The following is a 72,089-nucleotide window of genomic DNA, read 5'->3' on the forward strand; positions in this document are numbered from 1 at the left end:
CAGCTCATGTTTTAAGAAATTATACTCTACTATGGCTTATGGAATTTTATTTAAAATTAAGATTTTTAAGACATGGCATTCTCTTTTATTTCAGCTTTAGACTCCTTCCCCAAACAGTAAAAATGCCTACATAAAAGTAAAATATGGCTAACAGATTTAGTGGTAGCTGATTCTGAGTTAAAGGTGCCACCTTGTGGTTACATAAGGAAGTTCATTTTTAAAACTTGTAATTTAAAGATAAGAAATTTGCCTTCTCCTTTTGTCCTTCTGTATTTAAAGAGATGGCTGCTGGTGGAGAAATCATCCTTAATGTGTCTACAGAGTCACAGGGGTGCCATGATATGATATTGCACATTTTAGGATCTGTATGCAGGAGACTCAGCAGGTGATAGTGGGTGGGTGCCCCCAGGTAAAATATGACTACAATGAACACAGCTTAAACCTTGTTCAGAGACCTTTCCTCAGTCAGTCTACATGGTAAATTATGCTCTTCAACTAATGTCAGAGCATACTGTTTGGAAATAAATAGAGTGGAGGTGTGGGGACCTGAGTGGCTCAGTTGAGCATTCAACCCTTGATTTCGACTCAGCTCATGATCTCAGGGTGGTGAGACTGAGCCCCACGTCAAGTTTGGCGTGCGGTGTGGAGTCTGCGCAAGGTTCTCTCTCCCTCTGCCCCTGCCCCTCCCCCTGCTCGCAGGAGCTCCGTCTCTCGAAAATAAATCAATAATCCTTAAAAAAAAAAAAAAAAAAAGGAAGTGTGTGTGTGTGTGTGTGTGTACAAGGAGAAGAAATTACAGTCCTAAAGGTAAAACTAATTTAGCCAAAAAGGAATGATTCAGGGCCTTACTCCCAGAAGAGCTCACCACCTGCCCACAGATGCCTTTCTCTTGGGAGAAGGCACGGAGGAGGATGGGTCCCATTAATATCCAGTGAAAGCTCACTAGTATTTGCCATCAAGCCTCACCAGCTTCCTCAGGCACGTGGGACATCTTGGTCCGGCAGGATTCTTTCAACAGAGTCATCCCTGACCATGCTGCCCTCTTTCTGGAGAAGGACCGTGTCCCCATGCCGCATCCAACTTCCCAGGAGCTTAGTTCTCAACTTGGCCACAAAATTTCAGACGTCCATTTTCTCGGGCATGTTAAATTTCAACTGATATTTATTGCCTTCCAAGGTATCTGTTTTCATTGCCTACTTTGTTTTTTTCTGCCTTTAGTAAAATAGCTTCTGACAACAAAGTGAGTCACCATAGACTCCCTTCATTTAAGGAGGGAGTTGTTCCAGATTCATGTACCTTGTTGTCTTTTCTTTCATAATGTAAGACTAAGAAGGAAGACTCCGGCCTTCCAGACTCTTCCCCATTCTTCTATGCAAGGAAAACTGGTGACTGTCGATGCCCAATTCCCTTGCATGAGGGAAGATTTTTTTTTTAAGCTTTTATTTATGTGTCAGAGACAGAGAGCACCCAAGCAGAGGGAGCGGCAGGCAGGGGGAGAAGCAGGCTCCCCATTGGGCAAGGAGCCTGTATGGGACTCAATTCCGGGACCCTGGGATCATGACCTGAACCAAAGACAGACGCTTAACGGACTGAACCACCCAGGGGCCCCGGGGAAAGGCGTTCAGACAACCCAGCCTAACTGAAAGAAAGAAAAAGAACAGAAGGAAAGAAATACTTTTACTAAATTCGTTCACCTGTAATATTTAAAAAGTAGTGTTTAACATACTATCACGTATATCAGATTAAGAAAATTATGACCACTGGCAGTCTGGGTGGGAGATTACAGATGAAAAGGGTAATAAAAATACATTATTGTTGGAGCTTCAACTGTGGTGCCCGGCGATTTGTTGAGAATTTCCCAAGTGTGAGCTCTTTTGATAATTGCAACCGAATAAGATGGGACTACTATTGTCCCCATTGAACAGGTGACGATAATGAGGTCCAGGATTGTGGTCAAACTTGTCTAATGTCATACAGTTGGAAAGTGGTGGATTCAGAAATCGAACGCAGCGTCCTTCTGCCACCAGTATACAGGCTCATCGTCCCAACACTATCCTAGATTTTGTACTAACAGCAGAAAATCAATATTGCTTCCAATTGCTTTAATTCAGCAAACATTTGTGAATGCCGACGAAGCGTCCAGCCCGGTGACCAGCACTGACGGTACAGAGATGGATGACCTAGCCCTGGCTGTCAAGCCTCTAATGAGTTTCTTTTCTCAAGCTCTGAACACAGCTGTGAGAAACTTCTAGCCACTCTACTTTCGCCCACCGAGCAATTCCAACAAATGGTGTCTAGACACCACATACCATCGAGCTGCTGCCTTGCCAGCAGTGAGGTCACACGATGCAGCCGGTCACCAGCACAGGGGCTGAGCTGGCAGCGTCTCAGTCTTGCTAATTGGGACAGGTGCAGAGGGTGATGACAGCAGGCCACCCACAGAGCTCTGGCACAGCGAGCAGGAGGAAGAAGTACGATGAAGCCTACATGGCAGCATAGGCAGGGATGGTTGGCAAACAAGCGCAGGTAGGCAAGGGGTCATCCTGGGTACCTGATGTACTAAGAAGACGCTGGTTATTTTTAGAAGGGGAATTCCTTCATCTCTAAAGCAAACTGTAGAGCCTCCAAAATGGGACTCAGGAAATATATGCAAACATACAACCACAAACCTGCCAAAAGAAGAAAACAATTCACACACACACACACACACACACACACACACACACACACACACACACTCATGCATGCATACTCAGTAATCATGGTAGAAGCTCTGGCTCTTTCTGGCAAGCAAAGGGACATGCTTTGGGGGGAGACTCTTCTGATAGTGTCATCTCACATGGATAGACATAAATTGGGGACAAAAATATAAGAAACAGAGCCCCTGGGTGGCTCAAGTCAGTTAAGCATCTGCCTGTGGCTGGGGTCATGATCTCGGGGTCATGATCTCAAGGTCCTGGGATTGAGTCCCATGTCGGGCTCCCTGCTCAGTGGGATGTCTGCTTCTCCCTCTCCCTCTGCCTCTTTCCCCAACTCGTGTGTGCTTTCTCTCTCCTGTCTCTCTCTCTCCCTCTCAGATGAATGAATAAAATCATACAAAAAAATACATAAAAAACCCCATCTCAATTACCATTTAAGAGTTGGTTAAAAGAGGGGCACCTGGGTGGCTCAGGGGGTTAAAGCCTCTGCCTTCGGCTCAGGTCATGATTCCCAGAGTCCTGGGATCGAGCCTCTAATCGGGCTCTCTGCTCTGCAGGAAGCCTCCTTCCCCCTCTCTCTCTGCCTGCCTCTCCGCCTACTTGTGATCTCTGTCTGTCAAATAAATAAATAAAATCTTAAAAAAAAAAAAAGAGTTGGTTAAAAGAGACTCTGGAAATGTTAAAGGGAAAGTAGTAGAGCATCAGCAGAGTTCATCCAACATTGTATGCATTGGCAGGAATGTTCTAGAACACAAAGAGGAATGTGAGAAAGTCACTTGATTCTAGGACTTTACAGTATATTGGAACAGGCAAATAATTGAGAAGTTGGGAAATGTCCAAAGATTTAATGGAAAAATATCCATTTTTACATGAACTGAGAGACGTTAATTTTCTTTGAAATTATAATAACTGATACTGAATTTTAATCCTATAATTGCATGAAACATGCATTGCTGGTGTGATCTGTTATGATTTCAATGGGACTTTAAAAATAATAGACATATAAACAAGAAAAGAATGAGATGTAAATGCAAAAGTGTTATGTATATTTAATACTATGCAATTTTCTTAGTTGGGAGCCAATAACAATTGCTTATTTAGTCTATATATTTATGATTAAACCATAAGGTAGCACCCAATACCTATTCATTTTCTTCCATGTCAAAAGTTATCAACAAATCAGAGATACTTGGAACATTTTAATAAATCACTTTCTTTTATTTCAATAGTTTATGCTTTTCTTTTTTTTTTTTTTTTTTAAAGCTTTTTTTTTTTTTTTTTACAGAGAGATCACAAGCAGGCAGAGAGGCAGGCAGAGAGAGAGGGAAAGGGAAGCAGGCTCCCCGCTGAGCTGAGAGCCCGATGTGGGACTCGATCCCAGGACCCTGAGATCATGACCTGAGCCGAAGGCAGCGGCTTAACCCACTGAGCCACCCAGGCGCCCAATAGTTTATGCTTTTCAATGTATTTGTTATCACAAAATACCTGACAACTGTTCTGTCTCATTTAGATTTTGCAAAAATAAAATTAAGATAATATTTATGAAGTCTTTTAAGAGCCTTGTTATAGAGATTTTAGATAAATGTTTCATCGTAATTAGAAGAAGCTAAAGCTATATACTAAAATGCTACAATATTTATTTTTTAATTGTGGAAATTTGAAAGCTATTTTGTTTTTATTATAATTACAATACTTAGATTAAACACACAAAGGTCAGAGACAAATTAAACTTATTTGCTAATGTTTGTGTGTGTGTGTGTGTGTGTGTGTGTGCGTGTGTGTGTTAAGATGAATATGTTATCTTATATGGCAAAAGGGATTTTGCAGTTGTGATTAAGTTAAAGATCTTGAGATGAGGAATTTGGCTGAATTATCTGGGTGATCACAAGGGTCCTTGTATTAGTCAGGATATATATATATATACATATATATGTATATATATATAATTATTAATTAAATAATTTAAAATGATGTATAAATATATCACATTATTATTGATATATAAGTAATATTTATAATTAATTTTAATTATTATAAATTAAGCATTTTATATATTGTATATAAGATACTTTATATATCTATATCTATAAAATAAAAAATTAGCTTATGTGATAATGGCAACTGAGCTATCTAGACCTGGGAGAGCCAATGAAATAGTTCTAGGCGAGTTCAAAGGTCTGAGAACCAGGAGAGCTGATGCTGTGATGTCCATTTCAATTAAAAAAAAAGTCCAAAGTCAGGAGAAAACTGCTGTCCTAGTTTGAAGAGAGACAAAGAGAATTCTTTTTTAGATGTTATTCTATTCAGACCTTCAACTGATTAGATGAGGCCCACTCACTTTGGGGAGGGTATTCTGCTTTACTCAATCTATGGATTCAAATGCTAATCTCATCCAGAAACACCCACACAGACACACCCAGAAATCATATTTAACCGTTTATCTGGGCACGCTGTGACTCAGTCAAGCTGACACATAAAAGTAGCCCTCACAGTCCTTACAAAAGGGAGGCAGGAGGATTAATCAGTAGTAGATGTGACTGTGGAAGCAAGAGATTGAGTGATGGAAGGAAGGACACATGAGCCAGCACCAGAAGCTGAAAAAGACAGGGAAATGCATTCTTCCCTAGAGCCCCCAGGAGGAACCAGAACTGTGGGCTTCTTATGAGATTGATTTTGGACTTCTGACCTCCAGAAGTGAGATATCAGATTTGTGTTGTTTTAAGGCAGTAAATACTGATACTTTTTTACAGAAACCACAGAAAATCAATATTGTGTGTGTTTATGTAAGTGTGTGTGTATGTATGTGTGTGTGTGTATAATATAATTAGATATTAATTATATGTATAATTCTGTGTGTGGTATGTATATAGTTTAATAGTAATTATATATTAATATATAATATGATTTTATAATTTAATGTAAATTGATTATATATGTACATATAAAATTATAAAGATATGTGTACATGTAGACACATATATATATATGTGTATAGATGTGTATATAGATGTGTGTGTGTGTGTGTGTGTGTGTGTATCTCCCCACATTTCTTGTTCTTAAGACCCTTTGACCCACTATGGTGTGTTTTCTATAAAAACAAGGGTCAGCTTTCCTCCTCCAGGGTATTATTATCTGTTGAAACTTTTATTATTAATATTCTTTATAGACCATTGGAAATGCTTTTCACTGAGAGAAGGGGGGTTTATTTATTTGGGATAATGTATGAGTATGAAAGAGCACAGACACAAATAGTTATTCCAAGAAGACTCCTACTATTCAACATCGAGTTTCATTGGCCTTGGTTTCTCTAGGCCAATGCAGGAAACAAAGATCAGCAGCTCTCGTGGCAAATTACAGGTTGAGACAATCTGACTTCAAGGCCATCCCAGACATTTTTTCCTCTGTATGCTTTCAAAGAACAAGGCCAAGGTATTTCTGGATTCTAATATCCAACTCCTATTAAAATGAAAAGAATATGATGTTCATGTTTCATTTTCGGTAGGAACAAACTCTGATACCATCTACAGAATAAGTTAAGCTTTCACTTGTATTTCTAGGTGTCCTTGATTTTGCAGAAATTTTAGGCGATGATTCATAGTGAATTGGAGGGGGTGTAGCTGAAGGCTTTCTTGTGATCAAGGCATGTAGGAGACTAGGTTTGAAGCCTGCTTACCTGATCTTTGGGTGCCTTGGAGGGTTTACTCAGAAAGCTAAAGTGTTCTAAACCCTCGCAACAGTCCTCCATTACAGTGTGCTCACATAGGCTAGCAAAGCTGATAGATGAATATCCAGGAATTCTCAAAACTGTTCATTAAATCAGTCATAGCTTAAAATTGGCCATTAGAGAGTACACTACAAAAATTGGCAAAAGCTACAAATCAGAGTTTGTGTTAACCTGCCCTTAGAGAATAGGTTTTACCTAGTCGTCACTGTTTATTTTCCTTCATTTATTAAAAATAATCTTTCTTCTGGTGCTCCTGGGTGGTTTGGTTGGTTGAGCATCTGACTCTTGATTCTGGCTCAGGTCATGGTTGCAGGGCTGGGGGACTGAGCCCTTCGCCCAACTCTGGTCTCTGTGCTGGGCATGGAGCCTGTTTGGGACTTTCTCTCTCCCTCTGCCTCTCCCCAGCTCCCCTTCCCCCATCACTGGCTTTCTCAAAACAAAAAGCAAAAAACAAACAAACAGAAAAATCTTTCTTCTGTTTTCCCCATTACAATAACACCATTCAGTCGGGGACTTTGGGTTCACTCTCTCTGTGGTTTCCTCTCCAGCCACTGCTACTTCCTCCTCTCAAGCCCAACTCATCCAAAATGCTGAAGAGACGTGGTGCCTAGGGCCCAGGATACTTTCAGAGGCCCAGGAAATGCTTAGTTTCTTTTTAGTCAGGTAAGCGTTATGAACATAGTAATTATTAAACGTAAGAATGCATTCAGTCTGGATTATATTCATCTACCTATGGATATAGTTATAAAAGATAACGTTTTACATTTCTCATGGAGAAAGGAGACCATGAGGGCAAAACCTTTTACGGTTCACAGAAGTCATAATACAGTCCTGTCCATGGGCCCTCTCCAGCCTCATGGCCCAGAGCTGATGTGGAAAGAAGTGTGTTCAGCTACCCTCTCTGACAAATGATTGCCAACATGGTGTAATGCCTACTAGCAGAACCACTGGAGGTGTCTTTGGCATGGACAACAACATTGCCCCTGGAAGCCGGATTTAGCCCCACGTTTCATGTATCTCTCCCTGAGTATATTTGTTTTTGACTAATACAGTCCCACCATCTTGGATTGTGATTCTTTTCAAAAACAAGGTAAAGACTACCAAACCAGTATTTGGGTTCCAATGAATAAAACATCTGCTGCCTCTGTCTTATATTTCATATTCCTGCTCAGATTTTTGCTAAACTTGTAATCATTTAAGTCAATAGTAAGAATGTCAATGAAATCTCCTGCTTCCTTTGATATTTTATGGTTTTTTCATATAGAAGTTTCCACAGGATTTAGGGTTCTTTTTTGTTTGTTTGTTTTGTTTTGCTTTGTTTTTGTTTTAAAGTGGTATCCTATCTTTACTAAAGTCTTGGTTGTTGGAGTTTATTTTAGGGTTCATTTATTAGGGCTATCAACTACAGCTGGTAACTCTGTGGTGGGCTTTGAGAGATGTTGAGGACTTCTTTCTCAGTAATATCTGGCCCACAGGCCTACTAATAAAGCACTTGAAATAGTCCCATTAAAATTATTCTTTTTGGTCACAGTCTTTTTATCTGTAATCAAATCCTTCCTTCAGGTCTTCTACCTGCCACTCCTTCATTTCCCCATCCCTTCATCCATACAAAGATTATATCTCAAATTTAATGGTCAAAGAATCACCAGAGGAACTTATTAAAATGGAACCATCTGGGCCCCACCTCTTAGAATTCCCACTAGTAGGCTTAGGGTGGAGATTCAGGAGCTATATTTTTGCTAGGTCCTACATGATGCAGAGGCAGACTGAGGGGAGCTGCCTTAAAATCTTATTGGCTTACACAAAAATGAAGCTTTATTTTCCTGGTACTTCACAAATTGCAACAAGCCCAGAACCAACTGTTAAAAATGAATAAAGAAGACAATTTAGGTGATGCAAACAAACTTTATTTAATACTTCATGAAGTGGGCAGTTTCTGTTCTCAAGAGTCCAGAGGGCTGCAAAATGGGGCAGACTGGTTATTTAACACCTGTTACTTTTAATCATCATAACAATCCCAGAGGAGAAGTGATATGGTCATCATTTTACATTTAGAAATGGAGGCTGAGAAAGATGGGTAAAATGCTCATCTTTTCACACTGTCAGCAGTTGAGACAGACTACAGATCCAAATATAATCCCAAAGACCTTGCTTTGAAGAAGGGACCAAATCCATCTACTCATCTGATCCCAACTAATGGCTCAGGTCATTTCTCAACCAATAATTCTCAGCTCCACATTGAACCTACAAGACGTAAACCAAGTCTCCAAAAAAGGATATTTTATGCTTGCCTGTTTAATTGTTTTCTAATGCTTTTGGTTAAGAAGTTTTGAGCTCCTTATTTTGATTGGAGCCCAAAGGAGAATGTGTTCATCTTTAGGCTTTTTGAAAAGGCAGGTTCCTCTATTTCCTGGACAGGGAGTTGATTACATGGACCCATCACTGGCCACTGTTCTCTGCTCAACCAACTCCAACTACCTTTAAGCCACCACCAAGTCTTGCTTAAAGCTCTTGCCTTGGCTCCTACACTAAATTGCTATAATCTACTCTCTGCCCTTCTTAATGCAGCCAGTGTGAGGTTTTCAGAGTATAAATGTGCTCATCACTGTTGCTGTCCCTGACTCTCTCCCCTTTTTACAATATGATTTGTTTTAAAGTACTCTTGCTATAAAAAAATGTAGTTTAGAGGCACAGTGCTCAAGCCTGCCTGTTCCTCTGTGCCCATTCTATCTCCTGTTGCTGTATGGCTTCATGTCTGTCTTACCTTCACTTCAGGCCATACTGCTGCTTCCACCAAATTTGCTTTCCAACCTCTGTCCCTCTTCAGCAGTGTTGCAGCAGGGTTTTTGCATTTGCTTTTCCTACATAGGAAAAACAGGTGTGCTTCCCTCCTTTCATTGCTTGGTTGCCCCCACTTCCTCTTATAGATCTGATAGAGCCTAACCCATGCATCACTTTCCTGATTTTCAAATTTTAAAACTATATCCAAATGTATTCAATTAAATGGAAGGATCATAGCAGAGATTATTTGAAAAGGTTTAGTTGACAGCAAAAATGAACTTTTGGGACTTCATCAAGAACAAAAACTTCTGCCCAGCAAAGGAAACAGTCAACAAAACAAAGAGGCAACCCATGGAATGGGAGAAGATATTTGCAAATGACACTATAGACAAAGGGCTGATATCCAAGATCTATAAAGAACTCCTCAAACTCAACACACACAAAACAGATAATCACATCAAAAAATGGGCAGAAGACATGAACAAACACTTCTCCAAAGAAGACATACAAATGGCTAACAGACACATAAAAAAATGTCCATCATCACTAGCCATCAGGGAGATTCAAATCAAAACCACATTGACACACCACTTTACACCAGTTAGAATGGCCAAAATTAACAAGACAGCAAACAACAAGTGTTGGAGAGAATGTGGAGAAAGGCGAACCCTCTTACACTGTTGGTGGGAATGCAAGTCGGTGCAGCCACTTTGGAAAACAGTGTGGATATTCCTTAAGAAATTAACAATAGAGGGGCACCTGGGTGGCTCAGTTGTTAAGCATCTGCCTTCGGCTCAGGTTGTGATACTAGGGTCTTGGAATCAAGCCCCGCATTGGGCTCTCTGCTCAGCAGGGAAAGCCTGCTTCTCCCTCTCCCACTACCCCTGCTTGTGTTATGTCTCTCTCTGTCAAATAAGTAAATAAATAAAATCTTGAAAAAAAAATAAAAGAAATTAAAAATAGAGCTTCCCTATGACCCTGCAATTGCACTACTGGGTGTTTACCCCAAAGATACAGATTTAGTGAAAAGAAGGGTCATCTGTAGCCCAGTGTTCATAGCAGCAATGTCCACAGTTGCCAAACTCTGGAAAGAACCAAGATGTCTTTCAACAGATGGATGGATAAAGAAGATATGGTCCTTATATACTATGGAGTATTATGCCTCCATCATAAAGGATGAATACCCAACTTTTTATCAACATGGACAGGACTGTAAGAGATTATGCTGAGTGAAATAAGTCAAGCAGAAAGAGTCAATTATCATATAGTTTCACTTACTTGTGGAGCATAAGGAATAACATGGAGGACATTGGGAGATGGAGAGGAGAATTGAGTTGGGGGAAATCGGAGGGGGAGAGAAACCATGAGAGACTGTGGACTCTGAGAAACAAACTGAAGGTTTTGGAGGAGAAGGGGATGGGGGGATGGGTGAGCCTGGTGGTGGGTGTTACAGAGGGCATGTATTGCATGGAGCACTGGGTGTGGTGCATAAACAATGAATTTTGGAAAGCTGGGGGAAAAAAATGTTTAGTTGAGAAGAATTCTTAAAATGCTCCAAATCTTAAGAACCTAATGTGTTAGCTAAAACTGTAGTTGCTAGATCCTTAACTAGCTTTAAGATTTACATTGTGTAATATGGTAGCCAGAAGTTACTTAATTGAACACTTGCAATGTTGTTAGATCATATAGATATACTATAAGTATAAAATATACACCAGATTTTGAAGACTTAGTATAGAAAAATGAAAATAATATAAACTATTTGATTAATGAATTTTTATATTGACTGTATGTTCAAATGATAATATTTTGGATATATTAGGTTGATATATATTTCTATTGGACAGATTGTCTTCAAAAAAATGCTTAGGTTAATTAAGAAATAATCTTTGGATGACTGAAGAATTTCTAAGTAATGAACAAATACAAAACATTGGTTAGAATTGTGATTTACCCTAATTTTTCTAAGGTCTATAAATTAACAAAATATGAAAATTCCTTTGAAACATTTTATACATGTGTATATTTATATGTCATACTTCAAATTACTTAAGTGGCATGAGATGACTGTTCACAGAGAAAAAGGACAAAGCAGTTCTTGTTCTTTTTTCTCTAATCTCCAGTTTTCTCTTGTTTTTGGAGAAAAAAATATTGGGCACTTGTGTCAAAGATAATATTATAAATGGGACTCCAGAAAAATAGAAATATATGTACATGCTAATGAATACAATTTTCTCTTTTTTATTAAAAAAGTTATAATTTATCAAGATGGTAAATTGAATATAATGTATATTTCATTTTGTTCAACATATTGATGGGTTAATCACAATTTAAAGATACAGTTAACTGTTTTAAATTTATCACTTGTGTGTATATTTATATACTTGTGAGTACTTAATACATACAGAGTTACATAAACAAAACTTTTGCCACAAGTTGTTAAACAGTGTACACAAGGAGTAAAACTAAAATTTGGGTCTTTTTTTTTTCTTCTGTTAAGTGACTAAGTTATTTTATACCCAGACTGGGAGAGGTTCCTTGTGTTCCTCAAAGATTCTGTTAACACATGTTTAAGTGAAAGAGTGGTACAATAAATGATTATGGAAATGCTTTGTTTTTAGGATTCTTTACTTATAGGAACTTTTTATTTTTACTTATGAGCAGTCTAGGCAGGTTGTTGGCTACCGTATTAGTCAGGTTGGGCTGCTATAATAAATACCACAGACTGGATGGCTGAAACTATAGAAATGTATTTCCTCACAGTTCCAGAGGCTGGAAATTGGAGATCAAGATGCCATCATGTTCTGTTTGTGTTGAGAATCCCCTTCCTAGTTTGTAGACAGCCACCTTATCATGATGTGTTCCCATGGCCTTTTTTGGTTCATGTGCATAGAAAGAGAGAAAAGAGAGAAGTTGAACTTCCTAGTGTCTCTTTTCTATAAAGACACTAAACCAATTGGATCAGGACACCACCCTATGAGCTCATTTAATCATAATTACTTCCTTATTCTTAATACAGCCATACTGTGGTTTAGATTTTAACATATGAACTTTGGAGAGGAGGCACAGACATTTAGTCCATTACAGGGTACCGGGGTAATACGTAGAAGCCACCAAGGCCAATTGCTTATTTCAGTCTTTCATTAGATGCAGTAGCCCAAGCATATCCACTTCATTTTAGAGTGGTTACAAATCTTGTGAGAGCTTCAGTTGACTTAATTCTAGGGTTTCCATTAAAACAGGATGATTTCCATTAAAACGTATGACTACATATGTAGACAGAACACATGCAGAATTTCTCAGCTAGTTACCTTCTTCCCCATGCTGCAACAGTCTAAGCCAGCCACTCCCTTTCTCTTACCAGAAGAAGGAGAATGCCATGATTGCTCACATTTTAGGAAAGTCTCCAATCCCTGCAGAGACCTGGTAGAGACTCCCTTGAATACCCGTCATTTAATTTTGTTTGGTGATGGCTTAACTTCAAAAGAAAAACTGAAAATTGCCACAGAGGTTATGTTATAACAGATCTGAATTTACTCCTGAAATATAAGGCACTCCCCCAAATTAATTCTGTTCAAATGGCGAAATTAATTGTCCATGCCCAGATCTGCCAGCTAGCAAAAGATAAAAGAACAAATATTTACACTAAAAGTAAGAATTTGGCCTAGACTAAGACTTCAAATGCTATAGTGTTTCTTACCTTCTACAGAAAACCTTATGAAAACAAGTTTAAAAAAACTATATGCTTTTCTATTACCTGAGGAGATAGACATAATAATAATGGAGTGTAGCAAAAATGCTTCAGGATATTATTCATAAAGCACAGCTCAACTGGCAGTGATATTGACTCAAGATTGGTGAGGTAATTTTAAGAGCATTTCCAAGGATTTTGCAGTGCATGTCCTGCCCACCCACATCATAATTCTGATAAGACTGTAAAAATAAGAAATGGATAGAGACCAAATGGACTATAAGGTATTCTGATAATTGTTTATCCTCAGAATGGATTGAGCGTCTTCTTGGAGTCTCTGATATAATAGACATACTCTGTCCTAAAGAATGGCATCCTGTTATTCAGCGTGATTTCTCAGAACTGGAGAGTTTCAGTTGTCATCTTTGTAAATAGGACCATTGTACATGCAATTAATTAAATAAGGTCATACCTGGGCAGGGTCAACTCTTTTCTGATATGCCCCATGTCCTTATAAAATGGAGAAATGTGGACACGGATACACAAAAGGCAAAGAACATTATTTGAAGATGAAGGCAGAGAGAAATGAATGCTTCTCTAAGCCAAGAAACACCAAAGAGTACTCACTAAACTGTCAGAAGCTAGGAGAGAGCCTTGGAACGGTTTTTTGTCATAGTCCTCAGAAGGAACCAACCCTGCTGACATCTTGATCACAGCCCTTTAGCCTCCAGAGCTGTGAGAGAATACATTTCTGTTGGTCAAACCACTCAGTCTGTGGTACTTTGTTACGGTAGCTCCAGCAAGCTCCTCTATCAGGGTCTTAGTGTTTGTTTCTTTTGCTGACCAGCTGGGCATTCAGAGGCAGGAGTAGCTTGACCTACTTTGGTAAGTGAGAGTCCATTCTGTTGGGCTCTATCTCTGCCACCAGGACAGCTCTGCCATCATGCAGTACTGGAATGGTCCCTGACAAGGACTGACTGACATCATGCAGCCAAGTCATTTTGTCTACTAGGGTTTTAGTGCCCTTCTAGGGGTGGCCATTAACATTTAATTCACATTTAGTACCTGCTCTCATAGGTCATCCACAGGTCTCTACCGTAGACTAGCTTGTCTCTACTTTCCCAGTCCTTTTCTTCCCAGGTCCTTCACCAGACATCCACACTGGCCACTGCATGGAAATCTATGCCTATTCTCACCTTGGGCTACTTCTCCTTGCACAAAAATTGAATCATTAAATATACTGCTCATAGCTCTATTGGGAAGCATTTCCTTTTCCACTATATGTATCTGTAATGCAGCCACCTCCATTTTTGGCTTGCACACATGAACTGAGACAACCCATGTATAAACCAGCTTAGATGTTCTCCTGATCTTTCAGCTGATTATAGGGTCTCTTCATATAGCCATGAGTGCAAGTCAGGGAAAGGCACTGGTGCAACTATGGGTGACATGAGGGGGTCTGAGCTACCTATAGCCTATTCTATCCTGCTTGAACTCAATCCAGGTGTACTATTTTCATCTCATGACAGATTGTTGCTGGGCTCATCCGAATCTATGATGTGGTGAGTCTGACAGAATCCAGCTCATTATGAGCATTTTTGAATACACAGTCATTTGGCATCTTATGGTTGAGCATTCCATCTCTACAAGGGCTCAGAAATATGTCAAAGGCTGTTTCTCAAACACTATAATTCCTAGTGTGGATGGCATGGCCTTGTTTCAGAATCCTAGGAACCTATGTTGTGACTCTCCCACTGGGGCTTGTCATAAGTTCTATACTGTATCTTCTCCTACTATCTATACCTCCAGCACCATAGGACTGCTGCAGTGTCCTTTCCTGGTCTGGGCCCAATTCAATGCTGGCAGCCTTCTTTGTTATACAGGACATTACTTACAGAGCTCAAAGAGGCCTACCAGCCCTATGCTTCCTTCTTTTCGATAGGGGATGTAAGAGGCAGCAATTGGTCTTTTAATTTTAGTCCTGCCAATCCCTGACTATGGGATCTCCTTAGTGGCTGATCTCTGAATCTTATCAAGGGTTATCTCTCATTCTCTGGGGCATGTATGTCTGATCAAGACCTCCAACACACCAGCCACTTCTTGTGTTTCCCGTCCAGTCAGCATGATGCCATCAATATAACAGGTAAGTGTGGTGTTCAGAGGGATGTGGACAATCCAGATATCTTTGTACTATATTATGACATAGAATAGGAAAGTTAACATAGCTTTATGGAAAGACTGTAAGTAAATATTTTCTATCTGTCTCCAAATACTTGTGATCATGTTTTAAAATCAGAAAAGAAAACAATGTGTTTGCCAAGTCAATGGCTGCATACCATGTTCCCCAGACCTTATGAAGATGCTTTAGCAATATAATTACACCTAGCAGAGCAACTGGATCATTGCAACTACTCAGGTAAGTCTATACTAGTCTACAGTCATTCTCCAGAATCTGTCCACTTTCTGCAGGGTCTGGTCTGGAGAGTTAAATAGATTTCTAATAGGGACAACCAACTCCACAGTCTCTAGGTCTTTATTAGTACCAGTACCCTCCACCATTTCTCTGGGGATTTGATAGTTTTTGGTTTACTATGTTGGCCAATGTTGTAGGTGAGAGCAGTTTCAAGTTTATATTTGGCTTTCCCCACATGGTAGTTTTGACTTCATGGATCTGGTACAGGCATTACTCTAATTGCTGTGTGTGTGTATATGTATATGTACATGTATATGTATATATACATATACGCACACACAGACACACATTCTCACACACACACACACACACACACACACATCAATTCCAGTGATGCACTCAGGGACTGGGGAAATGATTACTTAGTGGCTCATGGATGCAGTGAATACACGAAAAGGTATAACTCTGTATATTAAATGGACATATAGGCTTCCCCTTCAAAGTGGGACTGTGATGATGCTTTAGGTCTCCCAAATATCAATGTCAACTTAGAACCTGTGTCCAATAGTCCTCTACATGGCTGGATATTTTCCTTTCCCCAGAATACTATCACCTAAGTAAATGGCTATAGGTTTCTTTAGGCAAAGACTTAAGGGAATAGATACAGTACCCACTTGCCTTGACGTTATAAGATTCTTCCTTTAAGAACTGCAATCACCTCTTCAGTCAACGACTTATAGAAACTTAGCAAGAGGTATTTTTTTGCTCGTTTGTTTTGTTTTCAATGAGAAACTAGTTTTAGTCTCCCATTCTTCAGTTCCCGTTCCTTTGGTTATAGATGATAAGCAACTCTCTTGCTGACTGCCTGTCTACTTTGTCTCTAAGACCACCATGCTCAGTTGAATAGCTCAACTACTTTCAGTGGATCATGGCCCCTTATCCCTCCCTTCCACATTCTGCTCATTTTGGTAATTGTGGCCTCCTGGTTTGTGGCCATCAGGTGCTGTCATCTGGTCTTTGTTTCTTCAGTGCCCTATTATCCCTGTGGCTATTAATGATCCTCGTTCTGGGACTGCATCCTCCACCAACATTTATGGCCGACAGAGGAGGCCACAACTAAATTCTTGGGGATTCTGGTGCCCATCTTACCAGCACATTCCTGATGGTCTTGGGGAATGGAGCATCCTCTGGGTCCTCTCCTGCAACAGATCTTCTTGCGAGTCTCTGGCATTGTGTTAGAGAGCCATTCCATCATGCTCTCTTGTCAGCTTCTTTACTCCCTCTTCCAATACCTGCCAGGGCAAATCAGGATTTCCACTTTGTTGAGATTTGGCTGACATTTTATTCCAGTAACCCTAGAAGCAACTTTACACTATGTCTGAGAGGTAGTCAGTTGTATATCAAATCCTGAGTCCTAAGAGCAAGGGCCCCCAGGTGAAGAAGTTATTGCTTCTTGAGTCTTATATCCTGGCTCCTTTGATCAAATACCTTCAAAATCCAACCCCAGGGTACTCCCCTAATCTCTGGTCAGTACATGTCAGCTAATTCAAGAAACTATTTCATCCTCTGGTCTCCTTCCTCTCTTATTAGGACCACCATATCCTCAGTTTTTTTCAGGCTGGGATTTGACAGTAGTGATTTACCTAATGGCCAGGAGAGGAGGTAGGGGCGTTTCCTGACAGGACATCTGTTGCGCTGTAGTGGAGATACTTCTGCAGCATATTCTAGCACAGTGGGAGTGGTAGACCTCACCAAGGAGGATGGGCCAACTCTGCAAGGAGGGTCTAAGGGTAGACATACTGTAAACATTGACAAAGGCATCAATCCAGGTGTTCCTACCTCCTCTTTCAGGATCCCAGAATTTTTCCACCAGAGCCTTGACTTTCATGTAATAACCTGCCTTGGCTGAGGGTTCTGACGTCTCTAGAGCTCTTAGAAACTTTGATCATTTGATCTTCTGCTGGCAGCTCTATTGTATTTGTCCTTCCACTGAAGGTGACAAGGGCCTTTTTGTGAGCATCCCCATAGATTCTGTCTCTCCTACCACCATTAACTGTCTGTTAGCTACCCTCAACTACCCATTATCTTTCCGTATATCTTTATCAATATACTTTTATAATAATCAGCTAACCCCAAATTTGCTGTCTTGCTGTCTTTTGTAAGACATTGTTTCTTCCATGTTTTTCAAATGTCTGCAGCATCACACCTGACACATTATGCCATATCATGACCTTGATCCAGGTCACTGTCAGTGCAATCTTTAGCAATCAAGACACCACCACATGTCAGGGACTATTCATGCCCTATCTACCAAGCAGGAGACATCCTCTCATCAGCTGAGCAATGAGTGAGCCATTCTCAAGTCTTGCTCTTACCACCTATTTTTCAGATTATAACTGTTAACATTTGTGTTAGTCCAAGAAGCAGCAGATTCAAATAACTTTTTGGAAGAAATGCCTGTGAGATAAAATAGGGAGGAAGCAGGGAGAGGTTGGAAGAGCCGTGAGAGCTCAAGTAATTCTAAACCTAAGTGAAGGAGAAGAAAAGAGTATTGGGTGAAATCATCTTGGACCACTGTGCAATCTGATGAACTCAGATTGCAAAGCCACCGGGGAGTCCACAATGCAAAATTGCTCATTAGAGAAGTTTTTTGCATCCCAGGGTTGGCACTGTCTTTGTATCACTGAGGTGCTTACTCACTTGCCAGCAACAATCCATGGGAAGTACGGTGTCCATTCAAACATGGTGATGGATTTTGGAGAGCCACAGCTGGGACCTTGGTCAGTTACACTCCTTCTAGTTGGAGTTCTGCAACATGTGTGCTCATGGCCATCAAAATACCTCTTTTTTTTTTTTTTAAAGCAGGGTCCATACCCAACATGCAGCCTATCATGGGTCTTGAACTCATGACCCCGAGATCAAGACATGAGATCAAGAGTTGGACCCTTGACCAACTGAGCCACCCAGGAAGCCCCCAAAATACACTTATATAGGTTCCTCCTGTGACTATGTTATGAAATTAACCTAGATTTCAGTCTTGTAAAAACTGAACCTTGACCCAATATCAATAAAGCATTTCTACTGAAGTTATTATAAATATTCATGAGCATGTGACTTTTGCAGTCTCACATAGCCCCGCCCTAAGAATTTCAGGATGGTTTAATGTTTTGCTGTTGCCATCTTAGAATTCTTAATAATTTTTCAACAAATGGGTTGCTATTTCATTTTTCATTAGATCGTGCAAATTATATAGCCAGAACTGCCAGCCCTACCAGAGAAATGTAGTCCATCAGGAGTGAAAAATAATGGGACCTTTTGGCTAAAATATTGTTTGTTCTCTTCAGAGATATTCCAGAAAGCTTTTTAGCAGCTGTTTAACTCCACTCTGAAAAAGTTTCCCATTTTCAGAGACCAATCATCAGCTCATTTCTGTTGAGATATTTAATACTTATATTTTCATTGGATTCTATACCTCTTTAAATCACTACTATTTATGAGAACACAACTTCTGTTCTGTAGATCCAACAAAACAGCTTGAATGCAGTAGCCAGCATTATCACACTCAATTACATAGCATAGTAAGCCAAAGGGCAGTTTATGGTTAGAATAAATACATCTGTCTACACTTATATAAATATTATAGGTCAAATAAAAAAGTCCATGACTTGGGGGAGGGAAAGCTAACTATATCTGTAGAAAAGACTTAGATGAATGTGGGGGCATGTTTTCATTGCCTGGGTTTGATAATTTAGACTCTTGTTTCAGATTCTCTTATAAGGCCTAATCAGCACTTTTCCCACAGGTGAGTAAGTGAGTTACAGTTGACCAGTGGATCCTTTCCAGAATCTTAAAAGTTATTGGACAGTCTTTGTCACATCAGACAGTTCACCTCCAGCTCCTCTAGCAAAAGGAGCAGGAAGGACTAACCCAAGTCTAACTATAGACAGTATTCTCCAGAAAATCTCTTAATAGGAAAACTCATGATAATCATAACAATAATATTGTACACTCATGTCCTAAAGCTAACTTTGTCTGCCTTTGGCCAAAAGAGGGTACTAAGAAGACAAAAAGTAGCCCTCATGACCATCAGTTAAGCTGGCCTATCTCTAACAGCGGGGCCATGGTGTTCTGCTGGATATAATGAGTGTCACAGAGCATAGCAGACAAGGCCACTCTGTGACAGTGATGGGGCAAAACAAAAACAAATCCACTTGTTTTTATGGAATTTTATGGAGTCATGTCTGACTGAGCACAGCCAAATTGAAGAACTGTCCAAATCACAAAATGACCAGACATTCCCATCCTTTAGCAACATGAATGATGGGTGTTTCTTGACCAATTGTAACTTTATCTTCATTCTCCTGGCTTGAGATAAAAAATTACTGAGATACCATAGAATTGTCCTTATTTTCTGACAGCACTTAATTCAGAGAAAAAATATGCTTTCTTGAACTTTCTCCAAAATCATGAAACATAAGCCCCCAACTCTACAACGCTCCTCACCATGGTCTATATTCTCTCTTATAGCAATGCGTCAGTAAACCCAACTTAGTTTGACTACAGGTATGTTTCTGGTGGGCTACAGCTAGAGGGGGCTGATAGTTCTGACCAGCTTTTAAATTTTGACTATATCTTTATTTGTATGATCAAGATAGAAATGTAAAGGCAGGGATTGTGTCGATTTTGTATACGTTGTATTCACAAGGCCTGTACAAAGCCTGGTATTTTGTGTTCTGTTAATAAATACTTGTAGAATGAATGGAGAAGAAAGGAAATCTGAGAATAGAAAAAACAATGTATTTAACTTGAAAAGGGTGACAAAAATGATCCTTTTTACTTTACAAAACTCCATAAGCAAATTCCACCAAGTATGACAAGCCTAGAATCAATATACTTTCTTATAAAGACTTACCTTAAAAACATAGCCATTGCAATGGAATATTATTTGGCCACAAAAGGGAAGAAGTACTGATATACACTACAGCATGAATGAAGCTAAATATATAATTTATATACTTAGATTCATATAATTCACTCAACTATTTAAATGGGTGAATTATATGGATCTAAGTATATAAATTATATCTCAATAAGCCTATTACCAAAAAAACAAAATGACTACCAATAGAGCATTTTCCACCTACTAGAGATGATACTCTTGAGGTTTTTAATGATGTGGAAACACACTATTAATATAATGCTATGCAAAATGGCAAGGCATGGAAATAAATACACATTGTTTTGTAAAATATATTTATACACACAGAGAGAATAAAAGGAAGTGCCCTGAAAGGTTAATGCTATTTATATCTGTGCTTCAAGTAATTTTTATTTTTCATAGCATAGTTTTCATATTTTCCAAATATTCCATAATGAGACGATATTACTTATAATCAGAACAATATTACAGAAATATTTGTCTAAAATACTATGATTTTTGTCTTGACACAACTTTATTGCAAAATAGGGAAAAAAAGAAAAAGCTTTGGCTTCTTTCAAGGTAACCAGGCCTCACAGAGGACACAGGAAATATATATACATGAAAATGCCTTTTTTTTTTTTTAACACATAATGATCACTTTCTCAAGAGATGGCCTGCCAGGAATTAACACTTTCAGATGGCATTTAGTGATGGCAATTGGGTCAAATTTACCCACAGAGTCAAAGAAAAAATTATAATTTTTCATAACTCATCCTAAGAATAATATGTCCTAAAGGAGGCAGGGTTCAAATGTTTGTCATTTCACTTACAAATTCCCAGAAGTAAAAACAACAAAAACAAAAACCTGCTTTTACAAAAATGCAAACTCTTCTTTAAAACATAGTTTAAGAAAATCTCAAGTGGTTTATAAAAATGTCAAATGTAAGCTAAGTATGACTCTTGTAGAGAAAATTTTGAAAGATACAATGACATGTATTGAAGAAAAGGAAGTTGAAATTATTAACGAAGGTGAAGCTGGAGAAAATGTGAGGTCTAGGGTGAGAAGGAATATGAGAGGAGCAAGAGTTTTGGTAAATAATTTAAAAAGTAACATTATGTTACAGGATGCAATTGGCTACTAACGTAGTCATTCAGAAGTGTATAGAGAAGGTGAGCAGCACGGTCTGCCCTCAAGAAACTTCATACTTGTTGGGGATACTAAACAAAGACAGATTCAAAAACACATAGGATGTGTCAATAGAGAATCTACACAATGATTAAGAATAGACACTAAGAATACAGAGCAAAAGAGTGGGAAGTAGCCCAATCATTCAGCTCCTAAAGGACATAAAGTCCTCTTGGAACCCAGAAATAGATTTTATTCTCTTTGGATATTCTCGAATAATCTTAACTGACCCAGCTGCCTAAATTCAACAGTTCTCTTTTCAGAAGTGTTTGCAAGGACTTCTCCCTGCCTAGTCACCTCTGCTTCTGGGTCCCTGCTTCCCATAACTTGGTTTCCACCCTGATTTTAATTCTGCCTAGAATATGTTTGGTAGGTGTTAAGGACTGAATGCTTGTGTCCCCCTAAAGTTCATATGTTGAAGCCTTAATTGCTAGTGTGATGGCATTTGGACACGGGGCTTTAGGGAGGTAATTGGGGTAAGAATAAGTATGTCAGGTGGGTGGGGGCTTCATGATGGGATTAGTGCCCTAGTAAGAAGAGACAAGAAAGCTTGCTTGATCCCTCTCTCTCTCTGCAATGTGAGGACACAGCCAGAAGGTGGCAGTCTACAAGGCAGAATGAGAACCTTCCCCAGAACCCAACCCAGCTGGTACCCTGATCTCAGACTTTCTGCTTCCAGAATGGTGAGAAGTAAATTTCTGTTAAGATACCAAGTTTATGGTATCTTGTTAGGGCAGCCCAAACTGACTTTCCCCATTGCCCCTTAAAGAATTTTTGTTTTAGGACATTTTAAGTATTGGAACTTTGGTAGAAAAATATTGAGAAAATGAAACAGTAAAATGTGATACTTTTATAAAATAACCAATGTAATTAGTGTGTCTGTACCTAGTGTGATTAGTGTGTCTGTCAATTTTGTAAAATGCCACAACCAAAAGCAAGAGTGAGCCCTGGTCCCTCCTTGATAACATATCTTATATAAATTTTCTATCCTGATTGCTTGAAACCAGTCTTAGGTTAATTGATTATTTCATTCTCTTAAAACAGAGATGAGGAAAAGCATTTTCCTGTATGCTATCTGCTTGTTATCAGCACGATAAAATAAGAAAAACCTGAAGAAACAATGACCTTGCTATTTTTTCATTTCCAAAACATTAATTAACATTACTTTTGAAAATCTGTCTTAGAAAGACATTTTTTTTGCATATTGAACTGCACTCATTTAAGTAGTCAGCATAAATCACTCTTCCTATATGATTTATATGATTGAACTTCATAAAACTGCCTTTTGTAGTAAATTAGCTTAGCAGGCACATGGGGAGATCACGTTCTTAAAACTTGATTCTTGTTCTGTTGTATTACTGAAGTTTTTCAGCTGCACTAATGTGTTTCTGGAAATGGATGCTGTGAACCTTTTCAGAGTCAAACCATGTTTATCAGGCTCCATGGTGAGGAACTTGAGGTCCTTACCCAAGCATGCATGCAGGAGCTGGAGGAGAAGATGTAATATACTTCCTAAGAAGCTGGCTGTACCCATCAGAATGCTGGCAGTCCACCTGTCCTGGCATTTAACACAGTGCTTGTTTTCCAAACCCAATAAATATAAAGTTCTGTCTCTAATTAACAGTAGAGACTACCTATTATCCAAGTCCTGGATGAAATTATCCTGCTGCTTAGTCTGGCATAAAACGTCTATCAAAGTCCTGGTGGAAAGAAAAGACACTTCCCAAAGGCAATTTAGGAGACAAACTGTATGACCACTTTTCTAAATAATTTAAGTGAATCCTTTGGATCAAAATATCGTATTATGGCTGCATATTTCGTTACAGTGCCTGAGCGTATAACAGATCCACCTTCACCGGACTATCCTTTAATGGGCAGCTTTGGACTTCTGAGCAAAGCCATAGAGATCTAGGAATTCACTGTAAGAGCTGAGAGAGTTATGATATGTCACATTTTCTTGTTCACTTTGAATTCTAAGCTATGTAGTTAGGACTTGTCTTGATACTGAGCTAAGGTGTGGTATAATTTGTTTTTCTCCTTTTAATTCTGTTTTGTTCATTTCTGTGTTGTTATTTTTATTGTGTTCCTCTTCCTCTGTAACTCTCTTCAAATCCTTTTTTTCCCCTTTATAATGGGAAAGTAGAAATATATGATAATTTGGTTTTTAAAATTAATGTTGATTTTGCACCACCCCCAGTGCTCTATGCAATATGTACCCCCTCCCTAATACCCACCACCAGGCTCACCCATGCATGGAGCACTGGGTGTGGTGAATAAACAATGAATCTTGGAACACTGAAAAAATAAAATAAGGGACGCCTGGGTGGCTCAGTGGGTTAAAGCCTCTGCCTTCGGCTCAGGTCATGATCCCAGGGTCCTGGGATCAAGCCCCGTGTCGGGCTCTCTGCTTGGCGGGGAGCCTGCTTCCTCCTTTCTCTCTGCTTGCCTCTCTGCCTACTTGTGATTTCTCTCTGTCAATAAATAAAAAAAAAATTAAAAAAATAAAATAAAATAAAATAAAATGAAATAAAAATAAAATAAAATAAAATAAGAACCATATAAAGTTAAATTGATTCGTTATATTTTAAAGATTTAATCCCATAGATCCCTCTCAGGAAAGAGAGAAATCAGCACTCATCTAAGCCAACGGTATAAGGTGTCCTACCCCAATCTTCCTCACACTGACAGTAGAACAGTCTTTACCAAACACTGAGAATCCTGCTGGTAAGAGACAAAAAATGATTATGGCTCCTTCTTCCTCTCAAAAATATGTAACACATCATGAAATCTAAAGGGAGTCATAACTGTTCCAAAACGAGCAACATGAAGGTTCAGGATATTGTACTTAAGTAAGCTTTATCATAGACCTTGATACTATTTCTGTGGACTTACCAGTAAGGAATGGAAGACTCTGGCCTATTATTTCATCTAAGCTTTACATAAGAAATTAGATGAAAAATTGCTAGGTTCACACACTTTTTTCAGTATTATTGAATTTTAATATGTTGTATATGTTTAATTTCTGATGAAAGAGGAAAGAAAACAGCTTCATGAGACAAAGGGGAATTGGGCTAGTGCCAATATGTAATGTAGACTTCTCCCCCAACCCCCCCTTTTTTTAACCCATTTACAATGATTTGTTCACTCAGTAGAGTTGATCTGATAAAGACGGATTTTTACAACTTGTCATTTTTTTCTACTCATTTGACATTTTCCCAAAATGTCCAAAGTGCTGAAGGAAAAAGTACATGAATGATAGGTCAAAATTGTTGTTTTTCTTGAATTCAGAGCATTGCAAGGTGGGACATCCCCCATACTGACATTTTCATTAGGATTGAGATTTGTAGAACATTCAAGATAAAGGAAAAGTTAGGAGATTACTCAGAAGACCACAGACCATGTAACCAAGAGCCACTCCCTGCACTTTTTCTCAGCTAGACATCTCTATTCTGCCTTTCTCTTACTTTATCTCTGAATGCTTACTTTCTGCCATGAATCCTGTGGATGAATGTTGAGCCTTCTCAAAAGAGGAGCTAGATGCCAGGTGGTGAAATTTTTTTTAAAAAATAGAAAGGAAGAGATTTTTCCTTATAAAATTTTCTTACAGTTGTCACAGGTGTTTGTATTTCTTGATGCTATGTCTTTGGATTTCTTTTAAAATATAGTCAGTAGGGCATAAAAGCTGTATTTAATCTTTGTTAGAAAAATTATGTGTCATTTCTAGTTCTCAATTGTTGTGTTTTAAGTTGAGATACACAGCACACCTGATTTGGAGCCACACTTGAATTTAGTTCATTTAACTCTTTTTTTTGGTGCCAACTTGGGCATATTCCATAATAATACCATAGACATGAAAAGAGCAAGTGGACCAGAATAAAGGTGGGAACTGTGCGTTCCCCTTCCTCTTGAGTTTGAACAAGCCTGAGAACAAGCTTATAGAAAGTTCTTGCTTAGAAATTTCTTGCTTAGAAGTGTGCCTTCTTATGACCTCCCTGACGTAGCTATTCTATCTTATCCAGAAAGTTTATCTTCTTCCACTGAGCCGTCAATTTCAGGAGTATATAGAATATTAAAAGGGGAAAAGTGGACAACTTCCTAGCCCTTCCCACTCAGATGTCATAAACCGTTATGAGAAGACATCAAACAATCAGACAACACATGGTGAGAGTTTTTACACCGAATGATTGTTTCTAGGAATTTATATAAAAATTATTCACAAAAGACAGCCTTGTAGAATTCTTGATATTTCACAAAAATTGCAAACAACGTCCATGTGCAAAATTTTGACAATAGAAGAAAAGTACACGCATCATATGGGGGAACTTTTCTAGTAAGTTCTTCCCCACTTTTCTAATAAGATTACCTTCCCCACTTTCCTAGTAAGATTACCTATTTCCTGAATCTCATGGTTTTATTCTCTCTTTCTTGATTCAGATCTTCCAATAGTTTCTTTTTTTTTTTTAAGATTTTATTTATTTATTTATTTCACAGTCAGAAACCACAAGTAGGCAGAGAGGCAGGCACAGAGAGAAGGGGAGGCAGGCTCCTTGCCGAGCAGAGAGCCCGATGCGGGGCTTGATCCCAGGACCCTGGGATCATGACCTGAGTTGAAGGCAGAGGCTTTAGCCCACTGAGCCTTCCAAAAGCTTCTTGAGAAAAGATGCAGAGAAACTACGCAAAGAAAGTTACTTCAAAAAAATATTTTGTGCTTCTGAAAATGGCTTTAATTTATACATTTACTTAGTATTTTGATTGGATATTGAATTCAGTTTGAAAGACATTTTCTGTTAGAGTAGGTACCACTTTGTTCTTCAGCATGCCCTAATGTGGCCTTGAAAAGTCCTATGCCATTATCACTTCTCATCCTTTGCATATATCTTATATTAGTGTTCTGAAATTTCAGTCATATGCCTTCATGGGACTACTCTTTAATTTATTACACTTGGTTTTTAGATGACCCCTTTAAAATCTGGAGTTCCAAGTCTTTCAATTCTGAAGAGTTTTGTCATATTATTTTCTAATATCTCCCCTCCCCCACCTTTCTCCTTGTCTTGAATGGGGCGTTTGACTTCCTGGACTGATCATCTAATTTTCTTAATTTTTCTTTACAAGTTTGCATCTCTTTCTACTTGTGTTTAATCTTATGAGAAATTTCCTCAATATTATTATTCAATTATTATTATTTTTATTTTTGCCATTACATTCTTTGAATTTCAGGAGCCCTTTCTTTCTTTAAATTGTGCTTTTATACTGTTTTATGTATTCAGCATTAAGGTACTTCTATTCTCTTATTTCTAAATGTCTTTCCTATTTTCGTTTGTCTTTTAGAGATGCATTCTGTGCAAATTTTTAGTGTATATGGGATATTAGAAAAGAACACCCGAAACACCTGGTGGAATGCAAATAGTAAGGAAACCTCAAATTGACTTCAAATATATATGATCACTTTAATAAATAAGTTGGAGGAAGTGTTTGATGAATTCAGTATCAATTCATGGATCTAAAATAAAACAAAACAAAATGAAATTATAAACATCATTGACCTCAAAAATCATATCTATAATGTATCGTTTTGGAGACATAATAGTTAATGGTGAAATGTTAAAAGTATTTTCCTTAGGGCACCCAGATAGCTTAGTCAGTTAAGAGGCCAACGTTTGATTGGCTCAGGTCATGATCTCAGAGTTATGGGATCAAGTCCTTTGTTGGGCTCTGTGTTCAGTGTGGAGTCTGCTTGAGGATCTCTCTCTCCCTCTTCTCCTCTCCCTGCTGAGTCCTCTTTCTCTCTCTCTTTCTGTCTCTCAAATAAATAAATAAAATCTTTAAAAAACATTATTCTCTTCAGATCAACAAGAAAACAAGAGTGAAAATTAGTATTTCTATTCAACACTATTCTAGACAAGCCAGTACAATGACAAAACCAATGATATTAAGATAAAAAAAGAAGTTATTCATAGTTTATTCCTTATTTCTAAGTAAACTGCAAATGAATCAAATACTTAAATACTTAAAAAATACAAATGTCTGAAAAATCACGAGATTACTTTTTAAAAAAGATTTTATTTATTTGACAGAGAGAGACACAGCAAGAGAGGGAAGGAACATTAGTAGGGGAAGTGGGAGAGGGGGAAGCAGGCTTCCCCGTGAGCAGGGAGCCAGATATGGGGCTTGATCCCAGGACCCTGAGATCATGACCTGAGCTGAAGTTAGATGCTTAAGGACTGAGCCACCCAGGCACCCCTTCTTTATGAGCCCAAAGTGAAGAAGTTTTCTTAAAACTAAGTCAGTGGCAACAAATAATAACTTCAACCACATTAAAATGATAATCTTCTGGATGGCACATGCACACACACATACACACAGACAATTTAATTAAAATCGACCCAGCTTTTGCCTCTGAGAGTCAATGCTGTGGATATATCTATACTCTCCAAATGACATTAGGAGATTGTCTGTAATAATAACATCTTGAAAGCGTGTATCAAAATGGAGTTATTATTATTATTATTGATAAAAATGTTATTCTCTGATAGCAGGGTATACTGCTAAGTTAATAAACCAAGATACAGGAAAAAAAAAAAAAAAAACCAAGACACAGAACAGTGTATATGTATGTGTGTGTGTGTGTGTGTGTGTGTATACATAACAAGCCAATTTTGGGCAGGAAAAGGACAAATTAGTAACATGTATGCTGTGCATCTTTATAATTGCATAAAGAAACATTGAAAGAACACCCAAGAAAATAATGAAAGTAGTTACCTATAGAAGGTGGAAGTGAACAAGATGGGTGAAAGACTCCTTTAATTTGAACAATTAGCAAATTGGAAAGAAATATTTTGTCAAACATGAAGAATTATTTTAAAGCTATAGTAATAAATGCAGTATAGTCATAGAACAGAGATAGACACATAGACCAATAGAACAAATAAGGAATTCAGAAGCACAGTTGTGTACAGATAGATATTTGATGGTGGTGGTATGGTAGGAAATGTTCAGATTCAGTTTCTACGTGCTTCCCCACATTTCTCTCACTCTGTCACTTAGACTGAAGCTATATGACTAGTTCTGAAAAATAGGCCATAAGTAAACGTGGTATGTGTCTCTTGTAGGCCCAGGCAGTTATTGAGAGAGACAAATGAGAGGCCACTAAGGTATGGTAACATTCAGTGTCTTGTTCTGGGTAGACAGTATAAAGATTTCATGTTATTTTTCCTTAAAATGTACATACACTATTTTGTATATGCTTTCGTATTAGAGTTCTCCAGAGAAACAGACCAATGGGAGACATATGTGTATGTCTTCATGATACACATTTCTTATAAGGAATGGCTTACAAGATCATGGGGTTTGAGCAATCCAAGATCAGCAGTCAGCAAGCTGGGGACCCAGGAGGGTTGATGGTGTAAGTTCCAGTCCGTGTCTGGGTCAGAAAGCAGAGCAAGACCAATGTTTCTGCTTGAAGACAGTCAGGCAGAGACAAAAAATTCCTCCTTACTCAGTCTGTTTGGTTCTATTCAGGCCTTCAAAGATTGGACGAGACCCATTCACAATTCCCATTGGATGTGGCAATTCGCTTTACTCAATCTACCTATTCAAATGTTAATCTCATCCAGAAATGTCATCACAGACACCCAGAATGATGTTTGATCAAATATCTGGACACCCTGTGGCCTGAAAAAGTTGACACCTAAAATTCACCACCACAAATACACCTTTGTCAATGGGAACTCATAAACGTCTCCTTAACCAATACTTGGTCTCTAAATGAAGGTAATAACAAAGTCATAATTCTGCCTAAAATGATACAAAGCTCTTCTGTACAATCAAAAACACAGGGTCTTTCCCAGAAGAGAAGGTAATATTCTTGAGTAATGCTACCCTGCATCTTGATATCCTTCAACTTAAATGCTGTGATGTAAATTCAACAATACATTAATACCATGATGAAAGTCCACACATTTTATATTACATTATAAGGGAATAAAAGAGGGAAGAAAGTAAAAATATTGGTTAGTATATGTGTTAGCTCAGGCTACTATAACAAAGCACCACAGACCTAATAACTTAGAAACAATAGACATTTATTTCTCACAGTTCTATAAGTCTGAGATCAGGGGGCCTGCATGATCATGGTGAGAGCTCTCTTCTGGGTTGCATGCAGATTGCTGATTTCCTGTATTTTTCAAGTGATAGAAGTAGAAGTAGCTGGATCTCTGGCTTCTTCTAAAGAGACAAATCACATTCATGAGGGCTCTGCCCTCATGACCTAATAACTCCCCATAGGACACATCTCCAAATATACTAGGAAATCTTTTTTTTTTTTTAATTTTCATTTATTTGTTAGAGAGAAGGAAGGAGAGAGAGAGAGTGAGCATAAGTGTGGGGGAGGGGCGGGAGCCCAACATCAGGCTTGATCCCAGGACTCTGAGATCATGACCTAAGCTGAAGGCAGATGCTTAACTGACTGAGCCACCCAGGCATCCCTACACTGGGAATTCAAGTTTCAACATATGAATTTTTTTCTTGGTGGGAGAGACAAACATTCAGTCCATTGTGCTACACACAAACACACACACACACACACACACGCACGCACACACAGGCACATACACACAAACATAAGAAAATAAGAAGGAAAAACTCATGACAATTGTGGTATTCATTTCTACATGATGGTAGCTGGTATTTATAACCATCTTCTTCCACTGCCTATTATGTATTCCCTTTGCCTTCAGCAAACAACTCAGCTGGTCATGGGGTTTTTACATGGTGGGGTGATTTTAAACCTTCATTCCTGAAGAGTCTTGATCATTAGTGGTTCTGCCTGTATTGGTTATTGTAGTTTTCCATTGACTTTAGTCACAAGTCATGGTAATGCTAAACGAAACCCTAAAGGATCTCCTGTATTCCTGACCTTGCCTCCATTTTGAAGTAGCAGTTCAGTTTCCCCCAGGTAGTCAGGATCAATCGCCCCAGCCAACACTGTAACTCTCTTCTCTGCCTGTTGATTCAGAGGCATGAGGAGCCAAAAATTACCAGATGTCAGCCCTAACTTCAGTTCAATGGAATCATTGCTGTGTCTCCTGGTAGAAGCATTCCTGACTCTGGAGCTGAACACTAGGCCTAACTACTAGGTCAGAGTCAAGAGAACAAGAAGCAGAAGTTTTGCTGTTGGGTCACTAGGGGTGAAACTGAGTAGTGCCACTCTCATTTCCACCCCTTGATTCCTGGACCCATGAGTCCTGGCTATGGGAGAACAAGTACCTTTTTGGTTGTAGGAGGGGTCAGAAGGGATATGTCCACATGCCCACACTCTTTACTACTGGAAATAAGGTCATTCTAATCTTTGGATTTAATTAAATTAGAGATCCCATTCCAGTAACCCCCAAGTGAATTCAGAAAACTCATCTTTAATATTCTGTTCCTCTAGAACAACTCTCAGTACCATATCTTTATTAGTCAGAGTTCTCCAGAGAAACAGAATCAGTAGCAGATATCTATGTAAATACCTGCCTCTATCTCTAGCTCTACCTATATAAAGATATTTATTATAAGGAATTGGCTCACACAATTGTGAAGACTGGAAGATCTCAAGATCTAAAGTTGGCAAGCTGGAAATCCAGGAGAGCCAGTGGTGGTGTAGTTCCAGTCTTGAGTCCAAAGTCATGAGAATCAAGAGAGCCAATGGTGCATATTCCAGTTGGAATTTGAATCCAAGGGTAGAAGACTAATTTCCCAGCTTGAAGAAAATCAAGCAGAGATTTGAATTCTTCCTTACTTAGTCTCTTTTTTTTTTTTTTCCCATTCAGACCTTCAGAGGATTGAATATATGCTTCTATATTGGGGTGTGCCATCTGCTTTACTTAGTCTAATAATTCAAATGTTAATCTCATCGAGAAACAATCTCACAGACACACTCAGAAAAATGTTTACCCAAATACTGGTCATCCCATGCCCAGTAAAGTTGACATATAAAATGAACCATCATAGCTTTCTTATATCTTTGTTGTTTTTTCACAATTCTTTGTGAATTATACACATTAGAATGGGTGAGGAATAATTTCTCACAAATGTTCTAGGCAAAGAAACTATCATCAGTTAGTGTTGTTTTCATATCATATCATGTTTCATTAGTTGGTACACAAAAGATTTTTTTACTACAATGTTTTCATTATAGAGTTAACATTTTTGACAACATGAAATGATTTACTTTATTCCTTTAATGATTTTTAGCTTAAAATATTTTGTCTGATATTATAATTTCCACTTGTGTTTTCCTTTGTTAGTGCTTTCCTGGTAAAGATTTTGCTTTTTATTTTATTTCTAAATTACATGTGTAATTTATAATAAACACTACTTTTAAAAGCATTTAATTTAATTATCAAATTTTACTCCTTTTAACGCGCAATATATTTCATAGTCAAAATTTACTATCAAAACAGTACAATTGACTTTACTTCTGCCATTTTGTCTTATAATTCTTGTTTTATTTACTTTGTTTTATACTTTATTTTGTTTTATTTGTTCTTGTTGTCTTGGTCCATTTGCTTTTACTATGTAAACTCTCTTATTTATTGTTATTTTATTAAGCAATTTAGAAGCTAGAGATCCTGCCTTGAATTCTATGGGTTGTTCATTATAGTTTGTCAAAGCTGTTATTGGTAGTGGTGATAGAGATGGAGGTAGAAGTAGGTACTGGAGATGGTGTTGGAGGGGGTGGAGATAGGTAACAGGAAGTGGCAGAGGTAGGAGGTGGTGAAGGGGGTGGAGGTGGTGGAGGTGGAAGTGGTGGAAGTGGGGGTGGTGATGGAAATGGTGGAGGTGGTGATGGAGGTGGTGACAGTGGTGCTGGTGATGTGGTATGTGCATGTATGCATGCACATAAAGAAAAAAGTGAAGTGACTCTTTCTGTAAAGGTTAAGATTTCTACAAAGATCAGGCCTCAGCAAGGAAACACATGATCTGATGAGCAAATGGAGGCCTGAGAGAGGCTTCAGTGCACTCCCTCACTCAGGGTCTAGAAGAAGTAAGGGGAGTCTTTAGCAGGTAGGATTTGCTTCAATTGCTGGTTGCTTGATTCAGTTCACAGGAGAGCTGCAGCATGAATGCAATTGTAGGCAGAAAAGACTCTATACGCTTTTTAGATGTTATTGAGTGGAATAATATTTGAATCTTTGAAAGTGCAAAGCATATGATTCCAATGTGTTAGAATGCTCAGGCAATGTGCTAGTTTTATATTGTTAGGCCGGGCCTGGGTAGGCATTTGTTGCCCCAAATCCTGAATTTGTGTCAATGACTGAGGAGACTCTCCTGGGATTCACGTGGTTTGTCCACAACTCTAGTTTCATGGTCCAGGATGGACTTGGAAATGACCAATTCACCTGCAGAAGAAAACGTCCTTAGGAGTCAGGTTTCTCAGGCCTAAATTTCTTGTAAAGACCCAGTGGAATCAGACAAAGCTTTCAGTACTGAAAATGTATGCTGGGGAGAAAAGGTGGAACTGGTGACAAAGGTGGTCTCCATGGCATATTTCTATTCTTGGCCAAAAGAGTGCAATGGATCAAACATGGCTCTAAAAGAGGTATAAGATGCACTAAGAGCTGCCCCCACCCCCCGACGTCTGGCAAATCTGTACAAAATTACACAAAACTGGCAAAGGTCCCATGAATTAATTTCAAGGTAGGAGAATGTTTTCCCTCTTGAATGTAAGTTCTCAGGTTTTGTCTTCTTGATCAAATGGCATCCCATTGTGGCAGAAATCAATATGGTTTTCTTCTTCCCTTTGACATTTGTGTGCCTGCTATGGTTTTTGACAACATTAAGCATTGAATCCCATGAAGATAATTTGGGCTATGGTGATAACTGAGAAGCTAGGGATGCCTTGTTCTCTAAACACTGTTGGTGTGGGGTTAGTGTTGAGATAGATAATAATGCATTTCTTACTTGATCATTAAATGCTTTATAAACAAGGCCCATGGGTTATATGGCATGAAATTAATCTAAACTGTGAGGCTCTGGAAACAATTAAACATATTCCACTGAGAAAGAGCACAGGCTGCTGGGAGTACTTCACCACCACTCAGGCTAAAAGAACTGTCCTTCCTGACACCAAAGAAAATAAGAAATTTGAGAGGATAATTATTAGCCTTTAAATTGAAATTTTTGAACTCTGAGACCTCACTTGTGAAACTAAAAATATTTGACTTTGGATCTTACCATTCTTGTATTTTAATTGGGAAGAGTGAGATTTAAACTTTTAAATGTCTTTTTCAGAGTTTGATAGTGGGGTAGATTCTCTTGGCATCTGTATAAGGTTAGAAATTTTTATTATTAGGTGATTTTTGTGTGTCTTATATTGAGTTTTAAAATGTCATTCATTCCAGTCAGTTGCTTCTGGGTTATGGGTACATAAATCCCACAGGTATAAGTCCATTGACTTGGTCCTTTGCTATAAAAAGAATGTCGACCAGGAGCATTGTTAGGTGAGCTGAGCCAATACGTTGATAAATGAGGTATTGACTAAACCACAGATGGTGGCGATGAAAGAAGTATAGTGAGTGGGGGAAGTAAATCCACATCTGGAGTGAGTCTCTGTTCATGTGAAAGCAAACTGAAGCTCTTTCCATAATGGAAAAGATCCAATATAATCAAGCTTCCACTGGTTGGGTGGCTGTCCCCAATTTGTTATTTGTTGGTGCCAGTTTTAAATCACCACTGGTCTTTGCTATTAGCCACTTGGGCAGTCAGAATTGGTGAGAGTTAGATAAACTTTGTGATAGTTAGATAAAACTTGTGAAGAAAAAAGTCATGTTGTCCCCATAACCTCTGGCTCTGGCATCATCGCCATTTTGTTCATAAGCCCACTGAGCTGGTACTGGCTGACTTGGAAAGGGATTAAAGTACATCTTCAGAACAGATCATCTCGTACAACACTTCACTAAGAAGATCTTATGCAGTCATCCCTGTGGGGAGTGTTTACATGAGACACAATATTCTTCCTCAGGAATATTCTTAAAAGTCTATATCTACCTAATTGTCAGTGTCTTTGTAACCAATACAGTTATTCTTTCTTTCCAAATCTCCAGAAGTCCAGTCAAAATGTTAGTCACTGCCCATGAATCAGTATAGATACATAATTCTGATCACTTTTCCCTTCATTTAAAGTATTCAGACAGATAAAAGTTTTGTTCCATTCACCTTTCCTCTTCAAGAGTATCTGTGACCCTATGGGACTCCTTGACTTCCTTGGTTTTGAACTCTTTATAAACCAGATTCAGTTTTTTTCTTCCTCTATCAATTGGTCATAGAGAACTCATCATTAAGCCATATATGGAATAAGGGAGACATGGTATAACAGTAGACGTAGGAGCTCTGGAAGTATGAGCCAGATGCTCATAAAAATTACTTGTGCTTAAGCGTTGGACTCTTGATTTCTGCTCAGGCTCAGGTCATGATTTCAGGGTCCTGATATTGAAGTCCAAGTCAGGCTGAGCATAGAGCCTGCTTAAGATTCTCTCTCTCCCTCTCCCTCTGTCAGCCCCCCCACCCCCTGATCTCACACATGCATGTTCTCTCTCTCTAAAATAAAAAAATATATAAACATTACTTGTGCCTTTAGAACTGGATTTATCCTGATCTTGTTTATAACTTTCTCCTTGATGATGTAGTACTACTATATTCATGCTCAAATTAATGACTCAGAAGATCAGAGAAAAGCTAGTTCATGACAGGCATCACAGGTCACATGATCATGTGCTATCCCATGATCAGGAATTCAGACTGTTCCAGGATTTAGTAGTGAGCCAAGAACTGTTTCAGGTCTCTCCCTCTCTCTCTCTGTGTGTGTGTCTGTGTATGAGAGAAATATCTATATCTGTATCTCTCTCTCTCTCTATATATATATAGATATATATATATATATAGAGAGAGAGAGAGAATTTGTTTGCAGAGAAGAGTATCGGGGTGTCTGGGTGGCTCAGTTGGTTAAACATCTGCCTTTGGCTCAGGTCATGATCCTTGGGTCCTGGGATTGAGCCCCACATTGGGGCTCTTTAGAAAGTCTGCTTCTCCCTCTCCCACTGCCCCTCCCTCTGTTTGTGCTCTCTCTCTCTAATAAGTAAATAAAATCTTCTTTAAAAATCATCCATTCCTGTAAATCCCCAGGGTTCCACACAGTTCGTCTCCTATCCAGGTTTGTCACATGCTCCATAAAGACTTCTCAGCTCCCAAGGATACTTTGAATACAATTTATTTGCTTGGTTATGAAGCCCAAATGGCAGAACACCTTGCACTCTAGCTTGGACCATCTGGAAAGTTTTTTCTTTGAACCCACATTCAAAGCTGCCATTCTCATAGGATGTTTGGTAAATGGGTCAAAACAGCTCACACAAAAATGTTTGCCTAGAAAATCTAAAGAAGCATAAAAAGTTTTATGTCTCTTTCTTAGAGGAAAGAGGAAAGAGGTATAAGATGGAATAAATTCTATTTCACATTATGTTGAAATACCTTTATCTTCCCCAGTCCCCTGGACATTCTAAAACTTCCCCAGAGTGACAGACATCTTTATTTTATTTATTTATTTATTTTTTGTGAAATTCTATGTTGACTCACATTTGTCCTACCCAAGAACCAACAGTGCCCACTATTTCTTGCTCACCAGGTATTATTGGCTCACTGTTGTCAGTAGTATGAACCAGTCTGTATCCTGTGGGATGATGAAACAATGGGTCCTTGAAAAGTAAACAGTAACAGAGAGTCAAAGAATGGATGTAGCTCTAACCAGAATAGTGAAAATGCATTGCTGCCACCAACAAATGAAAAGTAATTGCTCTGGTGGTCTTTACTGATGATACAAGAAACAATGATTACATGACAGCGATTTACAGCTTTTTTGACTTACTGCAGTAGAAGGACCGAATATGGGCTTCTATTGCCATTAAAGTCACTATCTAATTTCATCCCAGGTAAATCTACTTTAATTCTGCAAATCCAACTCCCAACTGTGCATGCTATCCAGGCAAATTAAATGAAGATGTATTGGAATTACCACAACTTCATCTCTCAAGTTTATAAAGAATGGAGTATTGTTATGCCTTATTCATCTTATGAAGGAGAACAGAATTCTGTGAGCTCTCCCACTGTAATGACTCTTGATCCATGTTTCTCGGAGACAACGGAGTCTAGGGATTTTATTTTCAGCTATGCATTTAGAATCTGGGTTCCTCATCCTGTGGGATGCCTTAAACAAATTAATGGAGTTCCTGACCTTACTGTAATATAAACTTGGGTATACATATAAATTATATATAGTATATATAGTATACCTACAAACTCTGAGTATATATAGTGTGTGTGTATATAAAATATATATGTGTGTATATGTATGTGTGTTTGTGTGTGCATAAGCTACAGTTATAAACTATAACATAGACTTGGGTATACCTATAAACTCCAACTCTATCTGGTAGACTTATGATGGTGGCTGGGTCTATAGAAGTTGGCATTAACTCAGGTCTAGCAATCACCAAAAAGTATGGGTATTTCCCTTCACTGTTGTATATTCACCATGATAAATAATTGCTGGTCTCTTGGGAGAGGCCAAGAGGAAAATCAATAGTATGCACATATAGCAGTGTCATAGGATCTCTGAGGGTAGCCAGACTCCTTTCTTTTTTTTTTTATTTTTTATTTATTTATTTATTTATTTATTTATTTATTTATTTCAGACTCCTTTCCATTCAAGGACTTCTAGGTTTGTTTCTCTGTTTGGAAATGAGGTAATGGGTTGGGCCTCTCTGTCATTACAATTCAAATCTTATTGTCATTCAGTAGATCAAGAGTTTTTATATTTTTAGTTACTTAGGTAAAGTGGCACCTTAGGATACTTCCTATCCAGTTTGGTTTTAAGAATGTATAATTATATAACCATCGCCACAGATCCCTCTGGTTAAAGTATTGTGGCTACCACTGTGGTTTTGCTGTTGACCACAGTTAACAGAAGCCACCCTATCTATCATTGTTGCATATTGTCCCATGACCTCTCTCACTTCTAGACCAATTTCCACTGGGAACCTAGATCCCAATTCAATGACAACATCCCCCATGGAGGTAGATGTTTACAGTGCTCCCACCATATACTTGCTAACCTCTGATCTTGAAGGACAAAAGTATACAAGGTTAGGTTGAAGTGAACACTCCATCAGGGATGACTTTGAGAGTATTGGAGTGCCCACAACCCATTTTTATTTGCTTCATGGTGCATGAATGGGTCTTCATAGTTAAAGGCACGACATGAGGAGATCAGAACACTCCTATTACTTGAATTTTGGCATAACTTAAGGAAGAAAGACAAACTCACAGACAAGTTCTATTTCAAAAGCAATAGAACCGGTCCATGCATTGAATGCATAAACAAGCTGCTAGATTGAACTTACCTAAGATAACGAAAGTCGACAAGTTACTGTGAAGATATGGGCCCAGAGTTTTAGGATCATAGCAACCCAATAAGATCTACATGTCTTATCAGCAGGATAATCTGATGTTCTTAGTTAGTAAGTTTGGCATAGAGCTCAATGACATAAGGTTTCAAAATACCTCAAGGAACTCTGTTGAGCCAAGGATCAGAGAGTAGTATTTCCCAAGGGTGGTGGTGTTCTTCTCCACAGGAGTGTTACAAGTTTCTACAGCACCACTTGGTCTAACCCCACCCTTTTAACACAGAGGGGATATACAATATTACATATTGTACTTGCCTGGTATTGACATTCAGAATGAGTTGATTTTCTGTGGTACAGGATGATGATATAAATAAATGTTTGTTCAAAGAGTCATAAAATTCTAAAGAATAGATATTCAGGGCTTATCTGGTTCAGCCCTCTGATTGCCAGCACAGAGATGAGAAAGATTTCCCAATCATCGGATTGACTTCTACTATTGTATGTGAGTTTTCCTCATTTTTTGCTCCATATTGTGACTGGGAAAAGTAGAAAATACACAATAAAACACTGTTGTATGGGTTTTATTAATGTTACCTTGAGAACCAGAACATTATGGTTATATTTTCAGATCAGCAAAATCTTTCTGACAAAAGAAATGCACTGACTGTACTAATAGTAATGTTGTACCACAGGTCATATGAGACCAATGGATAATCGATTTTCATAAGCAAGAATATTAAGATCATTTCTGTTAGAGATGGTGGATTCTTTGACTACTAAATTGTATTATGTATATTTTCTGTGCTGTGTAGCAATTTACCACAGATTTATTTGCTTTAAAAAAAACACACACCTATTACCTTTTTCTGTGGGCCAGGAGTGCAGGGATGGCTTATCTAGGTCCCTTGCAAGGTGCAGTCAAGGTGTTGGCCAGGTTTGGGTTCTTATCTGGAGGCTCAAGGAGGAAAGGATCCCCTTGAAAGTTCCTGAGTTGTGGGCAGAACTAATTTTCTTGTGGCTGTAGGATTCATAGCAGCTTACTTCTTTAAAGTGATCATAGAATAGGGTGATGGTTAATTTCATGTTTCAACTTGGATAGTGTTTTTGGATGGCATTAACATTTAAATCCCTGATCTTTGGATAAAGCAGATGGTTCTCCATAATGTGAGTGGGCTTCACCCAATCAGAGGAAGACCTGAATAGAACAAGACTGGCCTCCTGGAACAAGATGAGATTTTCCAGCAGACTGCCTTCTAACTTTACATGTATCAGAGGCTCTCTCGGGCCTCCAGCCTGTTGACCCACACTGCAGATTTGGACTCACCAGCCTCCATAATTGTACAAGCTAATTCTTTATAAGTTAATAAGGATATTAAATATTCAAATATAAATTAAGATATTTAATAAGGATAATTTAATAAAAATATAAATATATTTTTATATATTTATGTATATCCCTTTTTTCTTTCTGAAGAGTCCTGATTAATAGAAGGATTAGAGCCAGTCAGCTACCAGGATGGACTCTTAAAAAATGTAAAATGTTTGGTAATCAAGAGTGTGAGTTCCCATCACCTTCATCATATTTTATTGACTGGAAGCAGGTCCCAGGCTCTACCTACACTCTGGAAGAGGGGATTATACAAGGTGTCAACATTGGGCCATAGGGATCTCTGAGGCCACCTTAAAGTCTGTCTGCCACATCCTTTATACCCTTAACTGAAAAGCAGTATGGAGAAATTGAACATTGGACATAGCCACAGATATATTCTGTGCCCTCAGCTTAAGATCACATCACCTGGAGCATTCATAAGCATGGCAAACAGATCTCCAAAAGAGAAGCACCAAATCTGCTGTCCCAATGCGGTCATCTGGCCATGAGCTATGGCAATACAGGGATTTATAGTTGAGATTGTGGACAACATAATGGGGAAATGGACTTCAGTGAGGAGAAAAGAAGGAAGGGTGACCTACTCTTTTCTGATGGAAAGAACAGTGTCTTTAGCACCCTCATTCTCAGAATATAAGATTCTAAGAGGCCAAAGGAGATTCAGCTGTAGGATAGGGAGAAGAGTGAATCCTACAGATGTTCCCAGGCTTAAGGATCATGGAATTTGATTCCTACACAGCCTCAGGAGCAATAGAGTCTACCCCTGGCAGTGCGGTTCCAGAGCAGACTCAGACTAAGCTATAAAGTGGCCCATCTTAAGGTGCCTCACCTGGGGCATGGAGGTCAAGATAGCAAGAACAAGAAGGAGCTGATATGACAGAAGGAACAGCAAACCTGGTGTCACTGAGAGTGGTGGCAAAATTCTCATCACTGAGGAGAGAATGGGGTTTAGAAGGAGAGTCAAACCACTCATCTACCACTTTCCAATAGGGGCTTCCTCAGAAAAAAATTTTTTTTTCCAACAGTGGAATGATCCATAAGTTCTATATTATATTACTCTGGACTGATGGAAAATATGAGTATTTCCTCACAGGACTGTTACAAGGCCTCAACAACATAGATTATAAAGGTTTCCAATGTATATTAAGTACTCAGTATATACCATTTTCATTTTCAATTAATGAAAAGAAATATCCAAACTGGTATCTACTTGATAACCCTTTTCAAGGTTGAGGTCATTGAATTGACTAAAATATTTTTACTTAAAGTAGGATTGGGTAAATTCAGACAGCTAAAGCAACCTGTATGGTTTTGTGGCGGCTTTTGGGACTCTAAGCTCTTCTACTTCCTTCATAATTGGCATGTTGCTAGAACTTGAATGACAGATATGACAAAACATATATAAAAAAGGTTTATGTTTTGTCTTGTTGTTGGGAGTGGGTAAGGGAAAGAGTGCTGGTGGGCTGGCCTATCAGAACCTGAATTAGAGTAGGATCTTGGGAAACCAAATAGACTTGGTGTGGACATTGATTTAAAGCTACCCACAAAAAGTGAAACAGAATTGTATTCAAGGGATACTAACAAGTATGAGGTACGAGTTGTCACCAATGACCAAGAAAGGAGTTAAGAAGTAAACTAGAACACAATCCTGTGGAAAAACAGCAAAACCTTCCAGGCAAGGCAGGTTTCATGGGCATACGACCGGTATAGTCATATGTGGCCCCACACTAAAAAGGCTTCTGTGCTGGGTTTAATGTTCTGCCACTGTCATCTTGAACTTCATAATAATTTTTCAATAAATTTCAATAAATATATCTCTTTTTGACTTTGCACTGGGTTCTCCAAATTTTGTAGCCAATCCTGCATCTAGGTCCAGACCTTTGATAAAGATGCGGGGTAAGAGATGGAGTCTCCTAGCAGGATGGCCACAATGACAGCTGGAGTAGAGGACAGAGTCCACATGGCCATTGAAAATAGGTAAATGTGATAATTCATCTTGAGCAAACTGCTATTTACTGTTCAGGGTCCAGAGCTTGCCAATTGGAAAATTTTCAAAGGCAAAGATTTCTACCCATACTTTATGTTTTTTTTTTAATTGCTGTTATTATTTAGTTAGATAATTCTTTAAAAGGTTTTTAATGATTTCCCCTTCTCTGACCTTCCAAAAATTATTTGTGACTCTGTTTATTAGTCTCCTTGTCAGCATGCTGGACTGACTAAGTTAAAGGGAAGCGTTGTGAGCGTTTTAAGGGGAAATCAATGTTACACACACACACATACACACACACACACGTGTGCACACTCACACACACACCCTTTGTTAATATCCAAAAACAGAATTCTGTTAGTTTCCATATAATATACAAATGAATGCTTAATAATATGTAAAACATCATTCTGTATATATTTGTACAATGTTTTGTGAAACAAAAACTTGCTGTTTAGGTATATTTTTAGACATGGTTTCCAAAGGCATTTACACGGCCTATTAGAAACAGTGTAAAACAGTATCTAGGCAGTAAGAATAAAAACAAATGAAATACATAGGCTTATTTATTTATTCTTTTATTTATTAGACAGGCTCAGATGGCAATTTGCAGTTATATACAATCTATTCTGAAAAGTTGTAAATAATGTCAACATTAGTCTCCTGACAAGAGTGTTTTCTAGCCTGATCTCTGTCTTTGTCATACACACACAACACACACACAGGCACACACACACTCTCATAGCTTCACACACATATATGCGTAGTATGCATAGCTCATCTCTCTTCCCTCATCATCCCTATTTACTAGTTAAAACCAGCAATGGAAAAATAGTAGAAAAAAAGAGGGTCTGCAGCAAGAGTCCATAAAGATAAATTTACTTTCTCCATTTGGGGTCAAGAAGTAGCATGAGACTTGTTATATATTATAGGACATCCCTAGGCCATGCTCTCCTACCATCTCAGTGGGTGGAGGTAGGTTGTTTGGAATGCAGCATGTTACAATACACACTCCTTACCTCTGATGATCCCACCCAGTGAGGTGACCTGAATTAGCCTCGTGGGACAGAACGAGGGTGGATTATCTATGTGGTCTTATTTCATGCCTTGATAAGCACAAACTTCATGAATCTCATGACCTCATCTAATTATTTTTTTAAATCAACAAATAAATATCTTACCTATTACACTGTCTAGCAGAAAAGAGACAAAGGGTTCATTCAGACTAGATTAAAAGTCTATCAAAACCACCAACACAAAACAAAGGCAACATGTCTCAACCAGATATACAACAGAAAACACAACAACTATTTCAGCCAGAAAGCTAGAAAGGTAGCGCTCTGGTTTCTCCAGAGAATATGTGGATGTTGTCCACCATCCCCCACCCTCTGGGGAATGAGCTCTCCGCAGCCAGGAAGGAACAACAGCCCTCACAGTGCAGGTGTTTCTGAGTCATTGGAGAAGCAGGCAGACAACCCACAAAGCTATTGTTGGTGAAAAATGAGGTTTTTAATCTGTGTCTTGCCTTAAAGTGACTATTAAAAGTGTTTCCTATGAAGTGAAATCTGTGCTGAGTCATCAACTAAAAGAACACAGATATTGCCCCCCCAAAATGGCCATGAAAGATCTTTCCATGAGGGTTCAAATGTTATCTCACCACAGCTGTCAACATTTATGTTCTTCCCTCTCTGTTTACAAGTTCTTTTATATTTTCATCTCTTATCCATAACCAGTTTGGTCTAAGACTCAGAGACTAATCAGCTGACCAAATCTATCATTCCAGAAACACGAAAGGCGTGGTATTAAAAAAATGGAAAGAACAGCCATTTCATAGGATAAAAAATGCCATTTCATAAACCAAAAAAGAACATTCATTCCATTTCATCATGTAAGATAACACTTGGAAACATTCTGTTGAATTACAAACATTCTTTGATGTAGGACCAAATCAGATGAAGATTTTCATAATGTAGCAATGAGCAATATGTCTTCATAGCAATCTTCCTTTTTTGTAAATCTTGCTAGCATTCACTAGGATACTAAGATGCCAAAAGTTGTTGATATTTGGACTCTATATGTTTCCTAATTCAAGAAGGCTGAAATAGCTAAATATTTTTAGTATTTAGTTGTATTTAAACATTAAACATTTTGCAATTTTCTCCTTATCGGAACTTTTCCTTAGAAAAACTTGAGAGTTTAAATTTATTCTTTTTTAAAGATCTTATTTATTTGAAAGAGAGAATGAGCAAGAGAGAGCAGAGCACAAGCTGGAGAAAGGGCAGTAAGGGAGAGGGAGGAGCAGACTCCCCGCTTAGCAGAAGGCCAATATGGGACTTGATCCCAGGACCATGGGATCATGACCTGAGCTGAAGGCAAGTGCCTCACCAACTGAGCCATCCAGGTGCCCAACAGTTTAAATTTAAATAAATGGCGACTCACAGAGTTTAGGTATACATGCATGCCTGTGCTCACACATACCTATGCACATGTATATTGTACTATACATATATATTGTACTATATATATTGTACTATATATTGTATTATATTGTACTATATATATATAGTACAATATACACATATACATATCACACATATATATATATATAATGTGTTTTCAAGGTTGGTTACTATTTCAAGTATTCTGTTCTATAGATGAAGACCATGTGTCAGGTCAAACGCCACAAAAATAGATTCAGAAAATATTCATCATCAAACCTCGTAAGTCAAGCTCAGCCTTTAGGGTATAAAGGTCTGGGGCCAGGTTCAGGTCCAACTTCTCTCAGACTTGCTGTAAGTTTCCTAGTAATTGCTGAAGATCAGGGCAATTCAAAGACAATGGTATACACTTCTTAACTTACACACTTCACAAGATTATTTTTGAGAAACAAGGGAAATTTTTATGTGAAAGCACTTTTAAATCTATAAAATATTTCACAAGCACAATTTTTTTTTTTGTCTACAGCTATATCCATTATTTTGAGAGAAAGAAAGTGGTTGAATTCCAACATAAATTGTTCAATGGAGTATTTTTCATAACGTTAATGTGAAATCAAAGAGAGAAAAAAGTAAGAGTTATTCTAATCACAGGAAAATGATTTCTTAGGAGATATAAATTGTATTTTAATACACAATAATATCTTAGAGACACCTAATAAATGTTAACTAATTTTTCTACTTTCATAAAATAAGAGCATATCTAAAACTAGGTTAAGAATTGGAGACCATTTTCTTACCATGGAAAATCAAACACAAAATTTGTCTAAAAAGATTCCCCAAAATGGATTTCATATACTTAGTATGCGTTTTTCATTTGATCTAATAGCTCCTTATATGCCTGAAGCAGAGCACACTTTCTAAAATTTATTAGTCCCAAATATCACAGTCTTTTCACATTATGAACTTCACACACTACCCATAAAATACTCTCCCTCATGAGGCTATAATTCCTTTTTTGGCTAAAAAAATAGTTTCAACATACTTAGTGACTTAAAGTTAGAAAAATCTAACAAAGACTAATGTGTATTGCACAGGATATAAATACTCTGAATTTTAAAGCTTTAAAAGATAAACCAATCAAGAGCTCTCAGATATCTTTTTTTGCACCTTTCCCTTTCTCCCATTTTGCCCAGCTATTACACAAACCCCAATTCTGTCAACAGGTCCAGAAGCAGCACAGTTTGATGAAGGTCCCTGAGGAGGGGATCTGTAATCAAAATCTTCCCAGGTCTGAGGTATGTGAGGAACAAGTTAATAGAAATCACACATATGTTGAGTTAGAATGAAAAACACAGAAGGCTTACCCTCCACCCTCCATCTGGAACAGAACTTTGGAAGGTACAGGAGTATACAGACATGCCTTGTTTTATCGTGCTTTGCTTTCCTGCACTTCACGGATATTGTCTTTTTCGCAAATCTAAAGTTTGTGGCAGCCATGTGTTGGCCAAGTCTATCAGCAAGTCTACTGTTTTTTCCCACAGTGTTTGCTCACTTCATGTCTCTGTGTCAGTTTGGCAATTCTCACATTACTTCAAATGTTTTCAGATGTTTTTGTTATTACTATATTTATTATGGTGATCTGGGATCATTGATCTCTGAGTTACTATTGTAAATGCTTTGGCAAGACACATCTACATGTGCACTTAGCGAACTTAATCAATAAATGCGTATGTATTCTTCTATTCCCTCTTTCCCTTTCCTTGGGATCCCTATTCCCTAAGACAAAGTGAAATTGAAATGTAGCCAATTAATAACCCTATCACAGTCTCTAAATTTTCAAGTGAAAGGAAGAGTCACACATTTCTCACTTTAAGTCAAAAGCTAGAAATGATTAAGCTTAGAGAGAAAGGCTTGTGAAAAGCCAGGAAAGGACAAAATCTAGACTTTTGCATCCAACAGTCAACACTAGCTGTGTATACAAAGGAAAAGTTCTGGAAATTAAAAGTGTTACTGCAGTGGACATTCAAATGATTAAAAAAAAAAAAAAAGGTGAAACAGCCTTATTGCTGGTATGGAGAAAGTTTTAGTGGTTTGGAAAGAAGATCAAACTAGCCACAACATTCCCTGAAATCAAAGCCTAATCCAGACAGAGCAAGGCCCTCACTCTCTTCAATACCAAGAAAGTTGAAAGAGGTGAGGAGACTGTAGAAGAAAAGTTTAAAGCTAGCAGAGGTTGGTTCATGAGATTTAAGGAAAGAAACCTCCATAACATAAAAGTACAAGGTTAAGCATTAAGTGCTGATGTAGAAGCTGTAGCAAGGTATCCAGAGGACTTAGCTAAGATAATTAATGAATGTGGCTATACTAAACAGTAACAGATTTCCAATCTAGATGAAACAATTTCCTATGGGAAGATGACGCCATCTAGGGCTTTCATAGCTAGAAAAGAGAAATCAATGCCTGGCTCCAAAGCTCTAAGGGACAGGCTGACTCTTACTAGGAGCTAATGCAGCTGGTGGCTCTGTTGGCTCCGGCGTTCATTGACCATTCCAGAAATGCTAAGACCCTTAAGAATTATGCTAAATCTACTTTGCCTGTGTCCTGTAAATGGAACAACAAAGCCTGGTTGAAAGCTATCTGTTTATAACCTGGCCTACTGAATATTTTAAGCCCACTGTTGAGGAAAAAAAAAAAAAGATTACTTTTGGCATGCCTGGGTGGCCCAGTCAATTAAGCATTGTACTCTTGATTTTGGCTCAAGTTATGATCTCAGGGTCATTGGCTTGGGCCCCATGTTGGACTCCCTGTTCAGTACAAAGTCTGTAGGAGATTCTCTCCCTCCCTCTCCCTCTGCCCTTCCCCCACTCATGCTCTCTAAATAAATAAATAAATAAATAAATAAATTCTTTTTAAAAAACAAGAAAAGATTACTTTTAATACTGCTCCTCAACAAGGCTCCTGTTCACCCAAGAGCTCTGATGGAGATGTACAATGAGATAAATGTTGTTTTCACGCCTATTAACATGACATCCATCCTGCAACCCATGGATTAAGGAGTAATTTTGACCTTCAAATCTCATTATTTAGGAAATACCTTTCATAAGGTTGTCGTTGCCATAAATACTGATTCTTTTGTTGCAGCTGGGCAAAGTAAATTGAAAACCCTTCTTGAGGGGCGTCTGGGAGGCTCAGTGGGTTAAAGCCTCTGCCTTCGGCTCAGGTCATGATCCCAGGGTCCTGGGATCGAGCCCCTCATTGGACTCTCTGCTCGGCAGGGAGCCTGCTTCTTCCTCTCTCTCAGTGTGTCTGCCTCTCTGCCTACTCGTGATTTCTCTCTGTCAAATAAATAAATAAAATCTTAGAAAAAAAAAAGAAAGAAAGAAAAGAAAACCCTTCTTGAAAAGATTCACTGGGAAAGAATATTTGTGATTCATGAGAAGAAGTCAAAATATCAACATTAACAAGAGTTTCAAAGAAATTGATTCCACCCCTCTTGGGTGACTTGGAGGGGTTCAAGATCAGTGGAGGACGTACAGATGTGGTGGAAATGGCAAGAGAACTGTAATTAGAAGTGGATCCTGAAGGTGGGACTGAATTGTTGCCATCACATGATAAAACTGGAAAAGATGCAGTTGCTTCTAATGGATGAGCAAAGGAAGTGTTCTCTTGAGATGGAATCTACTCCCATATCCTGAAGATGATCTGAGGATTGTTGAAATGACAACAAAAGATTTAGAATACTACATGAACTTAGTTTATAAAACAGCAACAATTTCCTAGAGAATTTACTCCAATTTTGAAAGAAGATTTTTGGGTAAAATGCTATCAAATGGCATTGCATGATATAGAGAAATTGTGCATGAAAAGAAGAGTCAATTGATGTGGCAAACTTTACTGTATTTTTTAAAAAAATTTATTTATATATATATATATATACATATATATATATATATATATATATATATAGAGAGAGAGAGAGAGAGAGAGAGAGAATGAGCAGGAGGGACAGAGGAAAAGAGGGAGAGAAATCCAAAGCAGACCCCATGCTGAATGCTGAACCTGTCACAGGACTTGATCCCAGGATCCCCAGATCATGACCCAAGCTGAAACCAAAAATTAGATGCTTTACTGACTGTGCCACCCAGGTGCCACTATTGTCTTATTTTAAGAAGTTGCCACAAACATCCCAAACCTTAGCAATCACCACCCTCATCAGTCAGCAGCCATCAATATCGAGGCAAGACCTTCCACTAGCAAAAAGATTATGACCTGCTGAAAGAAGAAGATCAAACTAGCCATGTGTCATGTGTCATGTTGGTGGTGGCAAGTGCTAAGATATAAGACAGCGGGATAGGGAGGCACTATTTGGGGCAGATTGTTGAAGAAGACCTTTCTAATAGCGTGTAATTCAAATAACTGTGATAGTATTTAAGATAACAGAAATAGAAAGGGCCAGAATACTGAAGTTGCAGCATGTTTGATATCTCTGAAGAACAAAAAGATGACAATGTAGCTAAAGCAGAATGAATAAGCAGAACCCTGGTAGGATATGAAATCGGAGAAGTATCAGGGAGCAAATTTGACAGGGCTGGTGGTTCCTTATAAGGAGTTGGCCTTTATTCTGTAAGAAAGAAAAGAAAGAAAGAAAGAAAAAGGAAGAAAGAGAAAGAAGGAAAAAGAAGGAAAGAAAGAAAGAAAGAAAAAGAAAGGAAGAAAGAGAGTTGATCTGACATTGCTTTTTATTTTTTTATTTATTTTTTTTATGTAGCCATTTTTACTCTGATACCAAAAACAGACAAAGACATCACTTCTGAAACTTAAGCCAGTATCTCTTATGAAGATAGAATTAAAAATCTTCAACAAAGTACTATTCAGCTACATTTAACAACACATAAAGGGCATTGTATACCGTTATCAAGTGGGATTTATCTGGTAATGCACAGTTTCTTTAACATTTGAAAATCCATTAATGCAATATTATCAATAGAATTTTTAAAAATCATATGATCATCTCAACAGACATAGAAAATTCATTTGACAAAATCCAATGTCCTATCATAATAAAAACACTTGACAAACTAGGAGTAGAAGGGGGCTTCCTAAAATTGATAAAGGACATCTACAAAAACTCACAGATAACATCCAGTCTTTCATCATTAAATATAGTGACATTTGCTTTTTAAATATTACTTTAGATCATGTGCAGTAGATTGATGTCAGGCAATGAAAAAGATCTGTAGGTGACCATCACAGTGTTGCAGGTGAGAACTGATGGTAGGTTAGACCAGGTTAGTAGCAGGGCAGATAATGAGAAATGGTTAGAGTCTGGATACTGTCCAAGGATTTGTTGAGGGATTAGATGTAGAAAGTGAAAGAAATGAAGGAGTCAAAAGTGACTATAATGCATTTGGCCCAAGAAATTGGACAATAGGGACTACTATATATAGAGATATGGAGGACTGGGAGAAACAGTTTTCAAGTAGAAGATAAGGAATTTGGGTTTTCTGAGCTGCTTATTAGTACCCAGGTGGATATATTAAGTAGACAAATAAATATATTAGTTGGGAGTTTGAGGATGAGTCAATTGTGGAAAGATTAAACTGAAAGGCATTTGGATTAGATAAATCCTTCTGGGATTTTGAGGCAAAATAGGGTCCCTAGTGTTTGGGAAAAACAGAGAATCTTGCAAAGAAAATTAAGAATGAATGATCACTGAATTAGGTGTAGAAGAAAAGAAGCAAGAAAAATTCTAGATTTCAAGTGACAGAAGGTTCAGGAAGACAGAGTGATCAGTGGCATAAATGTGTCATATTGGTCCAATTTTTAAAGTTATTCATTATATTCTTTTATAATTATTTTAGTCTCTGCTGAGTTTATACTTATGTAGACTACTTTGACTTCATATACTGCTTTCTTTGCATATTCCCTACTATTTTCTTGACCAAACTTGCCACTGATTTTATTAGTATTTTCAAAAGCACAAGTTTTCAAAAAATCTTTCGAATTTTATCACTTGTGTGCATTACATTTTGCTCTCATCTCATTCCTATTTTTGCTGTTATGTCATATTTTTACTTTCTTTTGGTCTAATCTTCTGCTCTTTATCTAACTCAATGGTTCTCAACTGTAGGTAGTATCTCAAAGAGGACAGAACAGTCATGAAATCTCTTCAACTTATTTTATGGAGCTGGCATAATAACTTCAGTAGGAAAACCAGGAAAGGATTGTGTAAGAAAATTAAATTATAGGCCAGTTTATTCATGACGATCAAAGCAAAAATCCTAAGCAGAATATTGGTAAACCAAACTAGCAAAATAAACAACAACAACAAAAATGACAAAGTTGGATTTAACCCAGCAACACAGCATTAGTTTATTGTTAGAAAACTAAATTGTGTATTTAACTCTACTAACAGATTGAAGAGGTTAAAGTATGTGATGTCTCCACAGATAAAGAAAAAATTATTTAATAGATTTAACATTCATTTATGACAAAAGTATAATAATAATAAACTTGGGTAGAAGAGAGTTTATTTAGTTTTTGAAAGTGCATCTAAAATATTGCAAACATAGGGTGCCTGGGTGGCTCAGTCGTTAAGCCTCTTCCTTCAGCTCAGGTGGTCCTGGGCTGGAGACCCACATTGGCTCCCTGCTCGGCGAAGCCTGTTTCTCCCTTTCCCGCTCCCCTGGCTTGTGTTCCCTCTCTCACTGTGTCTCTCTCTGTCAAATAAATAAATAAAATCTTTAGATAAGATAAGGTAAAATAAAATAAAATATTGCAAACACTAATCATGAAACATTAAAAGCTTTCTCTTTAAATTTGAAGAAAACTCACTACAGTTTCAACTATTTAAAACTATAATGAAAGCAATAACAAACCTGGAAAAATGTATAAAAAAGTTATAAATACTGGTAAGGAAAACATAAAATTGCTTGTATTAGCACTTCTCATGGCTGTTGCTATGGGTTGCCCAAGTGGATTGTCAAAATATTATCAAATTAATGAGAGAATTTAACAAATACATTGGAGATAAAATGAAATTAATGCTGTTAATAGTTAGGAAATAAAAACACCAAGATAAAAGCTATTATTTCCATCATATCTACATTTATAACTATGTATATATACACAGTTATATGGTTTGGCTCTTCAGAAGCGAATGTTATCCATATTTCAATCTTTGTCTAATGTTCAGTATTTGTCATTTTCTTTCAAATCCTCTTTACCTTTTGATTTTTTAAATTTTTCTTTTTTTCAGTCTCTTAAAGTCATTAACAGTTATGTTTGTTCGTTCTTATATTTCTTCAAAGTTCTTCAAACTTTGCCTTAAATTCTGAAATAATTTCTCTTATTTCTAACATTTTTTGAGTTCTGACCAATTTATACTGTTCTTCAAACTTGTATCATTTTCTTTAAGTTTTCTAGCTAATTTTGACTGAATAAATTATAGTTTTGATCAGTTTGGGACATACATCTGTCACATGTATTTCATAGTGTATAAGGATATTCCCTTCTTGGTGCCCCTGACTCTCATTTTCTCAAAACATCTTTGTACGGGATCTGACTTTGAAATCACTTCCTGTTCCTTGTTTTTACATGAAATTTAATTTTTCTGAACTTTTGAAGGAGACAAGGTTTCAGGGTTTAGCTTTTCTAACTTCCCAAGCTCCTTCATTTAGTTATACAGCCATTTGTTTTTTGGAGACTCTTGGTTTTGTCTCCTTCCTGCTTTTATCTGGGCATTGTAACTCCTCTATTCTCATTGTGCTGCTCAATTTTTATTCCACTTCTACCAGTTTGCCTTTGGTGCAGGACCCTGGCCTGGAAGGGGGCTGTAGGATGGTGAGTTTCAACAGTTCTGGGGGCTACATGGCTGCAGAGCCTTCATCTTTGTATGGTGGACCCCTTGCACTCATAGTTACCACCACTGACAAAAATACTTCCTAATTTCAGCTTTTGTTTGCACATTGGCTCTCCCTGCTTTTCTGTAAATATCTGCTGGCTATTTACACATTTTTCTCTTCTCAGGTAAGGGAGACATTATCCCTTCCCTCTTCTCTTTTCTACACAAATGCTGAAACCCTGAAGTCTTGTTCCTGTGAAACATTTTGTTTTCACTTGCTTAAATTTTGGGGTTACCTTGGTACTTTTATTGAGAGGGTTGTACATGGGATTTTAGATTTGCAATCTCATTGTTCTGTTTAGTTTTACATGGAGATTCATGGAGAGTCACAAACGGTGCCTCTACCAATGCTGCCAGCTGCCCAGCATCAGATGTCTCTAACTTTTTCAAGGGAAAAGGAGAATGTATTAATGGGACTTTAATTTTTTGCATGAATGTAATCATAGAAAGTGGTTCAAATTTACATTGTGAGCATTTTGACTTTGCTAGACTTTTTTTATTTGGATTATGTGACTTCTCCTGGTGAACAAGAATGGATGGAAGGACTGGAGTAATTTAACTTTCTTTCTTTCTTTTGCTTTCTTTCTTTCTTTCTTTCTTTCTCTTTCTTTCTTTCTTTCTTTCTTTCAAAAGCACACCAGCAAGCACAAGTGCAGGGATGGTCAGAGGGAGAGAAGGAGAGTCCCAAGCAGGTTCCTGCTCAGCATGGAGCCTATTTCAGAGCTTGATCTCACAACCCAGAGATCATAAGCTGAGCTGAAATCAAGAACTGGACACTTAACTGACTGAACCACGAGGCACCAGGACTGGGGTAACTTAAGATGAGACATAAAATAGGAATCATATATAGGTTTCCAAAGTCATTTTAAAAGGTTTTGGTGAAAGTGACTGAATATCCACTCTGTGCCTGGCTCATTTCTGTTGTTTTAGAAAGATATATAGAAGCATCAAAGGGTAGCGTGGCCTCATGCTTCACTAAGGGGATGGTAAGTGGTCTTTGCTGGCAAGGACTTATAAAAAAGACTCAATATTCCAGGCCTTCTAACAATGGACTTCCCATTATGTGGAGTAGCATCAGCTTAATTGTTCCTATTTATGTCTTCAGCTTAAGCCCAGGACCTACTTTACAACATCCGTGGAGTCCATTATAGACCTTTCACATTTTGAAGGCCATTTTTTAGTTAATTGCACACAGGTCTGGCTCAAGCTTTCAAAATTCCATCTATATTTAACAATGTATTTGTCAGGTTTCTCCATTCTTAATGTTCTGTCCTTCTAGAACCACTCAATAACAAAGTTTGTATTTGTTAGGGTTCTTCGGAGAAACAGAGCCAATCAGATGTATGTAAGTAAAAGGAGATTCATTACAAGAAACTGGATCCCACAATTATGCAGGCTAGTAAATCCATTCTTCAGTGTGGGCCAGCAGGCTGAAGACTCAGGAAAGCCAATGGTGGAGAAAAAGTCCAAAGGCAGGTCTGCTAAAGAATTTCCCTCTTGCTCACAGAGACTGGTCTTTTTTGTTCTATTTAGGCCTCCAGTTAAGTGGATGAACCCACTCACCTTATGGAAAGCAATCTGCTTTCTCAAAATTTACCAATTAAAATATTAATCTCATCCAAAATGCCATCTAGATTGACACATAAATTAACCATCACATTTATCTTGGGCTAGATTGAATTTTTAGACTGGGCATTCTCCCCAGTACCTAACTAGAGAATTAATTAACAAAACAAAACAAAAACTTCATGTCTGTTCAAGAGTGATTTTTCTTTCATTTCCAATTCAGTCACTTCCACAGAGCATCAAGAGACAATGGGCAAGAGTACCTCTCAAACCCCTCCATCCTCTCTGTAATTTTTAAAAAAGATATTACTTATTTATTCCAGAGTAGGGGGGAACAGAGGGGGAGGGACAAGTAGATTCCATGCCTAGCACAGAGTCTGATGTAGGGTTTGATCCCAGGACCCTGAGATCATGACTTAAGCCAGAACCAAGAGTCAGAAACTTAACTGACTGAGCCATCTAGGCACCCTGTAATTCTACTTTAATCTGTATAAATTATGTATTTAACCTGGGCTAATGAACAAAAAGTGTTATAACATTTTATGGTTATAAGTTCATATAATGGTAATTACAGATTTTTTCTTGAAGAATAAGCTCAAATTAATATGAAATAATATTTTTGTATCTTAAACACACTCCAGATTTTTCACATTTTATAGAAGAGCTATATAGTCATGTACTTCTTTCCCTACATTTTAATAATTTTAAAACATTTTGTATATATGTATTGATTTCTGTGAAAAATTTAGATGTCTTCTTTTTAAGATCATCCAAAAAGACATAAAATTATATATATGACTTTCTTCCCTAAATCTTATACATTATCATCCTGTAATGAAGAAGGAAATATTGAGGGGCACCTGGGTGGCTCAATCAGTTAAGCATCTGCCTTCAGCTTGGGTCCTGGGATCGAGTTCTGTATCGGGCTCCCTGCTCAGTGTGGAGCCTGCTTCTCCCTCTCCCTCTGCCTGCTACTCTTTCTGCTTGTTCTCTCTCTCTCACTACCTTTCTCTGTCAAAAAAATAAATCCATAAATTTTTTTGAAAGAAGGAAATATTGATTCAAATGACAGGAACATCATATACTAATGTACACATTTATTTAATTTTAACCATCCTCATCTCTATCATTTTGATTCCTTTTCTGTAATTTCCATTCATTTCTCATATGTGTGGGAGCCTAAGTTTCATGAGGTGATGGAACAGAAGTCTTGGAGTAGTAGTAGCTTGAGGCTCATTCTGAACTTTATCTTAATTAAGTGCTGCCTATCTACTGCCTGTACTCACCAGTGTGATGGCACTGGATTGATTCTGCCCTGGACAAAGGAAGACTACATACTTGTCTCTAGTTTTGCTGTAATGGTTCCTCAAGCTGTTTCTGTGAAGAAATTCTTCCTGGTTATTTGATTTTAAAGGAAGAAATTCTCATCACAGCACTGATGTTAGCACACATTACTAAATATATAAGCCAACCAGCTACATATTTGATCTCCAACTAGTACCCATTGTGCGCCAGGGAAAGAGGTGATAAGATAATCCATTAAAAAAAAACCCTAAAGGGGCACCTGGGTGGCTCAGTGGGTTAAAGCCTCTGCCTTCAGCTCAGGTCATGATCTCAGGGTCCTGGGATCGAGCCCCACATCGGGCTCTCTTCTCAGTGGGGAGCCTGCTTCCTCCTCTCTCTCTCTCTCTGCCTGCCTCTTTGCCTACTTGTGATCTGTCAAATGAATAAAATCTTTGAAAAAAAAAAACCCTAAAATGAGCAACAAGAACCAAAAACTCAGGTGAATTTTATCTAGTTCATGTGATATAGATCCAGGAAAAAATCATCTATTAAAATATAGAAAATCTTACATATTTGATGGCCATCATAACTTATTTTTGTTCCATTAATTTGAAAAGTACTCCCTAACAAACTCACCAATGTGTTTTTCAGTGTTGTGATTCATCTCTTACACATTTGCTGAGAAAAATATGTTTAATGTCCTGGGTCAAAATGAACTGTTGAAATTACTGAAGGTAAAGTATAATTAATCTATGTGAAATAATTAAATTATAAGAAAACACATTTGGGTGAATCCAGGAAGTTTACTATTTATTTATCTTAATTAATTTAGTGTCAAGAGTGCTTTTTATAAAATTTATGAGACACTGTGAACTTAATAGCTTTTCTCAGATTTCAATATACAGCAAATGTATCTTCCGTGAAAAATTGAAATTGTTTTCCCCATTTTGATTTGCAGCAATATTTATCAGGTTCTGTTTTGCAGTTCATAGTATATATTTTATTTCATGAATGCTCTTTATTGATAGTGATTAGCTATTTTGTTTCCATTTTAGAATAATTTAAAAATGATATATTTATATCATACACATTTTTGATCCAGTTCAAAATAACAAATCAGAGAATGTTACTATTCTTTTTGTTTATTCTAAATTTTGGCAGAAAAATTTCAGAAGAACGCAAACATTCCATCTTCAATGTAATGTTAGAAATTACCTGAAGGATCAGCATAAATTAATTCCCATTATACAAATCCATTGGTATAAAGTGAAGAAACCGTAGTTTGGATTTGTTTTGATCTGATAATGCTTCAACAAAACAGAGCGCAAGATAATTTTAAAGTATTAGTGCCTATTAAGTCACCCAAGAAACACTACCTGATTTATCCCTTTTTTTTTTTTTTTTTAAGATTTTGTTTATTTGCCAGATAGGGAGACAATAAGGAAGGGAACACAGGCAGGAGGAGTGGGAGAGGGAGAGGCAGGCTTCCTGCTGAGCAGGGAGTGGATGTGGGGCTGAATCCCAGGACCCTGGGATCATGACCTGAGCTGAAGGCAGACACTTAAAAACTGAGTCACCCAGGTGTCCCAACCACCTGACCTATCCTTAAAGTCAGGTTTCATAGTCAAAGCTGAAGACTGTTTGAAATTTAAAAGTTGACCAAAGGACGTCCTATTTACATCTATGCCCTGACTGAAAGTGATTCCACATATACCAGCCCAAGCTGTGGAGCACATTTTTGTGATATTGAAAAACAATTCTATTTCCTTGGTTTTAAATGTCTCATTCACTCAACCTACTGACTTATGTGCGAAGGATTTGAGTTTCTGTAAATGCAAGAACCCCCTCTACCTCTCCCTTTTCAGTCACATTTTAATTTCTCTTCTGAAGACTTTCAATCATCTTTTACTTAATTCATAAACTTCCTTTGGCTATTAGTTTTTACTGAATAATCAATTACTTCCAAATCTAGTGTCCCCCAAACAACAATCATTTATTATTTCTCACAAGTTTGCAGGTTGGCTGGTGAGGTCTATTGACCTTTCCCAGGGTTGTCTGGCCAACACTAAAGTCTTGCCTTAAATCAGAAAATAATCCAAAATTGCTCCCATCTCTGGATGTTCATCTGGGACTCACTCACATATCTGGCAGTCAACTGACTGTTCATTGATTTAAGATAACCTCAAGTGGGAAAATTTTCTCTGATTCATGTGGTCTTTCATTCCTCAGTAGGCCATCTGTGCCAGTGGTTCACAAAACCACTTCCAAGATTCAATGATTCACTAGGAGAACTCCTAGGATTCAGTATGTAGTCAAACTCATGGCTATGATTTATTATGCAAATGGATACAAAGCAAAATCAGCAGAAACAAAGGCATGTGGGGAAAGTCCAAAGAAGACAGGGTACAAGTTTCTAAGAGTCCTCTCTTAGTAGAGTCACCTAGAGCTATACTTAATTCCTCCAGCAATGAACTGTGACAACACATCTGAAATGTTGTCTACCAGGGAATTTCATTAGATTCAATGTCCAGGATTTGTTAGGGGCTGGTCATATAAGCACCCGGCATATACCAGAATTCTACACTCTCAGAACAAAAGCAGGAATTCAACAAAAACCATACTGTTTTAACAAATATTTTAAGCACGGTGAGCCATCTTAATAGTTTCAGTGGTAAGAATATTTGAGAAATCCAAGTTTTCAGATGCCAGCTTAGGGCCCATCTAGCAAGCAGGTCTTTCCAAGGATAGTAACCTCAGAACTGCTATGTTAACTTTTTTTTGGAAACTCTCCCAGGCTTGTTTCTTAGCTAAGGCTGAAGTTCCACGAAGGCAAGAGGAAATTCAAAAGGTCTCTTGAACACTAGGCTAGGAATTGGCATACACTTCTGACAGTGTCCTGACCAAAGTGAGTCCAAAGAATCAAGACAAGAAGATGTAGACTCCATCACTTTATGGAGTGAATGCAAGATCTCATTGACAAGGGCATAGAAAGTCATTAATTGTGACCACAAAAAGAATCAATCTGCCATATTTCCCAAACTTCTATCCTTCATCTTAGAAAGTTGTGCTAAGCTAATGACTTGCCCACTCCTGCCCAAGCAGACACCTTCCATTAGGAGCTTCTATCACATTTCCTTTTGCGTCACACCTGAATAAAATTCTTGTCATTTTCCAAAAGCTAATTCTCAACTTCGGTTCACTTTGGTGTCTCTCACAGAACTGAAAGCACTGGACCGACTGTTGGGGTTCTCTAATTTCTTCTTTTACCCTCAGTGTGTGGGTTTGTAATGAAACAGCTGTAACTTCTCAAGGATTTGGGAGATGACTTCTTAGGCAATCCAAGAATGGACCTCCATCAACTTCAGCTCCAGAGACTCAAAGTGTCTATATCCACTGACAAACTGCAGTCACTGTCACACCCAAGAGGCTGAAACTCCCTGGACTCAGTCCACGGAAGAGCAGCCAAATCCCAGACTGATCCCATCTCAGGGAGTCCAATTCCATAACTTTCCAAGAGCTCATCCAGTGCTTCTTGGGCAGCTGGTGGAGAATATTTCAGGGAAATTTCCAGGACAGACCAACTGAGATCCCAAATTCTAAGTTTGGGGGAGACTAATTACATGGAAATTAGAAATAATTGATGCCTAACCCTCATTCCCTTTGACATTTTCAGGCTCGCTATGATCAAACCAGAGCATGTCACTCATGGGAGAATGTTATGGCTTTTATTGGTAAAATGTCACAGCTGTAACAGTTTCTTTTTAGTGGAGTACAGTCTTAATACCCAAAATAGCAGATTTTAGCATGGACTTTAAAGGAACATTCCTCTTAGGACTCTTTCCCGGACAATATAATTCCTCCCCACGACATTTCCTTGGCAGGACAATCTGACCAACTTTGTCTCGGCCCAGACATGACAACACTAACTGCTCTTTCTCAAGAGCTAATGAACTGCTCAATCTGATCACCTTCTTCCCGTATTCATCTGGCCTGACTTTTACAGCTAATTCAACAATTTCATGCCTAATAGAATGATTTTGAATACAGCAACATTCCTTTAAGTGAAAAAGCACTTATAATATTTTTAAAGATTGACGTTTTTGTGTGAATTTTTGATAGAAAGCCTTTCATGCTGCACACAAACACCATAAATGTATATAGTTTAATATCCAAAGTAAAGACACGCCATTGAAAAGATATTTGTATTTAACCAAAACTGGTCTGTTCTCAGTTTTGATTTAAGGATTAAACAAAAGTTTCTCTCATCTAAATGTCATTTTTTATAAAACATTCTTTGCTAAAATCTTTCAAAAGAGTATTCTGATTCTGTTAGAAGTGAATTATTTAGTAAGAAAAAATAACTAACTCACATTTGTACTTATTATAGGAAAGGCATGACAGAGAAGACTTCATATATTTTGATCATAATCATAATGATAAATATAACAACTTTGCTCAGGGGTACCATTTTGCAGATGCAAAAGCAAAGAGTTACAGAGCTTTAGTGGTTTAATCAAGAACATACTGATGAGTAGCAAGACCAGATTGGAATTCAGTTCTGTCTGACTCAAGAGACCAAACATGATTTAAAATAGTCAGTATACTTAGATATATACCAGATACCAACACACGAACACACACTCACATACACACAAACACACACACACAGTTTATAGTTGGACATTTCTTAGCTTAGCAAAAGGTTACCCCCTTAATTACTCTTTAATCTTCAAAATAGTTTTATTTAATACTTTAATCATGTGCCATAACTAGAATGAAGCCACTTAAATATGTTATACTGACTATATTCTGGAATATTCCCTTAGATTCTAAGACTTAGAAGAAGATTGTTGCTAAGATTTTATTTTTTTTCCAAAATGATGATTCTTGGCAGTCAAAGTATTATTTTACTCACAGGAACATTGTCTTAGGGAATTTTCTTGGTAGGAAAATTTTGAAGAGAATTTATAGAAAACACCCCTCAGAAAGAGAACTTCCTTTTCAAGGCAGTCTGTAAGAAGACTGGTACTGTCAGAAAATGCCTAAGAAGAGATTCCAAAATGAATCATGGAGACTTTCTCAAAAAGATTCTAATAAATATTAAGAACATATACCCTAACTTGGAGATGAATTTAACTTTATTCAATGGAATTTTATCTAAAGCATTATCGAGATATGCTGTTATGGTTTCTTTCTTTGTTTCTTAACTATGTCTGTCATCTCTTATCCAAGGAGTTGGTTAGTGGGAGCCTGAGTAGGGGGACGTACACTTTGATTTTGCCAGAAAAATTATGAGTGCATTGGCCATAGCCTGGAAAAAAAAATCAAGTTTTACAAAGATATTTTCAACAGTTAAACTGTCTCTTCGGAGATGAGAGCAAAATAAAGAGCATCTGAAACATGTGTTTGTTTTGTTTTGTTTGTTTGTTGTTTGGAAAATCTTCCTCCTCGCTCAGTTTCCTAGAAGAAACAAAAGCAGTAACCCTCAAGAAAGCACTTTAATTTCAGAGTCCATCAATTTCCTACCCTATAGAACATACAAGACTCAGAGCCATTGTTTAGGGAAGACTCTAGTTTACAGGGCACATGAGGGAACACTAGCAAATCTCATGGAGCCAGGAATGTGCATAGTTCCAGGGAGAAATAAGTCCTTGTTCTACCTTCTGATGATAACATGATTAACTAACTATGTGAAACATGTTATAATCCAAGCACTGTATTAAGCACATTTCATGTATAAAACTAATAATCCTTGGCATACTCTAATTTTGTCCCTTGTACAGACTAGGAAACTGAGAACGGAGTTTGGGTCACCTGTCCACGTTAACATAGAATCAATGTAATGCATTGAACATGAAAATCAGCATTATATTCCCCCCATCTACTACCCTATCCTGCCTCTGAAGTAAGATCACAACTGATGGGATTGAGAACACGTCTTTGGGATCACCTTTTCCTAGCAGAGGCCAGATGGACTCCACATCACGCCACAGAGCCACTATAATTCTGGACAGATCCTGCAGTTACAAAGAGAGGAAGAAACCAGGAAGAATTGGACGTCCTCACTAAGCCAAACTTGGTGTCCCTGCAGTGAAAATCCAGACAACCCATGTCATCTGAACTTCATTAGAGCAGCATGAATAACACCTTGAGACATGACCTACTGCATACAAAACCTTTTCGAATCTTGCCCAAGCTTCTCTACGTCACCAACAAGAATCCAGAGAGGGAACTCCAGATTAAAATTAGGGCTTCCTAAACCCATTCATCTTTTTGTTACACTTTTTAGCCTTCTCTTCTATTTTTCTCCCTTCTCTTCTCAAGATGGTTTGTGTCCTCCCAGATCTCTCTCTTTCCAAAGTCCTTCTCTCTTTGGACCTATTGCTAAAAACATATTATGAGATGTGCTTTTCCACACTGGAACTGTGAGGGATACAGATCAGAAGAAAGAGTCGTGACCTTGTCTCTTTTCCTTATAGCATTTCCCTTTGCATTTATCATGACGATTTTTAACCGTATTCTTTCCATGACTGCTTCCTGTTGTGGTCGCCCACTTCTGCCTATATCCCACCTTCAGAACTTAGAACTTGGAGTTTTGCCTGAGAGAGGGACTCTGAAAAATAGTTTATCTATCAACATTCAAGTAACAAATTCAGTAACCAAAAAGCAAATATAAATAAGCTTTCTAGACGTAACTTTTGTTAGTAAAGTCCAGTGCATAGCACATACATCTCAGCTGACTTGCATGCTTGATAGTTTCTTATCAATTACAGCCATTTAGAGACACATTTAGGGCGAACTTTCAGAGAGTAACTCTGTCAGACCACAACTGTTCGTGGGACAGGTGTTTGGAAAGCCCCCTTGGAGAACTATGGGTTGTGCTCGCTGCAGGCATGCTGTTCTAAGCCTCAATGGATCTGTTCAGATTTCTTTCCTAGGAATTTTGTCTTCTGTCTACACAGAGATTTTTTTTTTTATTCAGCTTCCAGAACATTCGATAAGTAATCCTAAAGAACCACATGTTTTAAACTGTGTTTAGAAAGTTTCTTCAGGGCGCCTGGGTGGTTCAGTTGGTTAAGCAACTGTCTTCTGCTCAGGTCATGATCCTGGAGTCCTGGGATTGAGTCCCACATCAGGCTCCCTGCTCAGCAGGGAGTCTGCTTCTCCCGCTGACCTCTCTTCTCTCATGTTCTCTCTCAAAAAAATAACAAAAAATCTTAAAAAAAAAAAAAGAAAAAGAAAGTTTCTTCAGCCTTTGAGATTGTTACCTCCTAATTCCAAAATGAGCAGCTAATCCGACTGGAATCAGACCATTCCAGTTTACCAGCATAGTCCATACTCAGGACTTATTAGATGTGTGCTAATAATGAGTTCACATTTGAGGAAATTATATATATGAAAAAAGAAAAGTTTATCCACTTACATCATTTATGTGTGCAATTATAATCACTGAGTAACTCTCAATTTTTTGTGACTCTATGAAGATTTCCTTAGGAAAACATAGCTACAGAATTCCATGGCATGTGCAAAACAATATATACTTAAATTTAGAATTTCTTTTTCAATCCATGAACAGCTTAAAATTGGATGGAGTTCTATTTCTATAAATTTATTTTGTAGGAACATAAAATGAAATTTCTAAAAAAATTAGACTTCACCCATTTCACACTTCAGTTTCTTTTATTTGCTTACATGTTATGTGATCTTGACTTAAAATTTGAAAGTGTCTTCCTCATTAGTTCTATTTGAAATTGCTGCAGATTTTTCTTTATTGTCAAATATAATTTCACTCAGTTTCCCCCTTAGATGCATGATTCATCAAATGCTGATTTTATAGACAACAGATTCAGAATCCAATAATTATAATCAAGGTTTGAGTAGTAATTTACCCCTCTGAACACACCAAACAATCAGTTGCTAAAATAAACAATATTCTCAATATAATAGAATATTTATATTGTGAATGCAGAGGTTATGCAACAAAGATTCTAGTGTTTGAAGAAACATTTAGAAGTTAAATTACTGTAGAAATTGCCCTTGCATACTTTGACCCATGATCACATGGCATTTTCTTGGAACATTTCCAGAATCTCATTACTTCACAAAACCGTTCTAGTCAGTAAAGCTTTTTCATTGGACTGAGCACCAAATTTCTCTATTTAGTCTAGATTTTGCTCTCTTAGCCAACCCAGAATAGCCCTAGTCATTTTTATCCAAGAGAATTCCTCATATATATTCTACTTTCTATAAAATTCCCCTTTACTGATGTTTATAGAAGTCATAATAAATGAAAACTCAGAAGACCAAAGACTTATGATTTCTTCAGATACATTCTATGTCTAAATTATATCTCACATATTGAGAAAAAAATTAAACTAAAGGTCAGAAAGGGAAAACAATTAGGAGAAAATAAAATATATATTTGTTTTTAAGGATAAATTTCCTAATTAAGTATTTGAGACACATCACACACCTAAGTCAAATATTTTATAGTTTAAGAGCTATAATATTAAGAGTAATATTAATACAATCTACATGGTTTTTAATATTTCTCCTTTTAAAAACATCCAGCAATTGGCTGAACCAACGTAAAACATCTTCCATATTATTTTTATCTTTATTGATGTAACATGATACATGAGTGTCTCATCCATTGTTTTGTGAAAATGATTTCTTTTTGAGATGTGAGGACTTGTTTAGTTTAGTCTAAAAATAACAAAGGAAATCGTAAAGAATATAATAGACTATCCTATTGGCTTTGCTACAACAAATGGAACAATAAATTTCTAAGGATGTACATTGTTATTACTGAACAAAACATAAAGTTAATGAGCTGTGTCCTTAACAGATAAGGATGGCTCTCATGACATTAATGATTTTAGATTTTAGTCTTCTGTGTGGCAGACTCTCATGTCTTTATTTTTATTTTTCTCTACTTTCTCATGAATTATTCTATTTGACAGGTAATTTTACATAAAAGCATCCCTGACAGGCAATATTCTAGAAATGTAATTTTTGTATCTTTTATTTTTAAAGGATGGGACCCTTAGATCATTTCCTTAGGATGAAGTAATATGAGAAAAATAAATTTTCTTACCTGGCCTTGAAATGTACTGGAGTTATAGTAACATTAATTTAAGTTATTAATTATTTAAGTTATTAACACTACTTTGAGTAATGTATTACTTACATTTTTAACAAACTTGATAATATATAGGCTATGTCTATCTATAATGTTGAACCATCATCTTTTTCTGCTTTTATTTTTATTTTCCTTGAAAACCCTTTTCTATGTTACACAAACTTATCTTTGTATTTCCTTCACTTGTTTTTTTTACGTGTTCCCTAACGTCGATTGACAATGGTCATAGTCTGAACAGTTGCGCTTGTTTATATTTTGGTTCACGTTTGTAATTAGTCCATGATTTACATAAGAGTTCCCAACCTAAGTTGCCTTGGCGTTAGCAGTCAAGTTGGCGAAGGATATTATCAACAAATGACTCTGCTAAAAGTAGATGTACTCAGCTGGGGCCAAATGCTGGCTGTCAGTTACTGCTGCACACAACTTGGGGTCAGTTCCTGCCTTCGTTTTCTTACACACAATTGCCGTGGAAATCAGTGTTGATGCAACTGGAACTGAGCAGGAGTGCCTGGGGGAGGGTTTGGCCCGGCAATCACTGAAAATAGGACTTGGCTCGGGATTTGTTTAAGTGGAGTACCTCACGTTGGACCATGGGAAAGGAGGAGGGAGAAAATAAAGAAAGGAAACGTCTGCCTGGTTTTGGGTTGTCTGATAGAACAAAAAGCTCAGAGCCTCATATATAAAACAAATGAATGCATTGAAGGAGATATGATGGTACAATATTAAAACATAGAAAGTCTACATAACAAATTAAATTCCTTACAACAAAAGGCCACTAATAGATATGTAGAACAGCAAATTGATAATTTTATACATTTCTAAAGTTTTTTTTAAAAAAGATTTTTATTCATTTATTTGTCAGAGAGAGAAAATAGCAGGGGGAGTGGGAGCAGAAGGAGAAGCAGGCTCCTCTCTGAGCAAGGAGCTCCACTCAGGACTGGATCCCAGGACCCTGGAATCATGACCTGAGCAGAAGGCAGATGCTTAGTCTACTGAGCCAGCCATGCACCCCAATTTTATGCATTTTTTTATGTATAGCCCGCATACTCTTAAACCTATTCAAGGTCCTCCTAGGTTCCCTTCCAACCGTACCAATACCAAATGACTGATTTCATCCAGTGGAAATTCTCCCTTACTCTTCTCTCTGGCTCACAAACTGTCCTTGGTTTAATCCTTGATTTATTTTCCTCTCTGTTGCAGATGTGAAAGTGTCTTTCTTCTTCAGTGGCACTCACCCCTCATTGGCTCCCTGGTTGTGTTCTGTCCTGAATGTTCTAGGCTATTGTTCTCCCCCTTCGTCATTGTCCCTTTCTTTTATCTTCCCTTTTGCTTTGTCTTTGGAGTTTTAATTAGGATGTGACTGCTAGAAACAAAGATTCATGAGAATAGCTCAAGAAAATGTAAGGCAGCCCATAATAATATGAAAGTAGAGAAACAGAAGCTTTATGTGTTTATGTGAAAGCAGCAGTGTTATGAGTCTGCACCATTGACTTCAGGCAGGAGGCCATGAAACTTTGGTGTTCCACCATTAGCTTTCTTAGCCCATTCTTTCTGGGCTTCTCCTTCATCTTGTTTCTTTAGCTCTTCCTACCAACTGGCTCTTTCACTATCCACAGTCTGCTTTCTTGTATTTAATGCTTCCTCATAGTCTTTTCTTGAGAACAATGACCCACCTTTATGGACTTGTTCATTCTCTGATCCCACTGCTAACTAAACAATTCTCTGTGCATTCTTAACTCAGATACCTGAAAGTTAGAATCTATCAGATATAATTCATACCTGATTGGAACAGAAGATTCTGCCATGTATTACCTCACAGGCTTTAGTTACCCTGTTCAATGTTTGTCTCTGATGCATTTTAGTCTGATCGTTTATGAGCTAGATGAACAAGATTCTATGATAATAAATATTGATACATAAGGCCATGAAGAGTATTGAATAACTTCATTTACTTGGGTCTATGACTATTTCCAGGCTGGCTTTAGAGCATATATAACTCATAGAGTTATTTTCTCCTCTGCCATCAAATGTGAACATTTCTAACCAGTATCTCATTCAGCCTGAGATAAAAATTTAAGGGGTATCAAAAAATTCAGAAACCAAGAGAAATAATGCCTTAATGCAATTTTTTTAATCTTTTATATATTTTTAAAGATTTTATTTATTTATTTTTGTGAAAGAGACTGGACCTATAGAGAGGAGGGGCAGAAGGAAAAGCAGACTCCCCACCAAGCAAGGAGCCAGATGCAAGACTTGATCCCAGAACCCTGGCATCATGACCTGAGTCAAGGCAGACACTTAACCAACTGAGCTACCCAACACCCCTAATGCAATAGTTTTTTTGTTTTTGTTTTTGTTTTTGTGATATAACTTTATTTTTAAACAGCCAAAGGTGATTCTATTTTTTCTTTTTTTTTAAATTTAATTTTATTTTTTCAGTATTCCAAGATGCATTGTTTATGCACCACACCCAGTGCTCCATGTAATACGTGCCCTTCTTATTACCCACCACCAGGCTCATTCATGCCCTCACTCCCCTCCCTTCCAAAACCCTTAGTTTGTTTCTCAGAGTCCACAGTCTCCTAATGCAAAAAAGCTGTGGTGAACAGAATATCAGAATGTTTTACTGGTTTTACCTTTTGTCTCAGGCTCCATTATGGCCTGGCATGGCACTGATCACAACTACACCAACTAAAAGAAAATAACGTTTTGCCCTCTTTAGTCTCAGTTTTATTTCTCTTTTTTTCTTACAAGTTAAGTCTATTTCCTTGAAGTCTATTTTTCTAGAATCTGTTTTGGAATAGCAATATTTACAAATTTAATTCTGTATGGTTACCAGTGACTTCCTAATTCAGAGCAAACTGGGTGATGATATACAGCAAAGAAAGTCTTCACTAAATGGACTGATGGTTCCTGCCAAAACTGGGAGTGAGGATAAAAGGGAGATGATTCATTTCACAGGAAAAGCCTAACAATTTTGGAATAATCATATTAAAAAAGCAGTAGGACATCAGAATAAAGTTCAGTGCAGCTAAGAAAACATTTTTCTCCTGTTACTGTCCCTTTGCCCACCGACCTACTCTTGACCTCTCTTAGCATCCCTGATGTTGACTGGCCCCTCCTGGTTGAAATCTCTTCTAGGACACCCAGCTCTCAAGGTTGCCTCCTACCTCTCAGCTATGGCCCTTTGTCTCTTGTTTCTACTGCTTCTGTCTCCCACTTCCTCAAGAAAAGTGTGGTACAAATCTCAGTCCTCAGAAATCCTTCTCGTCTTTTCCATTGATGACTGTTTCATTCGCCCTCACAGTTTCATTTTTACCTCTCCAGAAACCCTTCCAAAAAATATGTCTCCAATCTTGGACTTCTCTAGTAGGTCTTATATTTGTCCCTTCATCTCCACTCCAGTTCCCACCTTCATGTACAGCCCTATCATTCCATACCCAGGCCTAGTAGTTAGGATATAAAGAATGATTGTGTGGTTAGCTCCCAAACGTCTTTCTTTTTTTGTTTTGTGGAAAGAAACCAATATTTTATTCTCTTCAGAGATGCTAATTATGATAAAACTTCATTTAGATATCTCTTAAAGGGAAATAGTATGTTAGATGCATTGTTTGCGAAAGGTCCTGAAAATATTATGAACAAAAAGCCTACTATAGGGACCTTCACTTTCTAACAGGTGGGGGAATATGAGTTATTACAAGCTACTTACCTTGAAGAAACTAATGGTCATTTGAGGGGATTTGCTTGGCAAAACTCTCTCTTTGCTTGTTTTTAAACTGTTTATCTTGGAGAATTTCAAACCATACAATGTATAAAAAATAATTTGATGAATTCAATGTTCCTACTACTCAGCTTTAACAATAATGGACTCATAACTAATCTTGTTGCTATTCTACTCCTTCCTACTTCCCTTCCACCCCAACCCAGTCTTTTGATCTATTTGTGCCTCTCTTGTTTTCTGGGTCCACTTTGCCCTTGCCCCTTCAGTGATGCAAGTACCGCTCACTTTATTAGCTCCTTAACTTCACTCCCAATTCCAGTTGACTGTCCTGATGTTACATCTAATAGTAGACCCAGCTTGGGTGCAGTCCTTGTATGAGCAAGCTCTTCTTTGTGACAAACCATCCCAGAACTTAAGAGAGTTAGAGCATAGCCATTTTATTTAGCTCTTGATCTTGTTCTTTCTCAAAACTAGGATATGCCTCTCTCACTCACTATCTTGCTCATTGCACAAAATCAAAATGTAATTTCACTTTCCAGCCATGGGCTGGTGAGATCAAGGACATCAGAGTTATTACATGCCTTTCTGTTAGAAATTTTGTCTGAGAATAAAAAAAATTACTTGATCAGCTGGGATGATTTTGTCTAATATTAATTTTTAGGACTGAGAAAAATGAAAGCTAGAAAGCTCTCAAATTATCTCTTAACTTTGAAATTGATTCCTTGAGTTTTGAAGCAATGACATTTTAATAACTACATTTTCAAGCCATTTAGACAGGCAGGCCCATTTCCTTTCCTTTCTCTTGTCTACCACGTCTTTCAACCACTGCTTCCCTTGTTCTGCCCAAGAACACTGGTGTTGTGTTTCCTCTTGACGTAAACTTACACATGTTCCAATATATAATAAAGAAGATGACCTCTCATAGTAATCAAAGATTAAATAGAGTTATAAAGGAGATAATGCACACAGTTAGGTGCAGAGCGTCAAGGGTAGTGTTGGAAGAACAGGTTAAAAATGTGTTCCTCCTAGGGCACCTGGGTGGCTCAGTGGTTGAGCATCTGCCTTTGGCTCAGGTCACGGTCCCATCATCCTGGGATCAAGCCCTACATTGGGCTCTCTGCTTAGACAGGAAGCCTGCCTCTCCCTCTCCTACTCCACTTGCTGTGTTCCCTCTCTCACTGTGTCTCTCTCTGTCAAATAAATAAATAAAATCTCCTTAAAAATTTTTTTTTAAAAAATGTGTTCCTCCTCAGCTCTGTTCTGTTGCTGGTGTGGTGAGGTGGAGTTATGTTTGCTTTGGGCACGAGAGGACCCTTGTTTTAACGAAATTCTTCTTCTTTTTTTAAGATTTTATTTATTTGAGAGCAAGAGAGAGAGAGAGAGAGAGAGATCATGAGCAGGGTGGGGGGAAGGGTAGAGAGAATCAGACTCCCTGCTGAGCAGGAAGCTCAATGCAGAGCTTGATCCCAGGATCCTGGGATGATGACCTGAACTGAAGGCAGACAGAGCTTGACCGACTGAGCTATCCAGGCACCCCAGTCTCCACAGAATTCTTTAGGGAAGGGTGGGATCTGGGGTAAGGGGTACCTTTATCTATGTCTGGATACCATCCAGCCTTTAAACAAGGATATTTTTATAATTAAGCAATGTCCTCTCTAGCTTGTTCACCAGGTTGAGACGCAAAAATGTAAGGGGGAAAATCATACATTCTATCCAGAAGTAGTATGTGTGTGCTAATCTTGTTTCCTGATTTGTTTATTTTTCCCAACATTCAATAAATATTTTTGAGTTCTTACCATGAACCAGGCAATGGGACCAAGGCAAAATTGAGAGTATGACAATGAATAAAAGAGTCTAAAATATATTCTCTAATGAAGCTCATATTTTAAGGTAGCTTGAGCATATAGTATACTAATGACAATGATTTCTATAGAAAATACAAAAGCACAAAGGGGGTGTGGAAGAGAGATTTCATAACGGAAATTAAGATAACTGAGAAGATGGCGTATGAACAAAGAACTAAGAAGGTGAGGAGTTGGTGATGCAGACCTCTGGGGAAAACAAAGGAAGAAGCGGGGCAAGAAAAAAAAAAAAAAACAACCCTGTGGGAGGAACATGCTTGGCTTGTTAAATGCTTTCTGTAGCAACTGTAGAGGTAGCTCAGTGAATAAGGAGGGAAAATACAGAAAGTGAGGTCAGATGAGTAATGAGAAGGGTAGTCAAATCAGGTGAAACCTTGTTATATACGGTAAGAACTTTAGCTTTTACTTTGAATGAATTAGAAAAGAGGATTTTGAGCAAAGAAGTGACAGGATTCTACTTACACTTTCACAGGATCATTCTGATTTCAAAACCGAGAATTAAGCAGGGTCAGGGAGAACAAATAGAGACTGGGTGATCCAACTGGAGGAGGTTGCCATAATCCAGGTGCGAGAGAATGGTGGCTTGGACCAGAATGGTGTCCGTTAAGTTGTAACCATGTTAGGATGGAAACATCTGATGGCAGAGACCCTAGAATTCGCTTGTGATCAATCACGTGTGGAGTGCATGAAAGAGAGAGAAGTGAAAGTTGACTCCACTGATTTTAGACTGGAAACATGGAAGGTGGAACTGCCGTTTTCTGAGTTGGGGGAGTCTTTGTCTTTTGTTTTCCTAAATACTTTATTTATTTTAGAGAGGGAGAGAGAGAGATTGAGAGAGAGAGCGTGAACACAAGCAGGCGGAGGGAGAGGGATAAGCAGACTCAGCACTGAGCGGGGAGCCTGACAAGGCTCCATCCCACAGCCCTGAGAGCATGACCTGAGCCAAAATCAAGTTGGATGTTCAACTGAGCCACCCAGGTGCCGTGGGTGTGAGTGTGTGTGTGTTTTAATAAAGTAAGAATGGTGGTGACAAGAGAAAGGAGATTAGGAGCTCAGTTTTGTACATATTAAGTTTGAAATGCTTTTAGACATTCAAATGAAAATATCTAAATGGTCATTAGATTTAGGAGTCTGGAGTTCAGAGGACAGCTCTAACCTGCAGACATAAATCTGAGAGTACTCAACATAATGTTAATATTTAAAGACAGAATAAAACCAGGAAGAGAGTTAGTGAAGACACAAATTGGGAAAGCCACAAATTTTATACATTAGGGATAAGAGATTGAGAAAAGGTGGCCAGTAAGTAGGAGATTAATTCAAGAGTGTGGTTTCCTGGAAGCCAAGTGAAGACATACTTTCAAGGAGAGAAGAGTGATCAAATGTGTCAAATGTTTCTGATGGGCAAGAAAAACAGGGACTGTTGATAACATTTTTAAAAGCATTTAAAAAGTGGCTAAAAAGTAGTTACAGACAGGAGCACCTGGATGGCTCAGTCAATTGAGCATCTGCCTTCTGCTCAGGTCATGGCCTCGGGGTTCTGGAATTGAACCATGCGTTGGGCTTGCTGCTCATTGGGCAGTCTGCTTCTCTCTCTCTCTCTCTCTCTCTTTCCGCCCTTCCCCCTGCTCAAGCTTGCTTTCTCTCTCTCTTTAAAGATTTTATTTCTTTATTTGACAGAGAGAAAGAGACACAGCGAGAGAGAGAACGCAAGCAGGAGGGGTGGGAGAGGGAGAAGCAGACTTCTGGCCGAGCAGGGAGCCCAAAGTGCAGGACTGGATCCAGGACCCCAGGATCATGACCTGAGCTGAAGGCAGATGCATAAGGACCGAACCACCCAGGCCCCCCTTGCTCTCGCTCTCCAATAAACAAAATCTTAAAAAAAAAAAAAAAGCAATTACAGACAGAAAACCACTTCTTTATGAAGGAAGAGCCATAACAACAAAGGAGAGTGGGTAATGACCAAGCCGTGGCCACAGTATCAGAAGGGAACAAGGCTAAGCATGGACATAAAGAAGCAACTGGAGTTTTTTTTTATTGTTTTTGTGTATTTGTTTTTTGAAAATTATTTGACACATAGCATTGTGTAAATTTAAGGGGTATTTGATATATTTACATACCAACATATAATATATTGATTTGATATATTTATAGATTGCAATATGATTGCCATTCTAGCCTTAGCTAATACCGCCATCATTTCCCGTATTTATTATTTCTTTTTTGTGGTGGGAATAATTAAGAGCGAGTCTCTCAGCACATTTGATGTTTATGGCACAGTATGATTGTCTATAATCACTCTGCTGTGCCTTAAATCCCCAGGACTAATTTGTTACTAGTTGCAAGTTTGGACCCTTGAACATCTCTCCTGTTTCCCCATCCCCCGCTCCTGGTAATCACACCATTCTGCTCTCTGTTTTTACAAGCTCAGTTTTCTTAGATTCCACATGGAAGTGATATCATGCACTATTTGTCTTTGTCTGACATTGCACTTAGCATAATGTCCTTGCCTGTGTATGAGTGTGCGTGGTTGGAGGAGGCTGGTGGAGAGTGGTTATGAAAAAGTAGTGGGAAGGCTGCCAAAAGAATTCTTTCTCTAGAGATAGCTAGAAAGAGAACATAAATAAATAAAACAGTGATTCATTCTTTGTGATGCTGTAAACCTTGTCCAGCAGGCCTTATTTACGTAGGAGAGGGGCCGATGATGACTCTGGTTGTTTTGAAAGCATAGAAAAACTATTGGATTGAGCCCTACTTTGGCTCAGATGACCGGTCCCTAAAGATGGTCAGTTTTATCTTCCTTGGGAAACATTAAGGAGAAAACAACACACACTTAGGACAAGAAGAAACTAATAGGAAATGATAGGCAATACCCAGAAACTGGCATTTAACTTTTCAAGGAAATGCTTATCAAACCAGTTCCTAAATCTGTGAAACACATGGCGTTTCTA

The sequence above is a fragment of the Enhydra lutris genome, unplaced genomic scaffold (assembly GCF_002288905.1).
Source record: "Enhydra lutris kenyoni isolate GAN:26980312 unplaced genomic scaffold, ASM228890v2 scaffoldscaffold2, whole genome shotgun sequence".
NCBI classification, from domain to species: Eukaryota; Metazoa; Chordata; class Mammalia; order Carnivora; family Mustelidae; genus Enhydra; species Enhydra lutris.